At 34.0% G+C, this 72089-nt stretch overlaps 3 protein-coding genes across 7 annotated transcripts; 1 reads left to right on the forward strand and 2 right to left on the reverse strand.

Moving 5' to 3' along the window:
* Nucleotides 1–10883: 10883 nt before the first annotated feature.
* Nucleotides 10884–18432, reverse strand: LOC133290470 (uncharacterized). The gene is made up of 8 exons (XM_061488550.1): nucleotides 18015–18432; nucleotides 15779–15866; nucleotides 13620–13714; nucleotides 13203–13275; nucleotides 12997–13089; nucleotides 12795–12881; nucleotides 12004–12084; nucleotides 10884–11140 (listed from the first exon to the last, which is right to left on the reverse strand). The coding sequence occupies exons 1-7, from the start codon at nucleotides 18326–18328 to the stop codon at nucleotides 12004–12006; spliced, it is 831 nt and encodes a 276-aa protein (XP_061344534.1). The 5' UTR covers nucleotides 18329–18432; the 3' UTR covers nucleotides 10884–11140.
* A 3305-nt stretch (nucleotides 18433–21737) lies between these two features.
* On the reverse strand, nucleotides 21738–28267 carry LOC133290464 (protein ROOT PRIMORDIUM DEFECTIVE 1). 4 transcript variants are annotated; one of them, XM_061488543.1, is made up of 3 exons: nucleotides 26603–28267; nucleotides 25008–26450; nucleotides 21738–22137 (listed from the first exon to the last, which is right to left on the reverse strand). In XM_061488543.1, exon 1 carries the CDS (start codon nucleotides 28256–28258, stop codon nucleotides 26987–26989), a length of 1272 nt encoding a protein of 423 aa, XP_061344527.1. In that variant the 5' UTR covers nucleotides 28259–28267; the 3' UTR covers nucleotides 21738–22137; nucleotides 25008–26450; nucleotides 26603–26986. The 4 variants fall into 4 exon arrangements, with proteins under 4 accessions (XP_061344527.1, XP_061344525.1, XP_061344526.1 ...); XM_061488541.1 differs by having other exon boundaries at nucleotides 25008–25241; nucleotides 26314–28267; XM_061488542.1 differs by having other exon boundaries at nucleotides 25008–25847; nucleotides 26314–28267.
* Nucleotides 28268–28466: 199 nt separating this feature from the next.
* On the forward strand, nucleotides 28467–43134 carry LOC133290463 (aladin). 2 transcript variants are annotated; one of them, XM_061488538.1, is made up of 14 exons: nucleotides 28467–28604; nucleotides 28678–28733; nucleotides 28828–29019; nucleotides 29123–29237; nucleotides 29367–29466; nucleotides 29567–29746; nucleotides 30494–30552; nucleotides 31583–31670; nucleotides 31770–31845; nucleotides 35284–35383; nucleotides 36347–36398; nucleotides 42030–42167; nucleotides 42339–42426; nucleotides 42732–43134. In XM_061488538.1, the coding sequence occupies exons 1-14, from the start codon at nucleotides 28547–28549 to the stop codon at nucleotides 42792–42794; spliced, it is 1365 nt and encodes a 454-aa protein (XP_061344522.1). In that variant the 5' UTR covers nucleotides 28467–28546; the 3' UTR covers nucleotides 42795–43134. The 2 variants fall into 2 exon arrangements, with proteins under 2 accessions (XP_061344522.1, XP_061344523.1); XM_061488539.1 differs by lacking the exon at nucleotides 42030–42167.
* Nucleotides 43135–72089: the final 28955 nt, after the last annotated feature.

Genomic DNA, 72089 nt, shown 5'->3' on the forward strand with positions numbered 1-72089 from the left:
ATTTATCAATCAAATCTCCAAGGTTGTTACATGAAAAAAGGAAACAAAGTTTAAATCAAATACAAACTCTTGGATGGGCTCAATGCCGGTGGTTATAAATAAGGAGCTTGGGAGCACAACAAAGAAACCAATTCACAACTCGGAGCAAGCAGTAGAGGACTGAAGAACAAGAATTCTTCTCCATTCTTTCCAGTAATTATAGTTTTTATGCTTTCTTTTGAATATTTGTTTATGTCAGATATGACTATGTCTGGCTAAGTTCTTTTATTGTAGTTAGGGTCACAAACCCTATGTGAACCCTTGTTATGACGGATTGATTTAAATTATTTTACTCGTTTATATAAATTTCTTTATCTTACCTTGTGCGTATTTGTTATTTTCTTTATTAAACCTGATCAATTTGATAGTTGAAAATAGTTTGAGGTTTAGAACCTTAAATAGGGATATTGGGGTTTCTGATCTTGAAAGGAGATAAGATAACTATTGGTATGCATACTAGGGATAGATGTATATTTAATTGCAGATGTTGGAATTATTGTGTTCATTGCTTAATTTTCATGAGGGGTTACTAAGGGATTAGGATTCTAAGTGAGGTTAAAGGGTTAAGTTACCAAGGGATTGAGATTTAACTATTAATATATTGAGATCATAATTATCTGAGAAATTATATAAATAAGTATTTTGTATCAATCCAAAGTAATAAGTGGGGATCATAGGGAGAGTGTTCCCTAATTGCAATTCTTTCTCATATTTTCAAAACCAACTCCATTATTATTCTTCTTTTCATTCTTAAAAATACAAAAACTCAAAAATAAGCCTTTACTTTTATGGTTACTAAGATTCAATTTAATTTTCCCAACAAGAGATTAAGTTTTTCAACTTAAAGTGACTGATTATTTTAGTACTTGGTTTTCAATCCCTGAGGAGACGATCTTTCTTACTACTTTACTACTTATGTGAAACGGTATACTTGCCGGATAGCATCATTCATCTCGGACATAATTGGCTTCTCCGCCATTGATCTTTCCTTGAATTACGTATAAGGAGCCTTGCTTCTTGCCTCGAGCGACGACCAAGTTTCCCTTGGCCAGTTTCCATCTAACACTACCGAAGTAGTTCACTAATCCGGCATCGTCAAGTTTGCCTACCGAGATTAGGTTCAACCGCATGTCAGGAACATGCCTTACATCTTTCAGCACAAGTCGGCATTCGACATCTGTGGTCAGAGTTACATCACCGACACCAACAATCTTACTGGTCACTTGATTTCCCATCTTCATGACTCCAAAATCACCAGCTCGGTAAGAAGAGAAAAAACCTTTGTGTGGAGTAACATGGAAGGAGGCACCAGAGTCAACAATCCAGGTGCAGTCATCATATGCAATATTCAAATAATTATCCTCACCTAGGAGGAATATCTCGGCATCTGGGTTGCCAGGCACAGCATAGGTGCTCTTGTCTTCCCTCTTCTTGGGAATAATCTGATCCGGCTTCACAGAGCCGTTCTTCTCGTCATTCTGCAGGGTCCAGCAGTCTGGCTTCTTATGACCTGTCTTTCCACAGTAAAAGCATTTCAACTCATATCTCGACTTTGACCGACCTCTGGACTTTTCTCGTCTATCACGACCTCGACCCCGGCTTTTGCTTCTACCTCAGGAGTCGGATTTCCCTCTGTTCTCTGCAACGTTGGCCTCAAACGTGCTCAAAATGCCTCGTTCTTTTCCCCTGGCTTCTTCGCCCAGGAGGCTGTCTGTCACGACATCCATCTTCAATTTTTCATCTGGAGTCGAATTATTCAAGGTCACCACCAGAGTATCCCAGCTTTCTGGCAGCGAGCTCAACAGCAACAAGGCCTACATCTCGTCATCAATTTTCATCTCAGCCTTTGACAGCTGATTCACAATACCTTTGTAGGTGTTGAGGTGTTCAATCATGCTCATGTCGTCCTTGTATTCCAACTTCACAAGTCGGTGAACCAGGTGTTCTTTTTTCCTGGGAGTCTTCTTCTGAATCATGGACTCCAACTTCGTCCACAACTTGTATGCGCGTTCGTGAACTCGGACACGTGCTCAAATAAGCTTTTATCAATATATTTTCTGATTGTAGCTACCGCCTTACGACTCTGAATCTCCCACTCCTTATTGGTTTTGCCTGCCGGTCTCTCATCAAGGATAATGGGCTCGTGCAAATCTTTGCAGTAGAGATGATCTTCCATCATCGGTCTCCAATAGGTGAAATTGTCTGCGGTCAGCTTGAACATATCTTCGTCATGGGTTATGCCACTGGTTTCCATCTTGTCTCTCTCAAAACCCATCGAACTCGGGCTCTGATACCATTGATGGGAACTCGATTCCCTCAAGCTTGGCTAAGCAGCCTTTGTGCGGAAGTCAATCAACAAGATCCTCGAACTCAGATCTCGGCAATACCTCGGCCTGAACTTCACTAGGTCGGGTAGAGCAGCGGAAAAATCAAAACACAAACAGAAGAGAGGAGAAGGAGAGAGATAGAACACAAGCAGTTTTTAACGTGGGGAAACATTCTCCAATGAAGAAGTAAAAACCCACGGGACCTAGTCCATATCAAAAATCCACTATGAAAATAATGGTTACAAAGAATCAAGATTCACCAATGTGGTGGTTAACATATCCTCTCCAACAATGGTGATAGTCAAACTCCCCTAGAGATGTTTCACTCAAACTCTCTCTAGAGATCTCTCAAATACAAAGCATAAAGCTTTGTTCAAACAATTTTCTCTCAGATTTCTAATCTCTCTCTTAACCTAGCCTCCACCCTCAACTAATGAATATATAGAGGAGGTGAAATTTAGGGTTTAAGGATTTTAGGAAACCCCTCAATCGGCTTGGGCTTAGCATTGAAGGAGGAAGCCCAACAATACGTTCAATTGGTCAAATAACTAAACAATCGAATCATCACATAAGCGTTCAATTGCATATTAGCTCATCCCCTAATCATGCAATCTAGCCCCTAGTGCTTGTCTATTGGTCCTTTCGCCAATGATACAATATTTCTATATGAATGCAGTCATACCATAATACTAACAGCAATCAATCAATCATCCAATCGATAACTATAACTCCCATAGGAGCATGGTGGAACAACAAGAGAGATGAACCTGTAAGATCCAATGGTTTACCTCTTGAAGTATTCTTTCCAAGCTTTCTTTTAGCTCAAGGAATCAAATCCACAATCTTTAGTACAACCTCTTTAAAGGATGCAAGTGTGATTAATATATCATCAAACATCACATATCAAGCTACTAACTACAATTTTGCCAAGAAATCATATTAGTAACTTACCCTATACTTCGAATACAATTTTCTTCCGATGCTTGGTCCTCCACCAAGATATCACTTGGTTCACCATTACAACACCAAACATATACGAAAACACCATCAATATCCATTTCAAATCATGAATTACAATATTCATAATTTTCTCCAAAAGTTATGGATTTCCACGAAACTTAAAGGGAGTTGAGTTTTCTTACCATGAAGTTCCTTAGAATATTGTATGAATAGTTTCCAAGCTTTAAAGAGATCAAACTCTCTTCCTGTAATATCCAAAATAATAAAAACAAACACAAAAACAAAAAGCAAAACAAAATAAAATAAGCAAACAAGAAAATATAACAAATGGAAATAAATGAGACTTTAAAATTTTAATAAAAAATAATAAAAATAATAAAAAATAAAATATAATTATTAATAAAATAATTGTATTTTATGTAATATTGATTAGTTTTTTATTTTATTTTCTGGGACTATTAACACAACAAATGGAATTTTTATATGGTTCATAGGTATATTTAAATACATAATCTTAATAATAAAGATTCTTGTTGATGATTAATTGTTCAAATTAGTAAAACATGATAAAGTGAAGAATGTGAAAATATGAATAGTTATAAAAAAATAATAATAATAAAAAAGAAAGAAAGAAAAGTAACAAAAAAGAATAGTAGAAGCAATTGTGATATAACTAATAAAGTTATAATTTAACTAAGAGTAGAGCCTCTCTTGAGTCCCTAACAAAAAATACGGTCTCCACTTTCATCCTTTACAAAAAAATACTCATAATAGTCCTTTTTTAGGGACTAAATTGGATCTTCATTGAATTTTTGAGGGACCATATTTCAAAGAACTAGAATTGTAGATGGACTAAAAGTTGATTTTTTTTTTGTAAGGAACGAAAATGAGGACCATATTTTTTGTCAGGGACCCAAAATGAGCTTTAGTCTTTAACTAATTTAGTTACATTTGTATAATGTCATATAAAGGAAGTGGGAAGAATCTGGAAACAAAAGCAATGTCGAAATAGAAATTGAATGAGATGATGAAAATGATGGGTCTCTTAAAAGACAAGCAGAGTTTTTACTCAGTTATAATGAAATTTTATTTTTATTTTTTTGTCTCTTTAACTAATCAATAGGCGGTAGTAGTAGATATTAGAAGAGAAAATTGTTTCTGCAGTTAATGCAGATAAGTTATCTGCATTTATTCCCAAAATGACGTCGTTTTGGTATTGAAATCTTAAAAAATTATAAATATAAAGACTATTATAACCCTGAAATAAATTAAAATTACAAAAATACCATGATTTCCGTCCCAAAACGACGTCATATTGGGCTTACTGCAGATAACTTATCTGCAGAAAAAGCAAACCCATATTAGAAATATATTATTACTTATAAATTATATTAATAATAATAATATCAATAATAATAATAAATTAAAAGAAAATAAGTAAATAAATATTAAATATTATAATAGCATGATACACAAGTCATATGTGTTGGGATATTCAAGTGTGATGAGTCCCACATTGGTTGGTAATGGGCTAAGTGAAGCGTATATAAGTGGAAGGACCCATAAACCCAATGCCTTAAGGTTTTGGGTTGAGATGTGGTGTCGAACTCACTAGATATGGCTGGTTTAGCTTAGCTCATTGGTGGTAGCCCCCCGCCACGGGCTTTCCCTTGGACCCGCCTGACAGTGGTATCAGAGCCAGGTTGGGCTCGAGCTAGCCTGGTGATTGGTTAGGAGGCGGGACGAGTACTTTGTGCTTGGGGTACTCGGTTGAGGGCGAGCATATCAATGGTGGGTTTCACTCATGAGGGGGGGATTGTTGGGATATTCAAGTGTGATGAGTCTCACATTGGTTGGTAATGGGCTAAGTGAAAAGTATATAAGTGGAAGGACCCGTAAACCCAATGCCTTAAGGTTTTGGGTTGAGATGTGGTGTCAAACTCACTTGATATGGCTGGTTTAGCTTAGCCCATTGGTGGTGGCCCCCCGTCACGGGCTTCCCCCTGAACCCGCCTGACAGTGGTATCAGAGCCGGGTTGGGCTCGAGCTAGCCTGATGATTGGTTAGGAGGTGGGTCGAGTACTTTGCGCTTGGGGTACTCGGTTGAGGGGGAGCATACCAATGATGGGTTTCACACTTGAGGGGGAGATTGTTGGGATATTCAAGTGTGATGAGTCCCACATTGGTTGGTAATGGGCTAAGTGAAGAGTATATACTTGGAAAGATCCATAAACCCAATGTCTTAAGGTTTTGGGTTGAGATGTGGTGTCGAACTCACTTGATATGGCTGGTTTAGCTTAGTCCATTGGTGGTGGCCCCCCGCCACGAGTTTTCTCCTGAACCCGCCTGACAATATGGTAGAAAACACATGTAAACAATCTAATAATGCTTGAAAGATTTATCCAAATAATGATTATGTATTCATAGTTACATAATCAGATTTTTATCCAAAGAACCATGATTAGTTGGAAAAATCTCATGTGAACTGATTTTTTTTAGTTGTAGTCAAAATACATACATACATATATATATATATATATATATATATATATATATATATATATATATTGGTAGACAAATACTAGTATATTTATTAAGGGGAATTATTTTCTTATGTTACGTGACATAAAATCAACTTTTCTATACTCACATATAAAAAAATGGGATCTATTTATACATTTTTTCATTTCTATATTCTGTCTCCTCTCTCCTCTATATATAAGAAAACAATTTCTCATTTATTAAAGAGACAAAGATGATTAATTAAAAGTTTATTATCTATATTTTACATACGTTTTCCAATGATAATACTCTCATTATTTTGATTTCATATGGATGGAGAATTATCATTCTTGTCTAACTGATTTCATTATATATTCTCATTGTAAATTTGTATCGAACAATTATTTCCTCCTATCAAAAGTGACATGAGTAATTTAAAAAAGTATAATTAATTTATTAAAAGTGTTACATCTTTGTAATCGTAATATGTTTGTAATTAACTGAAACTATGAAATACTAGAAAAAATAAAAAATTGAAATAAAAATCATTAACTAATTGAGTAAAATTTAAGAAACTCCCTTCAAGTAAGATTGATGTTTATATTTTTTTAAAGAAAATAATAATTTATTTAACGTAGATCTGTTGATCTATGATACGTATTTCAATGTTGTTTTATATAATTTTTCTTACACACACTCAAAATATATTTTTACATGTATTTAGTTACAAAATAGTCTAATTGAATAAAAATAAATAAAATAGAATACTGGCATATATATAATAATTAATGCATTACTATTTTTATAAATAGTAATAATTAACAACCAAAATCTATAACCCAGTAAATTATTAATGAAAGTTACAATCAAACTAACAAATTCACTTGAACTCATTAAGCAAACGGATTGTTTTCCAAACATTAATTAGAAAGAATCAAACAAAAGTGTTGTTGGGGGAAAGTCAAAGATGGTGGGCTGTACTTGATGGTACAGTGTTGTGCAGGTTGCACAACAACATCACAGATTCTCCATTCACACAATCACACGTGACACACCCATAGATACACAACAACTATGCATCTGACACCGTCCACATTCATTCATAATAATCAATGGAGTCAACGGACGGTGCTGCTTCATTCAATGATAACAGTGACACTATTATCATATACTATGTGGCACCGATATTGATACGGAACACGTAACACGATATGACACGACATTCTAACACGTTAATTCTAAAAAGTGTTAGATTTTGACACATTACGACACGTTTTGATATTAAATAATATTTTTAATTTATGTAATGTATATTATATTTAATATTCAATAATTTAAAAAAAAAGAAACTAAACTTATAATATTCATCAATTTTGCAAAAAATCATAAGATATCCCAAATATTTATATTAAACTCAATAAAATGGTAATCGAAATTCAACGAATCTAATAGTTGAAACTAAAAACTCAACGCAACGCAATCTTTGAACCTTTTTTTGAATTTCTATAACATGTGTTAGAGTGTCGGGGAGTGTCGGAGTGTCAGAAAGTGTCGAACACGACACATCAAAATTTTTAAAGTGTTGGTGTTTCATAGATCATATACGTATATATTTATTAATATATATACACACAAACAGCCCACAGATAAATCAAGTATAACCTTACCATTTTTGCTCCTCTTTCTCTCACTAATCTATTTTTGAAAAGTGGAATATTCTTGCTGAGGTAATTGTGATTAGATTGTTAGAAATTAATTTTCGTGAATATTAAATTTGTGTATTTTAATGTCTTGGAACAATAAAAATATCAACGGAATAAAAGAAGGGAGTTGTTTGTGTTAGATATGAGTAAAGTGTTTCCATAATGCAAGTACTTTCTACATATTCTTCACTTTGGTTAGAAGACTATGAATTCATATCACCTTTAGCATGGCATGCTTCTAGAGTCTCCAAAGAGGAATTTGATAATATAAAAAAAAGAAAGGAAGAAAGCGAAAGCTAAAATAAGTTGATTTTGGATTCATTTCAATAATTGCTTCTTCAATTCGTATGGTTTGTCAATAACAAGAATATAAGACTAGTGTTTTAAGAATTAAACCGAATTGATTGGTTTAATTACAAATTAATTATATCTTTAAGGGAGGATTAATTATAGAAATATAAGACTAATAGGTATTACTTTCATTGTTTATTATTATTATTAATTTTTTTTGGTGAGGGTGTTTATTATTAATTTTATTTATATTTAACTTCTCATATGATTAATAAATTAAAATTATTAGAGATATGTTGAATCAAGAGCTAATTAATAATAAATGTGTATTCAAACACCATATAAATTAGTCACGGTTGAACTACAAATTTAAAAATTTTCTTGATTTAATTATTAATTTTTGTTTGGAGATATATTTAATTATTAATTTAGTTTTCAAAACATTGTAACAAGATTTTAACATCTTCTAATGATAATACCATTATAAATTATATTTTTTACGAACTGGAAATTAATTATAAATATTTACCTTGAAAGCATCAAATAAAATTATTGCCAAAGGAATTTGATAAAATAAAATGAAATAAAAACTAGAAAATGTGAAATAGAAACATTTAATACTCCATAAATATATTTAATATTTTTTAAACTAGCAATAAGAATGAATTAATAAGCAATCTCTTAAACACATGCTAATTAACAACATGCAAAAGAAAAATGGTAGGCACAAAGAAAGATAAAAGTTCACGAAGAGAAATGAAAATAATTTTTTTTGAGTTAACACAATACTAATTAATTATCTCAAGTGTGTTGGCTTCTCTCGATATTTTCATAAATTTCAACTTTTTGAATCGGCTATCAGACTAATTCGAAGTGTTGAGCGGGTCAGAATGAAGATATTTAAATCCCTCCTATAGATGACATGTGAGGATTGAATCAGAGTCTTTTTATTTTTCACTTACTTAGCTCATTTCTATCAACTGAGTTATCACTATCTAATGAAATCAATTTTTTTTTGGAAAATATATTCTAATTATTTTTTTAAGGCGAGTATATTTTTTTTGTATTTCCACAATTGCACGAAGGATTAGAGATAAATATTTCAAACCTTTTTCAAAAGTGACATACAAATCTAACCTAAATTCATTTTATTTTTTTAGCTCCCACACACTGAATGTAAAATATTATTCTTTAATTTTGAGATTAGAATAGAGAGAGGAAGTGGGCATAGGGAAATGTGGTCGAGGATGCAATTTGTTGACCAAAGTAGTTGTGGGGTTGCAATGGTTGACGTGTCCAGTGACTTTTACGGTCATTGTCAAATGTGTCTGTGCTTCTTCAACAGTTCTTTTGTCTCTTCATTTAACGAATAATCATATTTGACAGCTATGCCCTTATCTCTCCCTCTCCCTGACCTCATGCTTCCTTCAGCATTTCGTAATATTTTGTATTCCTATTAAAACCATTTTAAATCTCTTAATCAATCATTTTAATTTTCCTTGTAAAGAAAGAATTGAATGTTTTTTTCATGTTATAAAAAAAGTAAAAAAACAAAAAACTTCATCTAATTAAATTATATTTTACTGAAACATTTATTTATTTTTATTTCATTTATGCATTCTCTCATTCTATTTAGTGAATAAATTAAAGAAAACGTTAGAAATTTTTTTTTCTTAGTTTTATGAAGAAAAAATAAAAATGAAACAAATTTTATTTCCCGAAACTATTGATATTTGAAATGATGGAACATTTTATAAGAAAAACATCATTCTTATGTAAACATCATTCTTGTCACGAAAATTGTATGAGCAATTTACCAAAAGAAATAAAATAAATTGTATAAACAATTTTTTTTTTTTTTTATACATATGCGGGATATCGAGAGCAACAAACATTTCTCATATTATTTACATTTTTGTATAGACGCCATTTAAAAAGGTAATCGTAGCACTCCTTACGATGAAAATTAGCATCTAACCGTGGGAGACCAAAGAAACAAAAAACTAATAAAATAAAAAATAAAAATTCAAACAGCCTGCACCTGCAACAATTTGTGCAGAAGTACGTTTGCTTCATTCGAGGCAGTATATATCGGTCAATGTCTTCTGACACAAGATGCCTAACCTGTAACTAGTTCAAATTTTGCAACACACATACACCCACTTTGTTGTGTATTGTCCCATAGTTTCATGTGGATAACAAAATTTTAAAAATCAAATTAAAACTTGAATCCTTTAAGCCCATGATTCAATCAGTTTCATGGATTAAATTAAATCGTATTTTAACCGAATAATATTTAGAGTAAATACTCTTTTTGGTCCTCAGTAAATTTTACGATACTCGTTTTAGTTCCTAACAAATAAAAAGGTCCATCGTGGTCCCTAAAAAATACAAAATGAATCCATTTTAGTCCTTTTGAGGACTAATATGGGCCTTTTTTTGAAATTGTGAGGGACCACGATTTCAACTAAATTGGTCCATTTTGAATTTCTTAAGGACCACAATGAGCTTTTTTATTTGCTAAGGACTAAATCGGGCATCGTAAAATTTGCTAAGGACCAAAAATAATATTTACTCTAATATTTAAATCAAACAAAACGAATTCAAAGTAACACTGCTTCATAGATTTGGTACATCATGTGTGTTTGCTATTGCTGCCATGGTAATCAAAGCTAAATAGCTAATATGTACCTAAATTTGTTTTTCTTCTTCTTGTAATTGAATAAAATTGTATGAATTGTTTAAATATTTATACGACTATGTGATTGCTGATTTTTTTATTTTAATTTATAAAATAAAATAAGAACAACTATCACACTAACTGAACAAATTAAGAAAAATAAAGGCCAGGGATATATTTGACAAAAAATCGAAGGAAAGGAAAGTATTTTTTTCTCCATCTTTTTTATTCGTGAAACATCAAAGCAAAAGAAAAACACTTGATTTCGCCCCACGCTTTAACGGAATAAACGTGGCTCCCCAATCCAGCTGAATATAACTTTCAAGACAAACCATATTGGAAACGCCCACTTAATTTCATAATCTTACAAAATAACCGGATCTAAACTTCGCTTCCTAAAACCATTTTCTTTTTGAATTTGTTTAACAAAAGAATAGCTATTATATACAAAAATAGTATGCAAGGAGGATCTTAGGGAACACAAGGAGGAGGCTTACATTGATGAAAGTAGTATACAAAAATTCTACATGCGAGTTTATAGAACTGCTAGTCTTCATGTTCACCTAAATTACCATAACATTTAAAAGACTTGAATACAGCTCCTGCAGCTTCCTTGCAAGTTCCTTGTCTGAATAATTCTGAACAATGTTCAACGGACATTAAACTGATTAATATTGTCCAACGATGTTCAAAGTTACTGTAGCTTGTGATGATCAGCTAAGCTATAAAATGAAAAGATTATAAAAAAATAAAAAGACAGAGTTGTACAACTGTTACTAGGATTTCTTAATTAAAAAGCACCAAAAGTACGTCTGAAAGTTCTTCTACGAAAAGGTTCATGGTAGCTTATCTATCCACACAGCTGTTAGGATTTCAGATAAAAACAAGGTTCTTGTACGGCATTACAGATTGAGCACCCAGAGGCAAGGGTTAATGTAGTTCCTAATTATTTCTTATCGGGGAATATACACAAAACAATACATAGGACCCACTAAGTTGAAGAGAGAGAGAGAGAGAGAGAAAATGAATCCCACCCCAGACAAAATTATCTTATGCAACATGAGAAACATATTTCCCTTTCTTATCTCGTTAGGTGATAAACTCTAAGATATTTTTAGTAACGTGCAACTTTATCATTTCCTAATATTCTCTACCCTAGCATCTATTTAAAAAAGCAGCTATTTGTTAAAATGTTTCTACGAATTTCGAAGAGTTTTGGAAGTAATAAATTTGATTGTGGATAAGAGAATTCATGCTTCAGAATCCCTGATACTGTTCCCCCCTCCCCCCCAATACATGACAATTGATATATGTGTATAAATATGCATTTTATTGAACCTAAGAAAAAAATTGGAAGAAAGAACATGTTTATTGCGTATTCACTTTAATAACAGAAGTATTTCTTTTTCTTCTTGCCTCATATACTCATGTATACTGGAATTCCTAAGGTAATGGAGCTGGTTAAAATTAGGTTTTCTGCATTCATGGAACAAAAGCTTACCTATTTTGGAAGAACTTCTTTGTGTGCCTTAAATGAGAGAATAACATTCCATACTAAAGCAATGACATTAGCAGCAAGGACCTGAAATTATTTCAAAATATTTACAAATGAAGAAGCAAATATAAGAACATTGAAGAAAACCGTAGATGCTATGGTCAATGTATAATGTCAACAAAAAAAAACATGCAGGGGTCAGGGAAAAATATCCTTCTCAGCAAGCATAACCACAGATACCTCCATTTCAGGCATTTGAAGAATTTCTCAAAGAACTTAACTAAAGATCAAGAATAATTCTCCCAGTCCATATAAAGTATCAATGCGTGTGCATGGGCATATTTGGTTTAAATAAAAAAAGAAATGAAACGATGAACTGAGAATCCTTCTAACGCCTCATCTACCAACTTAGAAAATGACAAATGGCATCTCAATTTTGATATGGTAATACTTGAAAACAAAGGGGCCAACAAGATGCATCCCAAAGATTCAAACAAGAATCAAGGTGAAGCAATAAATGTTAACAAAAAATGCCTTATGTACTATTTTCTATTGTTGTTCAACTAAAATGGATAATAAAGAGTATGTGTGTGTGCGTGTATCTCTTGACAGATCAATAGAAAATTCCTCTTTCCAAATAAAGAAATCTGGTGCGTTCAAATGCAGATGAGGAAAGAAAACTCTAGCAGTCATCCTCTGTATTAAAACTCCAACAGGTTTCAGAGCGATTAAAAGATTATGGCTATGGTCATGTCAAATCCCCACTTTGCTTATATAGTCCAGTCTGCCAGTCTAACCTGAAATTGTTGCGGAACAAATCTAAAGTTGAGGAATTGAAAAGGTATCCATAATTGCCAGTTCGCTAGAACAGCAGAAAACCACTCCTACAAAATGAAATTTCTGGATGAGTAAACACTATTCAACATGACAACAACGAAATAACAGTCTTTGAATACACATTTTTAGCATATACAAGTTAAATAAAACTGTTAACACCACCTGCTTAAGCTTGGGCACAGCTTGTGATGGCCCTCCCTCTAGTGTCACCAATGTAGCTAAGAAAACTCCAATGAATATGGGAGAAAATAAGAACTGCAATCATATTTCATCACATTCAAAATTAAAATATGAAACAAATACATAATTAATGATTGATACAAAGTGACAATAGATGGTGGGTTTGGGGTCCAATGACAACATCCCACCTGATCAAGTACAAGCCGCAAAAGTGCACCTGATGCTCCAGGAAGTGTAACAAGTTTACTCAGATACAAGTACCTATAGATTCAAAAAAAATGTCAGGAACGACAATGGGTTAACAATTATTTTCTTCATCCACACTCTAGTGGCCATGCTAATATATGTGGAAAATCTCCTAAACTTGACACCAAGAATCTCAGAAATCAATCTTCATTCGATATTTCTAATAATAATCATTGGGGAAAAGAATAGACATTTGCAATATTATTGAAACAAAAGAACTGCATACAGGACCATAAACATAATTACACTAACTCTTACTGGCGTTGGTATTTCTTTACATCATTTAAAACATCTCAATGAATAGACTATAAACAGAGAATTAATTTTCAGGCATACCGACATAGATTCTAGGGCATTACCAGAAATGCAATGTTGGACCCACTAACACAAAACCAAGCAGAGTAAAGAGGAATGTCCTTTTGAAGTTCACTGACTGCACTTTGTCTATCACAAGCTGTGGAAAATAAAAAGTAATTTTTTTTTAAAATAATGAATATATACAAATGAAAGCAAAGGCAATCAATATTTTAAAAAGTAAATTAAGTACTGGCTTAAAAAATTATCCATTTAAAATCAAATTCAAATGTTATGTCATGTCAAGCTTGACCACAAGCAAAGAGGATTGACCAAACTGTCATGTAAGCCAACTTAGCGAAGAGATAAAATTCAGAATGCAGAAAAATAAAAATGCATCAATTTCCGGCTAATCAATTACAGAGATAATACATTAGGCATAGACATAAAGTAGGGCATCCAGCGCATGTTAAAATCAGAGATAGATATATAGCATGTACTAATGAGAAGAAAGGAAAAAAAGAGTCAGCGAATAGGAAAAACCCTACTCAAAAGAAATGGTAGGGACATTTACAATAAATTACCAGTCCACAAGGACACTGGATTATCAAAAACTTTCTAAGGCAAATAAGAAGTGTGTATCATCTTAAGGAAACTATCAATCTGTCTGACAGCATTTTAGTGGTCTGTCACCTTTGTCTAGTAATTTATGCTAGACTAAGCTTGAGCAAATGGACTTGACAGGTCTAAATATATTTGCTAATTACTTGCAAGACTGCTAAAGTAGTCTAAACATTTCAATTAATGTAAAATCAAAATCAGTTAGATTATTTCTGTAACATTTAGACTTTAGATTTTTCCATGTTAACATCTCCTTTTCTCCACAGAAAAATACAAAAAATTATTGACAGCACCACAAGTTGGTGCAAATCCATGTGCATAAGAGTGTAAGAACTTCTTTTGCATTTTTAAGTAATCTTCTTAGCCATTCTTATCCATTTAGAGTCCAAACCATTGTAATAATAAACCAACCCAGCAATGAAAACATTGCTTTTCTTAAATGTTGCTTAAACTCAATGTTGAGAAAATTTTCTAAATAGTACTTTCAGTTTAGGGTGAAAATATCCTGAATCTTTTTCTAAATAAGTGATAATAACCTGAAGCTGTTTGGCATTCCTGAATAAAGGACTAAAATCATTTTTATATCTAGTCAAAAGCATGAAAACATAGTTATTTTGTGGAACGGATATTACTATTATTAATATATATCAGTCTGAAACAATGACTACATTTACGTGGACTACACTGCTATACCACTACCCACTATACCGCTATAGCATTTTTCAGGTTGGCCGCTACTCGCTATTAATAACTATGCTTTTTATATTGAATGAATTTATCTTTTCTTCATGTCTTCTATGAGTTAGATCTTGTAGATTGATCTAGGGTCAGTGTATGGCGATAGGGATGTTGGTACATGAATTGTGCGTGGTAAATTCATCATTAATTCTTATGATTCTAGGGATAGACACAGGAAGAATGCAATCTTCTTGATTCTTGGATTTAATGTTTATTTTCTTTGAAGAACAACAGGGGAACTAGGATTCTTTAAAGAGAATAAAAAATTAGGATGTCAAGGGATCGAATCTTAATTAATTTAGGGGAGTTGATTGGCAATATGAAAAAGGATGTTTAATTAAGGGTCTTAACTCTTTAATTCATAACATAAAAAGGGAGATTGGGGGAATCAAAACCCTAATCGTGTTTCTTGATTGTCAAGTAACTTGATTTTTGCTTTCTTACTTTGTTATTTAGTTTAGTTTTTATACAATTCTCTTGATCAATTGTCGAACTTAAGCGTAAATAGAAAATTAGTGATTAAAATCTAATCCTCGTGGGAACGATACTCTTACTCAATCATTTTATTACTTGTATGACCGGTGCACTTGCCGAGTCCCTAACAATGATCGTATCCTTCTACCGACATTTGATTCCATGAATTCAAGAAGAATTATATCTTCCCTGTTGCTTTTAAATTATTGGAAAACCTTACATAATCCAATCTGTTGTCCACGCACCACAAGTGCCATGCCCAAGTTGCTCGAAATAAGTATGCCATTTTATGTGAAATTTATCCCTATGTATCTCATACATTTTGAAACATTGATGAAGTACTAAACAAATGCACATCGTTTGACAAACAGGCAAAAAATTATCGTAATACCTGGCAAATCAAATCTCCAATTAGTGTCAAAATTGCAGATGTTAGAGCTTTTACTGGTACAGGGTATTTTCCAAGAAGAGCCAAGTACCTGTAGTAAAGTCAGGTTAGAACCACTGCAAGTAGTTTGAATAGCAACGAATAGAAAACCCATTCTTAGATTTATATACACAAGGCACAATCACCCTCCTCCCCTTCTCTTCCTACCCAAAAAAAGAAAGAATCTAAAGCAGGGGTGGCTGCTTTCTCAAAACTGTTTTTTCTATATTCAAATGAAAGCTAAGGTATCTGATAGGACCCCACTAATGGTCTATAATAAGAATTGCCACAGAGAATTATTTAGGAAGGATGACTCAGCTAATGAAAGGAATATTCTAGAGGTGAGGTTGTTGGAAGGCTCGAATTCTGTTAGAAGGGATGAGGTGGCAAGGAGAGAGGGTGAAGTGGTTAGACGGCAGCAGGGAAGTGAGGAAAGACATCTTTTGGGCATTTGGAACTTTGGGCACCTTAGGGTGATTTGGGAGAGACTAGGGGCTCTAGAATTCCTCTAGAACTATCCTTTATTGTTATTTCCTTGTTCGTTGTAATTCTCTTTTATATTCTGCAAATTGTCTCAGTAATGTATCTTGCTCAGTGTCTCTGTAATTGTCTTTTACTTAATATATAAAAAATCTGATTATTCAGACCAAAGTCATTGTTCTTTGTGTTATTTCTGTATTTGAGTAGAAGGTTCCTATCAATATCCATATGCTAAAACGAAAGACATATCACAATATCGATAATGATTTCGAATACAAAGTAGGATACATATTCAGATTTATGTAAATTCCTACTTGAAACAGGACCCTTATTAAATCTTCAACCATTGCACTTTGGTGCCTTGTCTTGTGGGTTGCAGTGTTATTTAATATTAAATGTTTCAGGATTTATTTTTTCTTGTATTACACTCTCACCATTCAAGATGATGATGAAACAGTTGGCAATGTAGCTATGTAATTCTAAATTTTTATAAAAATAATAAGCCCCATTAAAAACGAAATGGGAAGCAGAATGGCAAAGGGTGCTACCAATTACCAAACTGATGATTAACAATCGAGTCAAATTTTCCATAACAATTTTCAATAAGTGATTTTCAACAAGAGGTAAAAAGAAACAAAGCATTTTGATAAGCAAAAACACAATCTAGTGCTCCATTCATGTGTGCACTACAAATCATTTGTAAGTTACACATTAATAGTTCTCATTATGGATAAAATTAAGGGAAAAGTTTAAAAATCCCCCTATGGTTTCCCCTTGAATCACTTATCCCCCTATGTTTTTTTTTATCATTTACCCCCCCCCCCCCCCCCCATGGTTATTTTCATCCAAGTTCTTACTTAACACTATTAAAAATTTGATTAATCTGTTTATTCTACCCTTTATATCTTCTTGTTCCTCAAGCTTTACAAGGGTTTCTAACAATACAATCAAATTTTCTTTCATTATCCAGTTTCTAAAAAAATTTGTGAAGTACCATATGCAAGGTTAAAATTTACAAAAGAGCCAAATGCCAAATGCCGGAAGAGTAAACCAATGCAAGGTTAAATATAGTATAAAACAAGTTCCCTTTGTGCTGAATTATTAAATTATATAAATAAGAATAAGAGGGTGTTTATCACATAATGATGGCATTTAAGAAACAAGGTACAATGGGTGGAAGTCATAGAACCGAAAGTGAGCACAAAACCTATCCCAATACAAAGTTCTCTTATTGTCCTCTAACCTCTACAAAGAATTGGTCTCAATTTTAAAAACGGAAAATTATTTTCAAGACAAGAAACTAAAGAGCCTTTTCTTCTAGACTATTCTTTGATTACAAAACAATATGTTGGATAAATTCATAAAGAAATCTGCAGTTTTGGCTTCTGAATTTTGGCATTTGGCTCTTTTTGTAAAAAAATTATTTAATAAAAATTACTTTGGTTAAAATCTAATTGCAACTGTTTTCTATGTTCCTATCACAGTCAGGTTGCACTTCACAAATTTTATTTTATTTTTTCAGAAAATGGATAATAAAAGAAAATTTGGTTATATTGTTACTAACACGTGTGAGAAACAAAATGATATAAAGGATAGAATAGACAGATTTATCAAATTTCTAAGAAAACCATAGGGGCTAAATGATTTAAAGAAAACCATGATGGAGTGTTTAAACTTATCCCTAAAATTAACTATGGTATTTCAATTGAAGTTTCTATACCATGACAAGAAGGACCACTTTTCTCCTCCATCGCTGCCGCTGCCGCCGCCGCCGCCGCCGGAATTCCAACCGCCAGAGCCACCACCAAGTCCGCCATTTCCAGATGAAGCGTTATTAGAGTCAGAGAGGGCAGAGAGGCGAGAATTACGAAAGCGCAGTGGTGTGAGGGGGGTTCCATTGCGGTTGAAAGGGAAAGAGTTGCTTTGAATGCGAGTAGGAGTAGCTGAAAGAGAAATGGTTTGACGCCAAAACTTGAGGGAACGAGATAACACTAGCGATTTATGGCTCAGTGCACAAAATGTTCCATACACCATTTTTTTGTTTTCAATCGAAAGGGTTTTACTTCACAGGTTTTGCGTTTCGGATTTATACACTCAGCTATCACTAGATGCTTAGTGCGTGTGTTTATATATAAACTAAACACTGTACTCCCACAAGTGTATCACAAGGTACCGTAATGAATAATAGGAAAAAAACGATTCTTATGCTGTACGTGCTAATTTTTTTTTCTATATATCTTTTGATAATTATGTTATTTTTTTTTTTAAATGATGAAGCTCACAAGTTTATCTCTATGACATGAGATAACTTATCTCTTTCAACATGAGATTAATAAAACTCACGATAATAATACCACTTTGTTTCACGAGAGGCCAAAAAAAAAAAAAGTTTTAAATTTTGGAAGTGATAGCAACATACTTAATATTTTGAAAACGAGATAATATATACCTACTATCATTTTTTTCTCTATATTTTATTATCAATCTTATTACCATTGAATATCAATGACTCTCACTTAATTTTACTTTATAACGTTAATTTAATTTTAATCTAATGATAACAAAATTAATAGTAAGAAAAAATAATAATAAATATGAGAACGGATACACTTAGGATGTGCATGACAACCATTCTATTCCCTAGCACTGTTTTTGAAAAGAAACAATTTTTTTCTATTTCTGTGTCATGGAATAGTTTTTGAGAAAAAAAAATGTGTTTGATAACATGTTCTATTTTTATTCCAAGAATGAGAATTGTGTTTGATAACACGACAAATAATATAATAAAAAATAATTGCTATTAAATATAAAAAAAATCCAGATCATCACTTTCCTTTCCACATGGTATAGTTGTGGTAGAGGCAGCGGCGGCGGTACGGTAGTGGTGGTGGCAGTGACGCGGTGAAGATAATGGTGATGGTTGTGACGGCAGTGGATGCGACGATGGCGGTGGTAATGGTGGCAGAGGTGGTGGTAGTGGTGGTGACGACAGTGGTTGCGACAATAGTGGTGGGTATGGTGGTTGGTGGCGGCAACAATGGTAGCAGTGACATGGTGGTGGTGGTTATGAAGGCATCATGGTGGTGGTGGTGATAGTGGATGCGGCGGTGGCGATGGTGGTAGGTGACAGTGGTGGTGGCGGTGGTGGTAGTGGTGGCAATGATGTGGCGATGGTAGTGGCGGAGGTGGTGTAATGGTGGTGGTGGTTGGTGGAGGCGGCAGCGACGACGGTGGTGGTGACAGTAGTGGCTGCGGCAATAGTAGTGGTGGTAGTGATGACGATGGGGGTGGTGGCAGTGGCGTGTGATGACGATGGTGGCGGTGAGGGTAGTGGTTGCGATGATGGTGGTGATGGTTGATGGCGGTAGTGGTGATGGTGGTGGTGACAGTGATAGTGGTGGTGGCGGCGGCGGCGGTAGTTGTGGTGGTGGTGATGGTGGTAGTTGTGGTGGTGATAGGTGGAGGTGGTGATGACGACGACACTAGTGGTACGATGACAGAGAGTGATTGAAAAGGGATAAGTGTTTCTCATTTTGTGCCCGGGAACAAAAAAGCAGAAATTTTTTTTATTCTTTTTTCTATTCCCCAGCACAAAAATTAAACCGGTTTATCCCGGGAACAAAAAAATAAACCGATTTTACCAAACGAGTTTCCTATCCATTTCTGTTCCTGGGAACATAAATTAAAAAAGAATTGATTCCGGGAAGGTTGTCATGCACACCCTTATTATCAGAAAAGTTTATTACTCTTACGATCAACTTAATTACCGTTGATTTTTGCCGATCTAACGATTATAATTTATTGAGAATTGATAAATTTATTGAGTCATATTTATTAATTAATTATTAATTCTTAATAAATTATAATCGTCAAATTAACAGAAATCAACAGTAATTAAATTAATTATAAGAGTGATAAATTTTTTTTATAATAAGTATATCCGTACTCAATAAAAATAACCTATCTTTGAGAATTTTCAAAAAGACTTTAGAAAATTGAATAGCCATTGTATTGGGTAGCAAAAATATCATTTGGTGTCATGTAAGAGTCAAATAAGATTAATCTATTAATGGTATTGTGCCGTTTGAGGACCATAAGCCTACTATGTTTCCTGTAGGGATCGAGTCACTATATGGATTATGCTCCAAGTGTTGGTAGAGACCAAGCTCAAAGACACTATTCCAAGTATATATGCAGATAACAATGGGGTAAGGTGTGTGTAGTGTAACTCAATGTAAATGGGCAGAATAACGATACATAATGTGCCCTCCTTGTGTGTGGAGAGGTATATTTATAGAGGGAGGTGTCTTGGTCTGGTCTGGGTTGTTGTGGAGAAGATCAACTCTCCTTGGGGTTGGCTTACAGTGCAGACACTGTTATGATAGCAGTGATGCACCCTTTGCGCCTGACAATGTCAGCATTCGACAAAGGGCAGTTGCCACTTATAATAACTGGGGTGGTAACTTTGAGGGTTATAGTCCCAAGATGAGACATTTTGGTGTCTCATATTGGGAACGTCGTCGCCTTGGGGGTGGAGGAGCTGAGGGTCATTAAGGCTGACGTGGACCAGAGATTTGGGCTTAAGTCGTTGGGCCACTATGACGTGGGGCAATCCGGAACAGATATTAACATAATTAACCTTTAGAAAAAAAAAACACTATGCTTATTTAATAACTTAGTGTATTAATTTAGAACAAAAAAAAGATACTTATTTTTAAACTAAAAAAAAAAAATTGAATTCAAAGGCATTTTTTTTCTTTTTAGATTTTTCTCTATTATTTATCTTCAACTGAACAGTAAAAGTTTTTAAATTTTTTGAGACCTGAAAAAAAAAAAGAAATGCTTTCGCCTTATACTCTTTCTCCTAACATAAAGCGAAGCGCTGAGCTCGGAAATCTGGGAAAGAAAATCGTAAGGACAGTATCCTAGTGATAATACATGACGTTAGTCACACAAAAATGCCTATGAGCATATCTACACAAAGATTAAAAAAAAAAAAAAAACCAAACATAAAATAGAATGCAAGCGAAATAGCAGGATAGCAATGATTTAGAATAATATCATATGAGGGGAATGCTAATTAAAAAAATATATATACTCCTTCGGCTTGGATAAACTTCAGATGCTTGACGTTTTACTTTCTTTTCATGTGTTAATTAACATGAACATGTCATATCATGCGAGAAAATATTAATTATGTATAAAAAAAATTAAGAGTGATGATTTTGTAAGTCTTTATTCTAACATTTTTTTTTTCCATTCCCCATGATCATTAATTGTCTATAAATGATTAGGATTCTCTCAAAATCTACAGTCATGACTCAAGATTCAGAGGCCAAATTCTTCATGCAAGCCATTTTCTATTTATCATTATTTCTTGATGCGCAAATCTCACTTCCACATCTCACATAAAATTCCTAACAATTACTACTTATTTGAGTCTCAATGCAATTCCTTCACTAGACACAAGGATTATTCAGATTGTTTCCTAGTCAGTAGCCCGAGCATTGCATCATTATTCCATCATATCTTAGTGTTCTATCCTATTAATTATCATACACATTGAAACATAGCTCCCAACATGATAAAATGCAATCACTTTCTTGCACACAATAGAGCTAATTAGAAGCACAAACAGGAATCAGAGATGCTTGCATATGCTTCAAGAAAATAAAGGTCCTAAAGTAATCTATCTAAACTATGGTCATCATCTGGCTGCTAGGGAGTAATGGCCCCACCGTTCATCCTAGTATGTCTCTGAAAAACATCATTTGCGGCTCTGCTAATGCTTCTTCCTTGGTCATCGTAGCTTCATTGCTCCACTTACCACCTTTTAAAGAGTCCTGCTAGAAGATAACAAAATCAATCATAAAATACTATATTTTCCAAAGTAAATTCATGTAAGGGCAAATCCCAATGCACAAGACTCCCCCTTATGGGGATAAAGGTAATGGTTGATTGTATGCAGCTTTACTTTTATATTTTTGCAAAGAGTTTGCTTCCTACACTCTAGCAACCTTCCAAAGTAAATTCATATACAACAATAATTAACAGATTCAAAATTCACTTCCCAGTTTAACTGACATAATGAAATCCAGGTCATTCATCAACTCAATATATACCAAAGAGATGATCTCTTGCCAGACCACAAAATCATCATTCTTTTGTCGCAACTGCTGAACACCCGGTTATTTTTTTTTTTCTTTTCGAAACGGAACACCCGGTTATTTACTCAAGTTTTAATGGAATATCTAAGTGTTCAAGAAGCATAATAGGACAATAACAAAAACTACAGATTCATAGGAGATTTTGTATTTAAAAGCCAAACACAAGACAGGTCAAGCTCTCAAACAGCACGCCAAAAAACACCCAGTGTAGGGGAAAGGGGCAGGGAGCATAGTCAAAGTGTTACATGGTCTGTGTTAGGTTTGGTATTAAGTCTGGGTGCGTGATACAAAACTTTTCCTGATAGTATGAGGCGGTATCCTTAGTTATTTTGGATCTAAATTTGCTTAGGGTTGCATTGCTATACATAAACTTCAAATCAGTGTTAACAAAACCGGCTGGGATTGGCCAGTTTAAACCGGAAATCGGTGAACCGGTAGTGTAGCCGGAGTTATGTAACTGATCGGACATGCATCTAAACCAGGGTCAACCAATTCAACTCGGACAGTTCTCATCAAAACCGAGAACCAGATAACTCAAAACTGGTTTTCAATTCATGTTGATATTGTGCTAGTGTGCTGCATACAAAAGCAATGCACGAGAAGTTAACTGTGACTCGAAGAGGCGATTTACAAACAAAATTTATTGACTTTTGGACCGATGGGGGACCTTGAAAATGTAGAGAATAAGAAGGACACAGACGCTAAATGCCCCCACCTTCTCTCTTGCGATCTTTCTCTTCCCCTTCACATGCTCAACTTCGTCTCTTCCAGCTATCAAAATCGTGACCCTCTTCCCTTCTTCTTCCATCTTTTATTTGGCACTTACATTTTTGTCTTCCTTAATCTGAATCTCATGATTGTGTTGATTTAATTTTTTTAATTTTAGTGTTTCGATTTTCAAGGATAATTTATTTTGCTGTTCTATGGAGAAGTATTTGGACTCTTCTTGTATTGGGCTACCACTCTACATATTTTCATATGATGTACTTGCAAACTCCACCAATACTCGTGTATTAACTTGCCATGTTAATTATCATATGTTATATTTTCTTTTCGGTTTGCATAGGGAAGTAAGGTTTGGGTTTGGAAGTTCAGCTAACATCTATACTGACTTATGGAGTTGAGCTGTAGTTGTAGTTAGTCTTATATTTTAATTTCTCAAACATATTAAATGTCATCTTCTGGTCATTTTTGAGTCTATACATTTAGTTTAAAAGAAATAAGTATCTAATTGATTTGCATATCATATGGAAATTCAAATCAGGGGCCATTTGTGCAAGGAGGATTGTTTTTACATATTTATCCTATTTAAGCGGTTGAACCAATGACCACTGGTTGACCCAGTACACTGACCGAGTCAATGACTGGGCTGGTTTTATAACATTGCTTCAAATTATAGTATGAAGTAGTAAAAAAATTGTAAAAAAATTATGAGCACAGGCAGAAAATAACAGACTGATTGAATAGTCCCAAAAGTCAAGGCCCATGTTTTCATTGCTTTTTTGTTTTTAGTGAAGTTGTGCCTTTTGCACTTTGCATATCTAGGGTTCTATTATGTTGAAAGACTTTGTTGAAAGACTTTGCATATCTCCAACCCTTTTATCCCGTAGAAAGTATATACAATACCAACATTGTTGAAAGACTTTAAAATCATAAGTACTGTAGTGTGTAGAAAGTGATTTCATTCATGTATAAGTTGGCTTAAAGCGATGAAGTCGCTTAACTAATGGCTGAGAACAGTCATATTGACACCTATGATGTTAAAGTCTTTTTAACATTTATCAGCTCTTAATGTCTATATTATTATAGCACTTTAACATTTATCTGCTCTAGAATACCAGATGGAAATTTAGGTTTTTCAGCCAATTGTCTTCCACTTTCACTTGGTCATTTGATTTCAAAAGGACGGAATAATTATGGCTACAGGAATAGAAATGTAACAAATATAAAGAAAGAATGGGGAGAACGACTAAATGATAATAATATCTTTGGTGACTCAAACTATAATCATGAGGTTAACAAATATTGACAGAATTGAACAATTTCTAGTCTAATAGATAAATAAGCAAGGCTGAGCTTAAGGCTATATAAGTCCTCAATGATTGAGTAATTCACCTATTAAGACATCAGCAAAGACAAAACCAAATATCATTATATTGATCAACAGGTTTGAGACTTCTGAGTTAATAGAATTAGCAACCAAATACAGAGCAATGGGTAAAGATATTGGTATTGAGTGTGCTTTGAAGAAAGCAGGGTGGTGAATTACTCTGTAAATCGGGCAAGGATCTTAAGATGCTATTTGGATAAATAAACTATAAGATATTAAATCTTAACAATACTCAGATACACTACACTTTTTATGAACATATAAACTGGGAATTATACACACAAAAAAAAGAAAGCGAAATAGCACTCAAAGTTATTCAGCTGAAAATTGTTACCATATAAATTCGGTTCTTGGTGAAAGTAAATAAATAAATAAAAAAGAAAAATATCCCAACAGAATGCAGGAAACAAATAAAACAATAAAAAAGAGGCTGAACCTGGCTCAAGTTGAGGGGACTTTATCAAAAAGAAAATGAGATGAAACATTCATGTTCCACCGGCCACCACACAGATAATAGGTTTCCCTTGGTTTGAGGGTCTGTACCGGTGTACCCTGTTCTGCTGCAAAGTGGTCAAAAGGTCTGAAGTCCCTCCCTCTCTTCTTGAGAAGATTGTCATCACAATTCACACTTGTTCTTCCAGATGTTCTTGAGTCTCATCTGCAAGACCCTCTGTAAATATAAAGGAAGAGCTTAATATTTCTTGAGTAGCCGACTAGCCGTGACTTGAGTTCTTGCATGGGATGATTCAAATTTTGAAATTTGAATCGGAGAAAGGTAGGACGGACAAAAATGTATAGAGAGCTAAAAGTATAGGAGCCCGGTTCTCCGGAGAGAGAACCAACTGGACATGTGTAAGATGTCTAGATAGCAAAAGTTTGTTATTTGGAGTGCTAATATCTGTGTAGAACATCTTACTTGCAGGAAAGGGGTGCATGTTTAATAGATAGGGCCATAGGGGGTAATTTGTCAACCAGTGATTTTTTCTTCCGTCCAGCCACCACATTTGACAAGTGATGTATCAAGATCCAAAGAATGCACTTGCACAGGAGAATAAAAGTAGAAGGAAATCAACTCAATGAGCCGAAAATTATGTTCATAATTCCAAGCAATAGATACCAAAAAAAGGGTTGGTCCCGTGCACAAGGCTCCTCCAACCATTGTGTTATGTCTAGTATAATGGTCAACTTTGTGAACATAACACAATAGTGAAGAAAGATCACCGAATTTGTTGGATATAGTGGATGAACCAAGAGTCAGGGCACAAACTAGTGCTTTCTGTGAAGATGCAGCACCAATCAACAACTTAAGAATTTCATATTCGCAGATTATGATATTCTACCCAGTGTACACACAAATTATTGACCATCACAGTGCTAACAGTACATAGAATCAATGCATAAGTGAACAGCCACCCAATTTTATGTTCGAAACACCCATTTCAATGGGGGAAAAGCATGTTATTTTCTGAAATATTGCTCTGATTTTGTTATATCAAATCTGATTGATGTACTTAAACATCAGATTCTGAACTGATCATTGATATAGGGATCTGGCAAAGGGTGAGCTTGCCTTCTATTCTATCGAAAAAGAATAACACTTACCTTCTAACCATACTGCAGGTAAGAAGCAGGATAATATTTATATATAGAAGAGGAAGTTACAAATATGCAAACACCGCAAATAGTGAATGCTTTTGCAGATAGCCAAGAGAAAATTGAAAGATAACAAGGTCACCACTCACCAAGCTTTTTTTTTTGTCGAATGGAGGTATCTTAAACCTCTGAAATGCAAGCACATACTCTTTCAGCATCACAAGGCTACACATTGCATCTCTTTCCTTCAATTCATAAGCTTTCAGTACCACAAGGCAACTAAACACTACAATTATGAGTAGAAGTCCAGTTACGGGTCAAAATGAAGCAACTAGAACCTAGCAAAATACCACATTCTATTGCTGCTAGTGTCATAAACATCTTTTGAAATTTGAATAAATCACAAGAATCTAGTTTGAATGACCTAAAGACAAGTACATGTTGTATTGGAAGTTCATGTCTTCAGGCACTCAGGCAGGTATGAGATACTATTTGGAGTCACACGCACATGAAACTGTCAGTTCTTTGGTATCAGGAGGACATATCTGTAGCTAAAAATAAACTTTAATGGCACAAAAACACCAAAGCAGAGTAAAAGCTTTATGTTTAGATACAAGTAACAACCCAATCAAATCTAACTGCAAATTATTAAATTTACGGAAAATCTCACAGCATGATACTACCTTCTTGTATCAACACTTGACTACTTCTTTTGATAAAAACATTTAAAGAGATGAGAATTAGCAGCAGAATATATGTTAATAAACATATCGCTGTCAAGGTAAATGCTTCAACTATGCTGCCTCTGCTACCTTCACACTATCATGAGGATCTATTCTCCTCACAACTCTCCAAGAATGGAATCACCCAATCTCCTTGTCTTTTACCTTCCTCATGCACTTCATGAACTACAGCATTGCTCACTTCCTTAAATTCATTACAAGCTAGCAATTGTTTGGTTCTCCTACGCCCTAATAATACAAGGTCCAACATATTCCTACGAGCTGTGTACACAGGATTAGGCTCAATCAACCCCCCTTTCCTATATGCCTCCCTAAGAAAAACAGTTTGAGATTCTCCCTTAGTAGATATGTAAAATATTCCTGGGTGGCTTAGCAACAATTCACGCACATTAACTTCAATAGCAAAGTCCCTTCGAAAATGAGCCAATTGATCAACCTCAACCATTTTTTCCACTGTCAAGCTCAACAGCTCATGAAGAACAGCAACAGCCCTCTTCTCATAGCGCTCGATCCCTCCACAAGTTCGAACTCGAATGACCTCTTTCCTCTCATAAGGCTTTGTATAAGGAAGCCTTTGCCAACTCTTCAACTTGTCTCTAAAGCCTCTCTCAATCTTAAACCCAGTTGGGAAATTGATAGGAAATGCAAACTTGGTCTCAAATTCACTCAACCACTTCTCTGTATACTCTCTCTCCCTCCATTTCTCAACTTGAGCCATTCCTAATTCATTATCATCATCCCTATCAACCAATGCCACAATCTCCAAATCAACCAACCTGAAGTCACCACTGTACTTCCCAAGAATGGAGTCTCTGAAATCCTCAGGGAGACCCAATTCTCTTCTCATCAACCTCAATGCATGTATATGAAGGGTACCATTCACTGCCATCATAAGCAACTTTTTCACCCTCTTCACAGCCTCCAGCTCCTGCTGTCTCACAGCAACCTCTTCCAACAAGATCATCTCTTTCATCCTCCTTGTGATTCTACAACACAAGTTCCTCCTCAACGGCTGCACAAACACCTCAAAAACATGTGGGTACTCGTGGAGAAAGGAGCCAACGGTTACATTGAGTCCAACGATGTTTCTCCAACGTGACATCAGCTGAAGGGAAACAAAAGCGCCACGCTTTCGATTCAACATAAGATGGTGAATTCTGAGTACAAGTTTGAGCTTTTTAAGGTGGGTCATGAATTTGTCGAGGTGGGTGTCCCTTACCCTGTCCTCCAAACGGGTTTGAGCAGATACAATCGGTTTCCTCCATCTTTTTTGGTTGAAGAAAACAAAGGGGTTCTTGGGTAAGATCGTTGATTGGAAAATCCTGTATCTGAAGCTTGAAAACAGGCTCATGTCATTGATTCAGAGAAGAAGAAGAAGAAGAAGAAGAAAGTTGAAATCGATGTCTGAGAAGAACCATTAACTTTATTATAATTTTAAATATTTTTTTTTGATAATATTTTGTATTTTGTTTAAATTTTGAAATATTCATATAATATAAATAGTGAATAAAAAAGAGAAAAATGAGAGAGAAAATAAATGGAATTGAAGAAAAAGCGGGAAAAAGAATAAGGAAGCAAAAGCATATAATGTTACGGTGAATCCAAAGCTAAAACCCTACTCTTAGCTCTAACTGCAACAATGGCTACGTTCCCTCCTCCTGGTTCAGTCACACTCTGTGAAGTCAATCGTGAACTAAGTAACTCCTCTCTCTCTCTCTATTGATGCCGATTCGTTTCTCTAACTCTGAATTTCTCTCTGCAAATCTGCAGTTACCGTCGACGTCCTCTCCGACGATCGAGCCAACAGCGCCTACGGAAAGCTTCTCGTAAGCAATCGCATCTAAACTTATCTTCCAATTTTTCACGATTGAGGTTGCTGATGCTGCTTCCGAAATTTTCTTAATATTTTTGGTATATTAGGGATTGGTGTTCAGTCCTGTGCCGTTTCAGCCGGCGCCGCCTCTCGAGAACGATGCTTCCGAACAGGAAGGAGTGACGGCGACGACGACACCAGCAACAACAGCAGGAGAAAGCGTTCAGAGGAAAGGTCCGGTGGCACTCTTGCAAGGGATTGTAAACGAGTGTCTTAGACGTCTCTTTTACCCTAACGATGTATGCCTAATTGAATTAAGAGCGTATTCTTATCCGTTATGATTTAATGATTTATGTTTTAATTTAGAGTGTTTTTGTTATGTAAATGTTATGCTATGTGTAGGTGCATTTGTTGCCGGAGGTGGATCTTCAAGGTGTAAGCTGGCACCTTAATAAGCATATAATTGCTTTTATATCTGGGCCAGGACAAGTTTTAGTTCGTGATTATGAAGCCTTGGGTATCTAACTTGTTATGATCATGAGACATGTTATTAGCAACTTGTTCTAGTTGTTGTTGTTGTTGTTATGGTGTTTGTTTTGATAGAGGTTCGCGTTTAATGAGTGCCTGTACTTGACATTGTGAATAGAGGGGAAGGATGCGATTATTTTGACCAACGAGTCACAGAGGGATGTTAGAGTGCTAGAGTGGAGGCCCAATGGTGGGAGGATGCTTGCTGTGGGTTGCAAGTGAGGTTTTGTCTTTGTGCATGGTTGTTATGGTGTATACAATGTTAATTACTTGGATAATGTGCTTTCTTATTTACTGGACTTGGGTTTACTGTTGCAGGAGTGGAATTTGCATATGGGCTGCTTCTTATCCTGGAAATGCAGCATCAGTTAGATCTGGTGCTGCTTACTTTGTAGGAAGTTTATCTAGAGGCTCAGGAATTCGGTATATCCTGGTTGATTTTCTTCGAAGTCAAAATGATGAGCATGTTAGCGCTCTCACTTGGAGTCCAGATGGAAGATATCCTCATAAATGTCAAAATGTTTTTTTATTTTTGGTTTTGCTACATGTTTTTCCAAATGTGAATATTGCCGTTTTCATTCTATATTTTTGCAAGAGATGCTGCTATATGATTATAAAATTTTTTCCGCAGTAAGCATACAGAAAGTTTTAGCTATGGTAGTCAAACTTGTGAGTTTAATGCATAAACTCGGGTGAACTCAGTAAAATGGTGACAGTGATGGGCAATTTGAAAATTTTGCACAAATTTTGCACTTTTGATGTTGTGCTTTGGTTACTTATGTATGAGGATGACAGTCTAATGATTATTGGCTTCTCATCTGAATCAACCATACTATAATTCCCCCACCCCCGTCTCCAAACATTTGTTTCTATTATAAAACAATAAATTTATGGCTCGCAGTGCTTGCTATGAATATGATATTAGTTTTCTTTAAATTTTGTAGTAATTTTTTGTTATGAATATAAATAAATAAATGGACTCTTAATTAGCTATTTACTAAAGTAGGTAAAGTCAGTGATTTTATTAGACATGTTTACCCTTCTTCACAATTTTACTTGAACTTTGAGTTTGACGACCTTTATTACCTTTTGATATAAGTTTCAATTGTTTTGGCAGTCTATAAAACTGTATGACTTAGTAGGAACTTCAGTATTTTATTTATGGCAATTCAAAAGCATATTTGCCCTCTTTTCTTCAATTTTAAATTACTATACTTAACCTTTCTTTTCTTAACCTATTATCACATACTTAGCTTCTGCTTCATATGAGAGCTCCTCATTCACTGTGTGGGATGTTGCTCAAGGTATGACGAAAATATTTGCCTCCTCAAGTTGTTGACATTTTACTTTGAAGCATCCTTTCTGCATGGTGATGTTACTAATATGCTGAATAAGCATAAAATTCGTTCTGAATTTTTCATTTTTGTTATCTACCTGAATCGTTCGCCCTCAATTTTAAGGAGATGTCAAACTCAAACATACCCTGAATTGCATATGTTTACAACCATAACCGGTGACCTAAACAGAACATTATTATACTGAAGATAGGACTTGCTGGATCATAAACTAAGCCTGCTCCAGCAAATCAGTATGGAAAAGTATACCCTTTAACACTTGCATTTGATTAGGTTGTAGGAATAGTTACCTTTTCTACCAGAGCCACTTTCCTTTTGTTAGAGAAATATAGAAAACCATTGATTGAGCCTTCACTTACAAGCTTAAACTTTTGGGTTGAATTGAAGCTTTACATGGTATCAAAGCTGATATGACTAATTGGTTATGAATTCGATCCTCACCACCGCTCTTCACTTTCTAGTGGAAGTAAGTCAGTACAAGGTAGAACCAAAATAAAAATAGATATTTGCAATATCCATGCTTCAAGCCCAAAAGGCTCTTGTGTGTATGAGGGAGTGTGTTAAAGAAATATAAAAAATCATTGATTGGGCTCTCACTTACAAGTTCAAGCCCAAAGGACTTTTTTGACTCAAGTTTGGGATTTCAACTGTGCAAGTTTGTTTAGATGTTTCATTGGTGCCTCGTCATTCAGTAGTAGGTCAATGTAAGCCCTCGTTGAGGCTTATGGTGTGCCTGACCTTGGAATGGGGCAACTTCATTTCCCACTAAACTTTTGTACAGAAAAAGAACTGATCAAAGTTGTGTTCCCCAATCTATGCTAGGTTGATAAGCATGGTGATTCTGAATCATTAGCATTGACAGTCTAAACCATGGGAGTCTGGAGACTGTGTCTATATTTAGATTGCCATTACAATAAAAAATGTATGAAATTTTGTCTCTCCTTTCTAAATTTCTGGTTATTTTCCATATTATCTGTAGGTGTGGGGACTCCCATCCGACGGGGATTGGGAGGCATATCAATGCTGAAGTGGTCACCTACTGGAGATTACTTCTTTGCTTCAAAATTGTAGTGCCACATGCTAAATATGTTTTATTTGAATTTTGAAATATTTATTGAACATGAACTGTTAATGATTCTTAACCTCATTATTATGTTTTCTTATAGTGATGGAACATTTTATCTTTGGGAGACAAACACATGGACATCAGAACAATGGTCATCCACCAGCGGTTTTGTCAAGGTATATGAGGTGTACATTTCATGTTTTGGTGCTCTATGATGCCTTATTTAGAGTAAGACGACATTTAGCTATTAACCTTCGCTTCTGTGTTGGTATGTTCAACAATGTGTTGATAGTTGATACTGTGAAAAGAATCATCTTTAATTGTATGCAATGCTAAAATTCTTCAGTTGGTGCTTATGAAATGTCAAAGCATTTTGAGAAATCGTTGTTATTTTCTTAGGGTGATGGGCAATTTTGTTTTGGTGATAAAAGAAGATTAATTTATTTCTGAGAAAAAAGACTTTCCATGGGAGGAGGATCAAGGATGAAATGTCCTCCTTAGATGGAGTACTAGTGATATAGGAGATCATGAATTAATAAAACCATTCAATTCTCCCACATATCTAGCAAAGAAATTCTTCAAATAAACTCCTGAGCTCAACAGCACAGAAGCTAAGTAAACAATAGCAGTTTAATCAAAAACTAAAATTTGTCTTTTAAAAGCATGTTTTATGAAAACTTCCATAAACCTTGCCTTGTTAAAATGTAGTTGCCGTTGTTTGCATTAGAGGAATAAAAAGTCCAAACCCTCCTATCAGGATCCAAGTAGATAGATTTAACTAAAGCGGAAATGATTCTTATTCAGAACTTACTCTCATAAAAAGTAAGTGCCTAGAAGCATCGGATTCCTGAATTACCTAGTGATGCTGCAAAAGAGAGGTGATAGAGGTGTGTAAAACTTCATAGAGCTTGAAGTCTCCCACCCAAAGAACCTTCTACAACCTGATACTAGAACCATCACCCACTTTAAGAGAAAACATGGCATAAAAAATATCTGGGATGAATTTTCAAATAAGTCTTCTCATCTTATTAGTTATTACCTCAACCTTCTTGATCTATAACCTAACATTTTTTAAAACAAGTAATCCATTTCCAGGGGGTAGATAAGAAATTCTCAGAATCAGGAAAACCTATATAAAGCAAGGAACAAGAAAAGAATAAGAATGGCAAAAGGCTGACAACTCACTCTAAATATTAGAAATATACTAACTCCCTTGAAGCAACCATCAGCAGAACACCTAAATGAAGCCATAAACATGATTCTATCCCATAAAAAAGTTAAGGGCCATAGATATACCCATAAAGATGTGAACATTCTGCTCGATCCGAACACGCCAAAGGACTATATAACATGCACACTGCCACATTATTTTAGCCTGTGTTGTAACCAAACTTTTATAATTAACCATCAGAATAGCTCCTTAACTATGTTATGCTTGAAATTGACATTTTGACGGTCTTATATTGGGCATTCATGCTCCATTAGTCTATGTTGCACCGACAGCGACACGGGATACGAGGTACAACACGACACGATACTCCGACACGTTAATTCTAAAAAATGTTAAATTTCGACACGTTAGGACACATTTTGATCAAGGTTGTTGAATCGCAATTCGTATCGTGAATCGTTCGGCTGTTTTTTAGTATCGTGAATCGTGAATCGTATCGAATCGTAAGATTCAGAAACAAATTAAAAATAACTAAAAAATAACTAAAAAAAATAACTAAAAAATGTATAATATAATATAAATCCAAATTAAAAAAAACCCAAATACCAATATACCCATTACCCAAAGTTGACAAGACACCACTAAAGCTTAGATTTTTAATATTCTAAAAAGCTTCTTCTGAGAGACATGTATTACACATTTACTGATTTACATGACTCATTACCATACCCACAGCCACAACACGACAGCTGCCCAGAGATATTTTGTAATATTTTAATATATTTGAAAGACCGAAGAGTTTTAAAAGCTGAAATAGTGAAAAGCTGAAATTCTTATAGATGAGAAGCTGAAATAGTGCAGACCAAAGAGTTTTAAAAGAATATCGTACTCTACTCTCCGTTTTCAGCCTTCGGCCTTCAACTCTCTGGCTCTGCAACGAGGAGTCTCCAACTGCGCTTCTTCTCCGATTTCAACTCTCTGCAACGAGGAGTCTCCCACCTTCAAGAACCTTCAAAGCCTCTTCTTGATCTTCTATATAAAAACTCTCATCCTCTCTGTTTTTTGTTTTGTTTTCCTTTTTGTTCTTTCTCAGTTTTGTTGTTTGTTATTATATGAGATTCAAATGGGATTTTAAATCCCAAATTTTTCTGAAGCAAAACAACTCTTCAGATTACGTTTTTAATCTTTTCAACTTCAGCGACCGTTGGTTTTTTTTTTTTTTAAACCTGAATCGCAAATTTGTAGCGATTCACGATTCGCAACTGGATCGTACGATTTAAACGATTCTTTGTTCCGATTCTGACCATAAACGATTCAGGGATGCGATTGGGATCGTTTTTCTGGTGTATCGTATCGTATCGCACGATACGTATCGCGTATCGTGCGATACTAACAACCTTGGTTTTGATATTATATAATATTTTTAATGTATGTAGTGTATATTATATTTAGTATTCAATAATTTAACAAAAAAATAAAGCTAAACTTATAATACCCATCAATTTTGCAAAGAAACATAAGATATCCCAAATATTTATATTAAACTCAATAAAATCGTAATCGTAATCTAACGAATCTAATAGTTGGAACTCAAAATGCAATGCAACGTAACCTTTGAACTTTTTTTGAGTCTTTGCAACGAGTATTGGAGTGTCGGGAAGTGTCGGAGAGTGTCGGACACGATACGTCAGAATTTTTGAAGTGTCGGTGTTTCATAGCCATTAGTCCTATCATGCAGAATAAAAGCTGTGTATTAGACCTAGTACATACTATAAACACTAATATACTGTCTCTTCTGAAGGCCTCAGTTTTTGCGGTCTGACATCCTTCTAAATCATGCTAAATGTGAAAATAACCTCTTAATGGATTTAGAGGTTACATTTTAACGTAAACAAAAACATTTTTTGAACCCAAATGTTATATACATTGGTTGGAATAAAGTGGGAAGAAACTTTTTCTTCAAAAGTCAACATTAAGTGATGATTTTCCTGTGTTGAATTTACTAGAATTTATGGTTCTCTATGAAAAAGTTCATAAAAATTAGGAAGTATAATTCCCTGTTAGTTTCAGAATTCCGAATAAGAGGAAGATAAACTTTTTCTCAGAAGTTACAGTGGAAATGCTTAGGATTTGTTGTTAAAGGACAAACATTAAATATATATATATATATATATATATATATATATATATATATATATATATCTTAAGATGACACTGGGAGTTAATTAGTATTCATATTATCATTTATCTCTGGAGTGTAATAAGAAACAATGATAAAGGTTCTATAAAAAAATGATACAATGATAGAGGAGCTTCGCATTTTATTAAAAACATTATTGTCAGAATCTGAAGTGATTGGCTATGTTTGTAAATTTTCTTGTCTGATGACTATCACATAATGGTATTACTTTATTGGTTTCTACTTTCAATGATGTTTGATCAGGGTGCAACATGGGATCCAGATGGGCGTATGATACTGCTTGCATTTTCGGAATCTTCAACTTTGGGTTCTGTTCACTTTGCATCAAAGCCTCCCTCATTAGGTATCTGGCCTTTTCTTTCAAAGATCTTAGGTTGATTTGTTTATTGTTCTTGTATCTTTTTATGTTAATAGTGATAAAATGAAAATATATGGTATTGAAATATACGAATCAGATGGAAAAGGGAAAAGGGAAAAGAGAGATACAGGGGGATTGATGTAGAATGTCTTATTAAAAATGTCTGGATAACAATGACACAAAACACCGACCTAACATGTCTGTTTATAGTAAACAATGGCTATGGAAAGGCTGGCAACAAAGACCACAACAGATTGTACCACTCTTTTACCATAATGAAATATTTGTGAATTAGATGGAAAAGGGAAAAAAGAGATAGAGATGGAACAATGTAAAATGTATTTCACTAATAAAGTGGATGATTGTAGTACACAACACTAACCCAAAACCTCCTTGCGAAAAACTATGACTAAGAAAAAACACATATACCACACCCTCTACTTTGGGTGCACTAAAAGTAATGCATACTTAAATAAGAAAACTTTGTTACACACATATATTGCCCAAAAGGTACTATATAGTATGTTGATTGAATTTTATGGTTGATATTTGAGACGTAGAATTATAATTAAAATGTGTATAACTTTTGGTGTACTTGTATTAGAAGAGTGAAACACAGTGAAAATTATCATAGTCAAGTGTTACCCTTAATGAAAGAGGGAAGTTTTAATTGGTTCACCACTAAAAAGAGCCCAGGAAGGAATTTGCACATAATCTTGTTCTGCTAGCTGAACAGAAGCTTGCAATGAACTTTTGATATGGTTATTCTTGTGAGTCAGTGTTTGAAGTCCTAGTTCTAGCCTCAATTGATACTTGTTCAATTCATTTTTAATATAAATATTTGTGATTGTAGCATTCATATTTGCAATTTTTTAAATTATTTTTTGATGATATTTTTTCTGATAATAATGTGATATTTTGATAATTAGTCATTGTTGACTTTTTCAGATGCACATTTGTTACCTGTTGATTTGCCGGAGATAATATCATTGACAGGCAGGTAGAGATGATTTTTTGTTTTTTATGTTCAATAATTTTTTGAATGGTTGCGATTTGGTCCTAAAGTCTTATCATTATGTCAAATTCCTTCTGGACCAATCCTTCGGGCTGGAATAAAAGACAGTGTAGTAACTGATAGTTGCATTTTTCATCACCAGCTTTCTGAGTCCTTTCTCCTCCTGATGCTTGAAATAAGTGGGGTTGCTGATCTTTTTGGTTTTTGATTTTGTACCATATCACAGATTTTATAAATAATTGGAACTGATTTTTGGATTTCTCCGGCAAAGTGAAAGTTAACACAGGGTGTTTGGTTAGTGTTGCCTGTTTTCATTTTTATTAAAAACAGAAAACAGGATTGAAAACGTGTTTGGCTGGGTTTTGGTTATTTTTTTAAAATGTGGCCAAGTCTGAAAACAATTAATTTTTTCCATTTGTCATGAACAAATTATCTAAAAGCTTAAGCTGTTAAGTGAAAATACATAAATAGTTTTGTTATATCTCTTAACATGCCCACTCATGTGAGAACCATTTGGGTTTTAAAGCATGTATTGTTTACAAGCCCATTTTTTTTACCTTGTGCTGACATTTAATCATTTTTTTATTAGACGAATGGTACGGCAAGGATTGAACTTTATACCACTTGGTAATAGATTATGATATCATGTCATGAACCAACTGTCCCAAAAGCTTAAACTATTAGTTTAAAGCACACAAATGGTTTTATTATATTTTTTTTTTCTGGTATTATTATTATTGTTAGAATATTAGATATGATATGATTAGATTTGATTAGATATGATTGGATTCTGTCTTATCCGTAAATAGTCTGACTGTATTAGGATTAGGTTTGGATTAGGTTTGGGCCTTACACTTAAGCCCATTAGGGTCTCTATATATTGTAACTCCTTGACACCGATCAATACACAACGTATTCTTTTACATTTAACTTGGTATCAGAGCTCTTTCGTTCTAGGAACCCTCGCTTCCGCTCAGAAACCTTGTTTTTTTTGCTTTAAAAACCTAAGCCCACTGCTTAGGAGTCCTCTTTCTTGCCGTGCGTCCTTCCGGCAAGCCTTCTAGGGTTGTAAACAGCCTCTGAGTGATTTTTCCAAACGCGTCAGCACCTCCGACGGCCACCGGAACCACCGCCCGCCGTCAGAATCACTGTTCAGGCAACCAGAGACTTTTTCCGGCGACTTTTCCGACCAAACTTCACGCGATCAGGACCCTTTCTTCCCGGCGACCAGGTCTGTGGTGGTCCGGTCAGCAACGCATCTCCCACGCGCCGTCACGCGCCACCTGTCTTCACTGCGCGTGGGCTTCACGCGCCACCTTCTGCCGGCGCGTGAGCACTATTCCGGCGGCTTTTTCCGGCCGGTCTTGGACAGAGAAGCTTGCCTTCTCCTCCCCTTTCTGGATCTGTGATTGTTTCTCTGTGGGTCTGACCTTAGACGCGTGGTTCTTCTTGATTGGATATCGTTTGCCTTCGTTTACGGCTTTTATATTTTATCTTTAAATGGCAGCAGCATCTCCTGATCTCTCGGAGGTTAACTCTCCTTCTATTGTTGCAAATATAGCTCAGTCAGACAAAGCATCATTTGGTTCAGGTTCGGACTGTGCTGCACTCCAAACCCCTCTCAGGAAGGCTTCTCCTCAGTCTCAGCCTTATACTGGTAATCCCGTTGCTTGTGTTTCTCATTCTACATCACTTGGCACTTGGATATTTGACTCCGGTGCTACCGATCATCTCTGTGGTAATAAGGAACTCTTTACATCTCTTACTTATTCTGATCATTTACCGTCTTTTACCCTTGCGGATGGAACCAAAGCCCCAGTTTGTGGGATTGGACAAGCTCGTCCGACCTCTACCTTGGCCCTGACATCTGTCTATTACATTCCTGGCATCCCTTATAACTTAATTTCTATTAGTAAGTTGATTCACTCCCTCACTTGCACCATTACTTTCTCTAACCATTCTGTTTCTGTGCAGGATCCGGGTACGGGGAAAATGATTGGAGTGGGTCGTGAGTCACGGGGGCTTTATTATCTGGATGTGCCTCGTCCTTCAGTAGCATGCTCTCTCACAGAATCTCCACAACTTATCCACAGTCGCCTTGGTCATCCAAGTCTTTCAAAGTTGCAGAAAATGGTTCCTCTTTTGTCCGGTCTTCAGTCTTTAGATTGTGTGTCATGTCAACAAGGGAAGCATACACGCTCCTCTTTTGCCAGTCGAGTCAATAAACGAGTTGATGCCCCTTTCTCTTTTGTTCATTCAGATATCTGGGGTCCAAGTCGTACCTTGTCTGTCTTAGGTTTTCGGTATTTCGTTACCTTTATTGATGATTTTTCCCGTTGCACTTGGACCTATTTAATGAAAAATCGTTTTGAGTTATTTTCCATTTATAAAAAGTTTTCTACTGAGATCCATACTCAATTTGGTGTTTCTATTCGTATTCTACGTAATGATAATGCTAAGGAATATGTTTCTATTGATTTTTCTAATTTCTTGGCCACACAAGGTACTTTACATCAAACTACTTGTCCTCACACTCCACAACAAAATGGGGTGGCTGAACGTAAAAACAGACATCTCATTGAAACTGCCCGTACCCTTCTTATTCATATGCAGGTTCCTCTTCACTTCTGGGCAGATGCTGTACTCATCTCTTGTTTTCTCATCAATCGCATGCCTTCATCTGTGCTCCACAATGACATTCCTCATAATCTATTGCTTCCAGATGTTCCTCTTTATCCTCTAACTCCACATGTCTTTGGTTGTACTTGTTTTGCTCATGATCTCACTCCTGGTAAGGATAAGTTAACATCCAAAGCCTTTCAGTGTATCTTTCTTGGTTATTCTCGTCTTCAAAAGGGTTATCGTTGTTATTCTCCCGACCTTAAGCGTTACTTAGTTTCCGCTGATGTCACTTTTCTTGATCAACAACCCTTTAATTCTATCCCATCTCAGATGTCACAGGTTGATCATGTACTTCCTGTCCCTTTTCTTGACTTGTCTTTGCCAGCTGCAGGTGCTTCTATTCCAGATGAGCAACCTATTGCTTCTATACCTGAGGACCGTCCACTTCTCACCTATCAGCGTCGCAAAACTGTGCCTCCTGTCGACTCTACTCTTGCTGACTCATCGCCCACTGCTGTTGCTTCTTCCCCTCCGGATCCTTCATCAGAGACTCTTCCCATTGCTCAAAGAAAAGGTACACGTACTACTCGTAACCCTTATCCTCTTTATACCTTTTTGAGTTATGACCGTCTTTCTTCACCTCATTTCACCTTTGTTTCTAGTCTTTCTTCTATTTCTATTCCTAAGACCACAGGTGAAGCACTTTCCCATCCAGGGTGGCGCCAAGCAATGCTTGATGAGATGACTGCACTTCATTCCAATGGCACTTGGGACCTTGTTTCTGCTCCTCCAGAGAAGTCTATAGTTGGTTGTCGCTGGGTTTTTACTGTGAAAGTTGGACCTGATGGCCATATTGATCGTCTCAAGGCACGTTTAGTTGCCAAGGGTTTTACTCAAATCTTTGGCCTTGATTATAGCGATACATTTTCTCCGGTCGCTAAGATGGCGTCAGTCCGCCTCTTTCTTGCCCTTGCTGCTGTTCGTCACTGGCCACTCCTTCAACTTGACATAAAAAATGCCTTTCTTCATGGTGATTTACAAGAAGTTTACATGGAGCAACCACCTGGTTTTGTTGCTCAGGGGGAGTCTGGAAAGGTGTGTCGTCTTCGGAAATCCTTATATGGTCTCAAGCAGTCTCCTCGAGCATGGTTCAGTCGTTTCAGTTCTGCTGTTCAGGCGTTTGGCTTAATCCGCAGTAAAGTTGACCATTCTGTGTTTTATAGGATTACATCTCCTGATAAGTGTATCTATTTGTTAGTCTATGTTGACGACATCATTCTCACCGGAAGTGATCAAGACGGAATTCGTCAGTTAAAACAGCATTTGTTTAGTACATTTCAAACAAAGGACCTTGGGAAGCTGCGTTACTTCTTGGGAATTGAGGTGGCGCAATCAAGACAGGGCATTTCTATCTGTCAAAGGAAATATGCCTTGGATATCCTAGAAGAAACTGGTATGTTGGGGAGTAAACCAGTTGATACACCTATGGATCCTAATGTCAAGTTATTACCCGGACAGGGGGAGCCGTTATCTGATCCTGGACGTTATCAGAGGCTAATTGGGAAGCTCAATTATCTTACTGTGACTAGGCCAGATATTTCTTTCGCTGTCAGTACGGCCAGTCAGTTCCTTGATTCCCCTTGTGATTCACATTGGGATGCTGCTGTGAGGATCCTCCGATACATCAAAGGAGCACCAGGAAAAGGTTTGTTGTATTCGGATCAGGGAAATACAGAAATTTGTGGTTACTCAGATGCCGATTGGGCAGGATCACCCTCGGACAGACGCTCTGCTTGTGGTTATTGTGTCTTCTTCGGAGGAAACTTAATCTCATGGAAAAGCAAGAAACAACCTGTTGTTTCCCGATCTAGTGCAGAAGCTGAGTATCGTGCAATGACAAATACTACCTGTGAGTTGATCTGGTTAAAGCAGTTGATTCAGGAGCTTCATCTTTGTGAACAGAAACAACCCATGACACTCATCTGTGATAATCAAGCTGCGCTACATATATCCTCTAATCCTGTTTTTCATGAGAGGACCAAACATATAGAGATTGATTGTCACTTCATTCGGGAAAAGATTTAGTCAGGAGAAATCAAGACAGCTTTTGTCAACTCGTCTAATCAACTAGCAGATGTTTTCACTAAAGCTCTTAGAGGTTCTCGGGTTGAATACATTTGTAACAAGCTTGGTGCTCATAATATATACGCACCAGCTTGAGGGGGAGTGTTAGAATATTAGATATGATATGATTAGATTTGATTAGATATGATTGGATTCTGTCTTATCCGTAAATAGTCTGACTGTATTCTGACTGTATTAGGATTAGGTTTGGATTAGGTTTGGGCCTTACACTTAAGCCCATTAGGGTCTCTATATATTGTAACTCCTTGACACAGATCAATACACAACGTATTCTTTTACATTTAACTATTATATCTCTTAACATTATCATTTCCTTCTCAAAGTTTTAGAAACGGGAAATGGCTAGTTGAAAATGCGGTGGCAACTTTCTAGTTATAATGAATTAAATACTATATCTATCAAACATGTTTTTTAGAAAATAAAAACTGAAAATTTCTTTAAACCAAACAGAGGAATTCGTCAATGTTCTTCTATGATGGACTATAATTTACATATGCTCTGTACCACTGTAATATGATTGGGTGAAAATTTTCTTCCACAAATTAAACTTGCTTGTGGAATTAATTTCTCCCCCCTCCTCTCTTTTTTACCCTCAACCTGAAGGAACACACCTCAGCTTTCTTTTGCGTTAGGTTTTTTTCTAGATTCTTCATCTTCCTTTCCTGGTCGCATGGAGAGGACTGAGTATTTGAGTTATCGTATGTCTAAAATGCAATGTAGATTGTAGCAGAAAACCCCCATCAAACATCGGTGTTATCTTTTCAAATAATAGAATTTAAGTCTTTGGATCTGCGTGATATGGTTATCATAAGTTTGTTTTGTTAGAAATTATGTGGTCATTTGATTCAGTCAGGGAATCGAAAAGATAGCATGGGATAATTCAGGGGAGCGGTTGGCTGTGTCTTTTAAAGGTGGAGATGATGTATACAGGGGTCTGATCGCCATATATGATACGAGGAGGACTCCTCTAATATCTACATCATTAATGTGAGTTCATGGTTAAAAATGGTTTAATTAGTGGTATGTCTGTTGTTTTATGTCATGTTTTTTAATTATTTTAATGTTGAATTCATTTGTCTTGAATATTCTATGCTTTGCCATATATTTTTGAAGAGATTAATAATTTGCAATGATTTGTTTTTCCATTAAATGTTATAGTGGATTTATAAGAGGGCCTGGAGACAATCCAAAGCCAATCTCATTTTCATTTCACGGGAAGTTTAAGCAGGGACCATTGCTTTCTGTGGTAAGTCTGCGTTGAGTTTCACTACTTTCGTTATTTCTAAATCTTATTTTTTTTGGAATGATATATTTAATAGATTTGAGGTGCATAGGTGAATGTGCCTGTAATAGCATAATTACAAATGTCGTTCTATGTACTTTTTCCATTGGCCTCGGAAAAAAGAAAAGAAAAAAAGAACATCTAATTGAATTGTTATGGATTCTCGTAGATGATGCTGGGTTTCGACCGGACTTGTCTTAGATGTTCCATCTTGATATCAGTTCTTACTGCAAACATCTAAAGGTTTTCTTATTTTTTTTATAATGCAGTGTTGGAGCAGTGGATTTTGTTGCACTTACCCACTCTTATTTCGCTCTCATATGCATTCATAACGAGGGTTTCTGCGACATTTTGTTCCCTGTATACAATTTGGAGCAAGCTGATTTTGATGTTAACTTCGTTTGTTCAATGTTTTGGGATTATATTTTGGGGACGGTAAAAATACTATACTAATATTGGCCTGAAAGAAACTATTGATGCATTTGTTTAGCGACTCAGCTGATAATTCAGATGGATCAACAACATTAAGCAAACAAGAGTATGCAGTTAGCCAACAGGAAAAGGTGCATCTCATAAAAAATGTCAAATTTAAGTTTAGCATTCCTGTGGTAGGCACAAAGAAAAATGTCAAATGTAAGTTTAGCCTTATAATCTGGTAATGGGCTGGGGTAAAGATCGAATGTATGCCGATTTATCTTTTTATTTTTGTAAAGAAGTTTTTCATACTTAAACCCGTTTTCTAATCACAAGGAACAAACTTATTGTTCTTCCAAGGTTCATCCTTAGAGTTTGCCCTTAGTCATGAAGGAATTGATATGAAATTTCTTTATTCATGAAATTATGTACAATTGTCATGAAACTATCATATAAGGAAATTAGTTTCTCCTGCTATAGGAGAAAAATTATTTCCTATTGCATAAACAAATCATAAGTGGGACAACTAAATTCCCTTGGCACAGATGATAAGGAGTTTGGGCTTTTAACTAGAGATCTTGAGTTTGAATCTTAAGAATAGAAAAAAATATTTGTGAGTTATCTCCTTTAATAAGTTTGACAAGTACTTGAATTGGATGTAGTCCAAAAAATGAATCGGTTGGGAAATTAAAAAAAAAAAAAGAATTACAGGTGAGATCCATAGATAAAAGAGAGAAAAAATATAGTTGCAATTTACCTATGTTGTGTCTATGAAATGAGAGATGTATAGCCCATAAAACATTTGAAAGTATCGTATGCAAAATTAATATACATTTTTTATTCTTTTATTGTTTGCTAAAAATATTATCTGCTCATTCAATTATAACCTCACTAGTAGTGGAAATGCATACTTGTTGAGCCTTCGACAACTTTAACATTTTTTTGTTTTATAAAGGCAAATATTTCAAAGTCTTGTAAGTGACGTGCTTCATTATTTTCGCACAAGCAAGATTAATGATAGTGCGGAATATGCCCGATGGTATTTTAGCAAAACTGTGATATGTTATGTTGTTTGTAAAATGCAGAATTTTACCTATTAGTCTTTCATTTTTTTGGACATGTGAGGCCCTATGGTGGTTATAATGGATATTCTGAATTATCATGAAAATGTTTTGGAAATTTTGGAAGTTAAAAAAAAACAAAAAAACATTGTCGAACTTCTTCAATATCTCGTTTTGAATTGTTCGGCAATTTAAATTTAGTTATTTGATTTAAAAACTAGATATGAAAAAATATTAATAAAATAATTACTTTTCAAAATTCTTTTAATATTTTTATAATATTTAAAAAAATAAAAATAGGTTATTAAATAAGCACTAAACCGGAATAACATGTATTTAAAAAATAAATTTGCATTGTTTCCTTAGATTACCATGTGGGGAGAGAGCAGATATGTAGTGGTCCAGGACCATTGGTCTCTCATAGAGAGAAAGGAGAGGAGAGAGAGGAAGAAGGAGGAGAGAGAAGAGGACCAGAAAATTTATTTTCGTGGAGAGAAATACAGAAAAGCTTAAAAATCTATCACGATGGACTTATAAGATTCAATTAATTATATTGAAATTTTTTTGTGCAAACACTAATTATACAGCATTATGGAGAATATAAATTCTTTTGATAATTATTTTTTCCCCTTCAAAAATGCTATTCTACACTAATATGTTTCATGTGTAAAGACTAAAAACATTATATTAATAATTTCTATATATGACAATTATTTTTTATTTGATTACTCTACTTAACAATAATTCAATAGCAATTTCAAAATATTTTCTTAACATAAAACTAAACTAATTTGAACAGTGACGTTCTAATCCCTAACCTTTTTAACTGTGGTCATAAAACAGAAGAGCTTATGGGCAAGCTTTCCACCCTCGAGAAGAAAACATAGAAACATGTTCTAATATATCTATTCACAAAGACACTACTTCCAACTTTAATTTTCAAGAAGCATATATATGACATTTGGATGCTTCGGCTTACAAACATTTTATAGTTGATTATATTTTACACAATTAATTACCTATGAATAATGCATTCTTTTTCTTTAATTCGTTAAGTTTCCCAGCGAAATTTTCTTAGCAAAGTTTTAAAATGACATATAATTCATAAGGTATAATAATCCAAGAGGAAGTGTGGTAAAACATGCATATTTTTTCAAGTGGTGAATGACTACATTATTTAAGTATTAAAAGTGCCATTAGTATGATTTGTGGTTGATAACATTTAGTATTAAAAGTACCATTACTATGATTTGTGGTTGATAACATTTAACATTTGTGGTGAATGACTTCATTTCCTGTTTTTTTTTTTTTTTTGAAGTTACCCAACCATAATTATCTCTTTGAGACGAGTTGGCTCCCTCCAATATCCCCAAGAGCTTCGACTCTTTGAGCCGGCTATGGACTAATCCGGAGTGCGGGGAACAGTGATGGCTAAAGGTTCAGCCCCCTCCCCAAGAATCGACTTCATTTCCTGTTTGTGATTAGAGTTCTTTTTTCTTTTTGTACATATTTGTGATTAGAGTTCATATAAAGACATGTTTTATCCATTAAAAAAAATTAAAAAAGAAATATTACAAGTAATTCTTAAAGAGTTAGACGATAATAACCGAAATTTTTTAATTAAGTGAAATTAAGTATAACCTAGAAATCTAATTAGTATTTAAAAGAGTGGAGCTGGTTTCTTTTTAAAAAAAAAAATCAACTTTTGAATAACTCCAAGATACCATTATTATTTTTCAGTATAAGTCAGGAACCCATATCTCTCTTACCACCGCCATAATATTGAATATGACTCATATTTCGCATTAAGATGACGATTCTTGTGGAATGAATGAAAAAAAGAAAAGAATAGCCAACAAGGGTTTTGCTCCCCAGTGACACTGAGCGAGCGGGAGTCTAGGAGAGCTACTCTGGCGGGGTGTGAGTCTCGAGTTTATTTTATTTTTTAATAATTTGGACTAGGTCCATGAATATCTATTGTTGCTTAGAGTTTCTAAACTTAGTATTTTTCTTGTAAATTGAGTGTGATACATTGTTGAACATAACCCACGTTGGGTGAAGTGAACAGTGATAAATGTGTGTGTCTCTTATTTCTTTCCTCTCTTTTTTATGTTTTGCGACTTCTTATTGTTGTCTCCAAGAACTATATTGCTATCTGGTTGCATTCACCACCCACTCATTTTCCTTCCAAACACCTTCTTCCTTAAACATTCTCAATTCCTACCCTTTTCTATACCCATACTTTCATCTAAAATTTATTATTCTTTAAGACTCTAATCCCCCACCAAATTAGAAACTGACCACCATTTTCTTCCTTCCTTCATTGAGTTCTTGGTTGATTCTCATAGGATGTCATGCCAGAATTTCGCTAGACTTGGGGACTCTTGCGTGCATAATTGGATTTAATACTTTGGAGAGAAAGGCTCTTCGTTACCCAAATTTTCTTCTAATTCTTTTTTGTGAGGTCATGATGAGTCTCCAATTTATTATGTATTAAGGGTTAATATGAGTATGAAATTAATTTAAAAATAATTAAAAGTTATGAGAATTATAATTAGAGTGTTATTTTATTCTGAGTAATATTCTCATAAAAATTCTTATATTTTGTAGTAATTTTCAACTCAATAAAAAGATAAATTGAAGAGCTCAAGTAGATTTATTTTGAATTTCTGAATCATATAATTGATTGAAGATCTTACTGAAGATTCTCTTGAATATTTTTTAGGAAATTGTTTCCTTTAGATATAAAAGAGAAGATTTTATAGATTTGATTAAAGATATGATTGAAGATTATAGTAAAGATTCCATAAAAGATTTTATGGAAAATTAAAAGATATGATTTTATCACTCTAAAAAGGTGTCACATTCAGAAACAAGGGAGCTTTTGAACAATTTGGAAGAGCAAATACTACTTTGGAGATGTTTAATTATGGATGTTCATGTATCCATATTATATTGTGATTTCCTTTGTGTTATACTTCTAGAGACTGAATGTATAATAGTCCGCAAATTGTGAGTATGCCTTATCGTATTTGAGCTCAAGTCACATATAGGTAAACTAAATGCACATACAGTAACATTTTGAATGGGTCTATGGGATTTTACATTAGTCTGAGTTGTAGTTTTCATGTTTATCTCTTATGAAATGTGTTGTATGCAAACTTCAATGAAATTAATTTCTTTTTACAAGCTTGGTCACTTGACGTAATGTGGGAGTAATGACACATTCTCGAATGGTGAAGAGAATGTATGGTCATGTTCCTGCGATTTATTGAGATTTATATCTCACTCTTTTAGGGGGGATTTTAGTCCAGGTCCAAGAGAACAAGGAAATAGATACAAGAATGCATAATCAAGTTACTTGTGGTTGATGCATTATATAGTTTCCTATGTGATTGAGTGTTTTGAAGGCATGATTAATCTTGATAATTGATGTCGTAATTAGTCATGTACTTCAAGAATCTTGTTGTACCATGTATTATGTTAGGGGCTGTTTGATGATGCTAAGATTATTGAAAGCCCTAGGATATGTGTGGTCTTTTATGTTGTGATAGGATATGTGTGGTTTTTTATGTCATTACTAGAAAAGTCTTACTTTTTTACGGAAATTTTCGAAGGAAAATATTCTGTCAAAATTAACAACGAAATTTTCGACGAAAAACGTATTTTGTCGAAGTTTTTGATGGAAAATGAATTCCATTGAAAATTACTAACGAAAAATGGATTCTGTCAAAAATTCTCGACAAAAAACGAATTTCGTTGAAAACCTTATAAAAATAATAAATCATAAAAGAAATTTTATTTATGAATTTTTTTATGGAAATCAGATTCCCTTGAAAATTTTTGAAGGAAAATGAATTCCGTCAAAAATTTTATAAAAAATTAATATAAAAAAATTATATTTATAAATTTGTAATTAAGACTATGCTCTTTTGTATCTAAGGATGTTGGATAGGGATTAACCCACTTATGAGTACACTTTTCTTTGTATGTTTTATGACGACTCTCGTAGTATTACTTTTGCAGCCATGACTTGGTTGTATGTTTTTTTGTTGTTGTTTGTCGCTCGAACCGTATAAGTGTAATATATTCTTGTCCACACTAGGTGTTATATAGACTTTTAGAATTCAAAATTTTACCATTGTCTTAGTCTTCTCTTTATAGTATGGGTTTGTTTTTTCTAATGTTACTTTAGATAACTTTATCTAATGTTCATCAAAACGATGTCCTTTTGGGACGGAAATCATGGTATTTTTGTAATTTTAATTTATTTCAGGGTTATAATAGTCTTTATCACTCTAATTTTTTAATTTTTCAACCCCAAAATGACGTCGTTTCGATGAACATTAGATAAAGTTATCTAAAGTAACATCGGAAACTTTTTTCCCTTATAGGGTTCATTTTTTCTGCAGTCACTGCAGATAAGTTATCTGCAGTAAGTCCAATACAACGTCGTTTTAGGACAAAAATAAGTCCAATACGACATTATTTTGGGACGAAAATCATAGTGTTTTTTGTAATTTTAATTTTTTTCAGGGTTATTCTAATCTTTATAATTATAATTTTTAATATTTCAATCCCAAAACGACATTGTTTTGAAAGTAAATGTAGATAACTTATCTGCAGTAACTGCAAGAATATTTTTATATTTAAATAATTGTTAGAGCCAAAACATGCATAATATAAAGAAGAATTTTGAAGGAAAGAAGAAGAGGAAACCACAGAAAGACAAAGAGATAAGAATTTTCCAGCAATTTTCTATATGGTTTCTACTTTTTCTCCTTATATATTTTCATTATTTCTTGCAGAGAAAAAATAACCTCATGTTGCATAAGAGAGTCATCTTATGTCATATACTCTTAGAATTTCATGCCAATTTTTTTTTCTTTTTTCTTTTTAAATTGTGGACTCCCACATATCTGTGTCACTCACATGAGAGTACTATCTCGTGTAACATAAGATTAATAAATTCATTTGCATGAGTTAACAAAAGCATAAAAACCCTAAGGTGTAGCTCAGTTGGTAGTGGACTGAGCTCCAAGCATTCGGGCTCGTGTGTCTAAAGGGCATGAAGTTCGAATCAAGGGAGCCGCACTTTGGGGCTAGTGGAGAAACCATCGTCACTCCAATCCATGAAAGGGATTAGTCCCATCCGCAAAGGATGTGGATACCTTTGGGTTTACTCAAAAAAAAAAAAAAAACATAATTCCATAGCCCACTCTTCACTATTCCCAACCATCCCTGTCAAGCCCATAACATAGTTCTGAAGTGTAATTGTTCTTTTGGGTTACAATTCAACTATCTAGTTATCCTTTGGTTGGGTTTTTGATGTGGGTTCGGTACTTTACTGGCCCACTACACATAGCATTTTCATCATTAAAAAAGTAATTGCCATTGAAAAAGGATGAGGATTATATTTATAATTTTTTTTTATTTACATTTATTATGTATTCCGGAAAATGTACACTTAGGTGTTTGTATTCCTCGGAATACATATTTGAGTTTGTAAACAAAAAATTTGTAAATATAACATTTTTTTTGAAAAAAAAAAGCATAATTTTCTCTTTGATTCATACACTTTGGGAATATGTAATCTGAAATAGTTGTAAGGAAAGAATAATCAAAGCTTCATGTTGAGAAGGCATTTAGGAAAACTGGCAGAATCTAACTTTCCTTTTTCTAAAAGAGTTCGGCAAATAATCTTCAAAGTAGTTTTGGAAGGGGGGAAACGGATTGCTATTGAAAAAGAAAAGCATAATTTTCTCTGATTTATACACTTTGGATATTTGTAATCTGACATAAGTTTTAAGCAAAGCATAATTAAAATTTCTTGTCGGGGAAAGTATTTAGGGAAACTTGCAGAATCTAACTTATCTATTAAAAAAATCAAAGAGGTAGGCAAATGATCTTTAAAGTAGTTTGAAAGAGAGGAGGGCACACTCCTTCGAAAGTTGAGTTCTTTGAGTTAATAAATAGAGATTTTAGAGCTAACAATTTTCATCTACAGGCAAGAGCTAAAGTTGAGTCCTTGAGTTACAAATATTATGAATTGATGCGTTTGAAATCATCTTTCTTCAGCAGTTCAAATTCCAACTAAATAGCATAAACCAGGTATGTCAAATTTATCGTAATCAAACACAATTTTTCTTACGAAAAATATTTTATTTAGTTCAATTCCAATTTTATTTTATTTTTTTGTTAACACTGACCTTACCCAACTTGCACTTGTTCCTAAATTATATATTTTATCCTTAAAAGCACACAAAATTTAAATTCAGATAATCAAAATAAGCATAATTTCACCATACCCGACAAGCCAACCCTTGAGTTTGACCTAATTTCTTTAAGTATCATAAATTTGAAGTATTATATTACTACATACCTTTTTAACAAATATACAATATAAAATAATGCATATCACAGAGTAAAATTAAACGTCCAATTATAAGAGCTTTTTATTTTTATTTTAGGGAAAAATGTTTCTACAGTTATTGCATTGCAGATAAATTATCTGCATTTATTCTCAAAAAAATTATAAATATAAAGACTATTATAACCCTGAAATAAGTTAAAATTACAAAAACTTCATGATTTTCGTCCCAAAATGATGTCATATTGGACTTACTGCAGATAACTTATCTGCAGTAACTGCAGAAAAAGCGAACCCTTTATTTTATTACTGCAATACATTTTATGGATGTACAGAATTATTATTCTTGTGCTTGTATTTTTTTATTTCTAGGAATAGCTGGTGATACTTTTATTTCTTTTGTTTTTAAAATTCTTTTTATGAGAAAGTAAAGGAGAACATACAAGGATACCAAAAAAAAAGAGGAGAACATACATGCTTTTGAAATATTTCAGGATTCGTTCCAAAACCATTTTTCCTTGCAACCAACATTCAGTGGCCTCCAATACTTTAACATCGGATTCTGTTTGGCACGAGAGGTAAGTTTATTTATTCATTTTTTTTTCTTTTTACAAGAAATGGGGCAAAACCCCTATTTATTCATTTTTAAATTCTATTTGGACAAAATTATCTGCAGAAGTCAAGATCTCAATGATAACCACATCTAGAGTGCTTTAAAGTTAGAGGTATAAATGAATAAAGTCAATCCAAAAGCTTTACTCCAAATAGATTGGAAAAGTTAAAAAATACTAAAATATTAAGATACCTATTTTACTCCAATGTAATTTAATTTATGAGCTTTATTATTCTCCTTTCACATAAGATAGTTATCTTATGTTGTAGAGAGAAAATGAGTCGGTCCCACTATTACAAAAAAAAAAGTGGGATGTGAAAATCGAAGTAAGAGAGTATGAGAGAGGTTATATTATGTGAAAGGAGAGTAATGTTTACCTTAATTTAATCTTTATATAAATGATGAAACTGAATTATCTATATAATGGCACTACTATTATACTCCGCAACACAATCAACTATCACTAATACAATTTGATAGGTATTATAGTTCATGTTATACTTCCTAGTTAAGATTATAGCCATCTAGCTGGCATCCATTGCACTTACCATTTGTTCCTTGCAGTTGTTATTGAACAAATTGAAGGTACTTAGTGTAGAAAATCAGGTTGATGTTGAGAAACTCTAGCACTACAGATGTCCATCTAAATCATTCTGTAATTTGGAAAATCTGACTTTGAGTGATAACAATAAATTGTTGGAAGTCATATTCTCCAATACTATCATAAGGTACAACAACCTGAATTTTTTTTACTGTGAACAAATGTGAATTACTGAAGGAGGTTTTAACCTTGAAGAAGACAAATTAGATCAGGATATCACATAAATGCTTCCTCAACTAAGGGAATTAGCATTGAGTAACCTAAGTGGTTTGACAAGTGTTTGGAACAAGGAACCTCGTGTTCCATTCTTCGTAAATTTGGTGTCACTTCAAATTTTCAATTGCGGTAACCTCGAAAGTGTATTCTCACTCCGTGCCGTTAAAAATCTTAGGCAACTCAAATTATTCAAGTTGTGTAATTGTGAGAATCTAGTTGAGGTAATATCGGGTCATGAAAATGAAAATGTGTTTCTTGAAGTAGAATGCCTCATACTCAAGGATCTTCCGAATTTAGCAATTTTCTGTCGGCATGATGGAACTATTCACTGGCCTAAATTACATACAGTGAGAATAAGTAACATACCACTTATGGAGACATTTTCTAGCGGTCGTAATGACACACCACTGCTGAGTACAATTTATATAACATTTGTTAAGAAATGTTGGCATGGAAGTTTGAATGAGACCATATCATACTTGTACAAAATGCAGGTATGTAAAATTGACACTTTTTATGCATATATTGGAAACTTATTATAGTTAGTAATACCACATATCTGTAGAACAAACATATTTTCTTAATTTAAATTATTAGATGACATGATAGTTTTCTTTTGATATTATATTAACATATTTTTAAATGAAAAAATTTCCTGCTTAATCTTTAGAATTTAGTACTATTCTTTTTGTTCATTTTCAAACTTTTCGGGATTATGAAAAGTTTTTTATTACATTGACTGTTGTGAAGGACACCAAAATAAAATTAAATTCATAAAATTAATGGAATAACATAGAGAAATGCAAAATGGTTCACCTATGCGGCTATGAGTATGTGCTTCTTGTTTAAGCAAAAACAAAATTGCAATAAATGGATGGAAGTATTGTTGATTGAATCTTAATTTCATTAGGTGTTTTGTTTGTAAATCTTGTACCAAATCTTTCTTATATATTGCAATGTTATTATGCATGGATTCATTAAAAATCAATCAAAAGCATCAAATCAAGGAGGAAGGGACTGTATCATCTTACCTAACGAAAAAAGACAGAATGACTCGTAAACAAACTCTTATTCAGCTTCCGTTATGTGGTGTTTCTCCAAATTAAGGTAGCCTCAAGACTATATAACTTTTCAACATAGGAGGATATTTTGTTTTTGCTTAATACTTAAAACATTGTAGACGAAAATAAACTTTATAAATTATTAATTTGATTTTTTTTTTCAAAAGTTAGGAATGGAACAACAGAGAAGGCCAAAAGATAAGAATACTACAAAATGGAAGAGATCCGAGAGATCATATTCACCAGCACTGCTCGAGCTTTTTAGGTGTTGAATATACTTATTAATTAAAATCAATCAACATAAAGTTGTGCATTATTTTATACCTGCTGTAAATAAAATCAATCATGTCCAAACCATTACATTACTTTAAGGTTTGTGGGTTGAGGAGATTAATGAACTATTTTAAGAATTTTATTTGTTTCTTTGTTATATGAATTTTATGAAAATACTCTTCATTAATTCCCCTAACCCTCAAAACTACATAATTTTAGGGGCTCGTTTGGTGGACAAATAGGATAAGGGTAGGATATGATATGGGGCTGATAATCTTATATCATGTCCTGTGTTTGATGAGCACCTGATTAGCAATCTATTAAGATTATGTAAAAAGAAAAAAGAGAAACAAAAATAAAATATAATGCAATAAATACAAATATATTGGGTAGCGTGGGGATATATTAGGTAGCGTGAGGATATATTAGATATCCAATATTGTTATCCTATCCTGTTGAATCCTAACTCAGCTCCCTGTTGGACAAATGGCATCAAACTCAAGAGGGGGTGAATTGAGTTTTAAAAATATTTTTGTAAAATGCCTCACTTTTCTTTTTGAAAATGATTTTCTTGAATTCAAATAATTTACTACACGTAGAGACTAAATAATAGCAAATAATTATTCAAGCAAATAATTAGCAAGATATGAAATTAAATATGCTTAAATAATCTAACAATGCTTATGCAAAGATAAGGGTTAGAGATATTGCAAACGAGATGTATCCTGGTTCGGTCACCACCATTATGACCTACGTCCAGACTGAAGCCGTTTTGTCAACTTTCACTATTCGGTTGAGCTTCAAGGGTGCTCAACAAACCACTACAAAATTCTCCAAGACTTTGTTCACTTGGAGACCAACAACTTTTCTTCACTAACACAAGGGTTCACTCCCCTCTCAATTCAAGAAGTAAGATTGAGGTGATTAAGAAAAGCTAAGTACTCTAAAAGTACAGATTTTACAAACTGAAGAACTAATAGGTGTATAGCTTCAAAAGAAAGATGAGCTCAAGTGTATGCAATGATCAAAGTGAGTAATTAATGAGCAATAATAGGCTAGAAAGAGTAATAAAGGTTCAATAATTGATCTATGGTCGTGTCCTGTTCATCACTGTTGATGTGGGTATTTATATTGACATCTCATTTGAAAACTAGCCGTGTATAGCCGTTGTGATCCGTACATATTCGGATATTTGTCGAGCACATATCCGGATATTGATATCCCTCTTTTGTGTACGTGGCAACCACATCATCACTTTGATTCTTCAATCTCCCCCTTTTGATGATGACAAACTTTAAATTGAGAAAGAGAGTTAGTGTTTCATAAATTCATTCATTTGAAATTCAATACTCCCCCTATTTACCTTTCACCTTGACTAATTGAATATTTCTCAATTAGTATACATTTCTCCCCCTTTGGCAACATCAAAAGGAAGCGAGTAATCCAATAAAGAAAAGATCGAAACGAGTACGCAAGCAATAAAATAGTGCGATGAAATCTCAAGGAAAACACGATGCATAACATTAAGCAAAAGCGATACATACATGAAATAGATACGCGTAGTACTCAAACATATCATCAAACAAAAAGAGTACAAGCGTCCCAAAAAAAATCATAGTCTAGCTAAGTAAATAACAACAAGCAATCCTAGACTAAGAATCATCTTCGGAGCCAGAAGCTGTAGGAATATGCTCATCATTGGAAGTGTCCTCGTCTGAAGCGGTGGCCTCATCATCCTCATCACCCTCAGCATGATCGTCACGAGAAGCACCATCACCACTGGCAGGAGAAGCAAGACCAAGAGAGGGCTCAATGCAAGTAAGACGAGTAGAGATATCACGACGGAAGGCAATATGAGCAGCTTCTTGCCGCTGAAGATAAAACATGATATCATGTGAAGAGTAGCCTCGAGGAGCAAGAGGAGGGGGCAACGGAGGAAGTGAAGCCGCAGCAGCAGAGGAATCTGCTGGCATATCAGCAGTCTGCGGAGTTCTCAGATCCTCATCCATGTCGTCAGCAGAGGCATCACCATATAAGGCCTTATCATCCCATTGCCACTGACCATGTAAGCGGATGATGTGCGTCTTCATCAACCGCTTCTCTCCAAAGCAATTGTGACCGGTCATGAGCTTCTTTTTCACTTCACCATCCATGTATACACCTTTAAGCTCCATAATGCGCTAAATGAGCATAGGGTATGGCAGATGGGTAGTGGAGCCATACGATGCGTCTCGCATCTGACAGCAGAAAGTGTGGCGCCAGTCAATGGGGAGCTGATTACGAATAGCCCACATAGTGAAGAGATCATTCTCCTGAACAATGACATGATTGGAATGCCTAGGGAGAATGATGTGAGATATCACATATAGTAGGATACGGGCGGAGATACTCAGCTTCTTGGCTGAGATTCGGACCAAGTTGGTCCGTGCAGTCCTAGGACGGAGAATGGAAGTCACAAACGCTGCACGGGCATAAGACTAAAAGTCTGAGAAATAAACCCCATCAAAAGTGAGTGTCTCATCAGCGGTCACAATATCATCATCTTCATCCTCCAACTAAAAGGTGTATCCAATAAGCTCCTCCAAATCATCAGGGGTGACAGCAATGTGGACTCCCTTTATGCGGGATCGTAAAGTACCGCGAGAGTACTCGAGGTTCTTGTAGAATGCTCTAACAAGAACCTCGGAGTATGAACACTGAAGGGCGACACACTGACGCAAGTTGACAGCGTCAAGAATCTGGAAGATATCAAACCCCTGAGCGGTGAAGAAATTAGTGTCCAAGTATTTCGGCTCCAAGACCGCAAGACGAATGTACGGATCTCGTCGGCATTCCCATCGAATAGGCGACCGAAACCGAAACGGTCAGCAATGGCAGCGGCAGGGGCAGAGGAAGAGGCAGGGGTGTCACCGTGTCAGCCCTCCTCTTGGAGCGGCACTCACGGTCACCATCTGCCATGGCAGCAAGTCTGAATGATAGATACGAGGCTGGACCACGAGAGGACAAGAATCAGATTTGGGAATGAAATCCAATATCAGAGGGACAAAATCGTTGTTGTTAACCAAAAGAAAAAAGAGAAAAAAAATGAACTTGAAACCCGCGGCGAAGAAGCACTAACTTCGACGAACTAAGAAACGACAACAATCACAGTGGCAAGAGAGAACAATGGTCACGAGGAGGAAGAGGTTTACGGAAATGAGAGACAAGGAGGTCACGGTGGTTGTGGAGTGAAGGGCAGAGAGGGAGAGAAGGCGTGGGGTTGGAGAAGAAGAATAAAAAAATAAGAAAAATGAACGGTCTTCTGATTTTAAAAACCTCTAGCGCGACAAATATCCGGATATTTGGTTCACCATATCCAGATATTGATATTCGGATATGATAGTTAAATATCCGGATATTTCATGGCAGCTCACTTTTTGCACAAATTTTGAGTTTCTTTTCTTTCAAAAATGGTTTTTACAACATGGAAAGCTCTAATACCACTTGTTGGACAAGCATGAGGAATGGGAGTGGAGAAGTCTGATGATTGTGAGCAGCGAGCATGATGCGGCATATAGTGTCAGGCCAATAGATTGCCTCCCTGAGAAGAATGGCCCACATAAAGAATAGATCAGTGTTAAGCACCAAAGCATGATTACCCCCGCGAGGTGAGATGACATGGGTGACAAGATAGTGTAGAATCCGGTTGGGCACCGTCAGACATAAAGGAGAGAACTTGACCATCCCAGGTTTGTAAATGCCTTCTCGAACAATGGATCAGATGAAGTCCTCTCTTTGGTACTCCTCATAGCTACGGTAATCGGATCCATCAAACTCTAGATCCCCAAAGCGAACAAAGCCAATGAGGTTGGTCCAATCTTGCGGATATATCTTGATAATGACATCTTTCACTTTTGATTGCAGCACACAGGTGTTGTAGGTTAGATTTTGATAAAAGGCCCGAACCATGTGTGCAACAAACGGGCGATTAAGCTCTATAAACCCCAACAGATGGACCCTCTGCAAAATGGTAGTGATCTCAAAGCCTTGCTCCACAAAGAATGCAGAGTCAAGGTATTTTGGCTCAATGATGGGTCTTCGTAGATAGTAAATGGAAAACTTCTTTTGCTGAGCACTGTTACCAGGGAAATAACGGGTAAAATCAAAGGCCTCAACATTAGAAAGATCAGAGACAGACTTCGAGCGGGTCTGACGCGAAGTGGAGGAGCTAGCCATAAGGGTACCTGAAGAGTTATAATCCACCATAAAGAGTCAGCAGACAGAAGGCAACCAAAAGTAGAGCGTAGTGATTCTATGTGATGATAATATGTTGACATAATGGATAGGTAGCAAGAAATCAAGTTTGCATAAATGCAGTACCAATATGATAGCATAAACAGCTTGCTGAATAAGGAAGTATTTGAATACCTTTAGTAGTATTCAGATACTTTTGCCTAAGTATTCGACTACTTATGGACTGGTATTCGAATACTCTCTATGGAAGAGAGGTATTCGAATACTTTCCTCGAAGGAGAAGTATTCAGATACTTATTCAATAGTATTCGACTACTTATGCAACAGAAATCCAGAGACATGAATTGTTCGAAAAGAAATCCAAGAAGTAACATTTAAAATGCAAGAATGACAACATCAGAACGAAAAATGTATCATATTTTCATGCATGCAGGACCGGCCCAGACAATTCCAAGTCAAATATCATGAGATAAATTTAAAATGAAACTAAAAGTGGGAGATGATAAATAAAAGTACAATCCCTAAACTCTAAACAGAGAATATGCATATACCTTAACAAGATTGTGTTCAGAAAATACAAACCTGGGAAGATTGAAGAGGTGGAAGATGAGGAGAAGGGGTTTAGGAGGAGTTAGGGTTCAGATGAGTGAGAAATAAGGGAGGTGGGGTTTTGGTATTCGAATAAAAATCCAAATCAGAGCAATAAATGCAGAGGTATTCAAATACTTTACGAATGGTATTCGAATACTTTTCGAATGGTATTCGAATACTTTCTGTGAGAGCAAAGTATTCGAATACTTTTCAAATGGTATTCGAATACTTTCTGGAGAGTGAAAGTATTCAAATACTTTTGATGAAGTATTCAGATACTGCAGTGCAGAATGCAGTCAATGCACAGGGGGCAGAACTTATTTTTGCAAATTTTTCATTTTAACCAACATTCAGATGAGTAATGATTGATGCATATCATGATTAAATCCATGTATAATGATAAGTTACCTTAAGATGCTTACCTCCAAGCGTGTGATTGGAACTCTACATTAAAAGCTTACATTTATCCAAGTTATTTATTCTAATATTTTTCCCAAGACATTAAGTACATAAAGTACCTGCAAATAAACTTTGGGGAAAGCTCTGACGCTCAAGTTAGTGATCAAGATAGAATAAGAATGAAAGCATATACATTTACAAGCATGATGGATCAATTACGCCAATTTCTCGTCTTAGGTTGGTGAAAACATCCTTTGAAAGAGGTTTTGTAAAGATATCTGCCAATTGCTTGGAGGATTCAACATGTTCTAAAACACAATCACCATTTTGTACATGATCTCTTATAAAGTGATGACGAATATCAATATGTTTAGTTCTTGAGTGAAAGATGGGATTTTTGGTTAGGTTGATAGCACTAGTGTTGTCACACCTAATAGGAATATGATCAAGTCCAAGCCCAAAGTCCTTAAGTTGTTGTTTCATCTAAATAATTTGTGCACAACAACTACCGGCCCCCACATATTCCGCTTCAGCCGTGGGCAATGCCACACTATATTGTTTCTTGCTATTCCATGAAACTAGTGAACAACCAAGAAAGTGGCAAGTGCTACTAGTGCTTTTCCTATCCAATTTGCAACCAGCAAAGTCAAAATCGGAATAGCCTATAAGCTCACATGGAGCTCCCTTTGGGTACCATAGTCCCAATTGTGCAGTGCCTATAAGATGTCTCAATATTCTTTTTACGACACTTAAATGTGATTCTTTAGGATTGGCTTGAAATATAGCACACATGCATACACTAAACATAATATCCGGCCTACTTGCCGTTAGGTAAATAAGTGAGAAAATCATACCTCTATATCTAGTGATTTCAACAGGCTTACCTCCTTCATCCTTGTCTAATGTACAAGATGTATTCATGGGAGTGTCAATGGCTTTTGAATTCTCCATCCCAAACTTCTTGAGTAGTTCTTTACAATACTTTCCTTAGTTGATGAAGATTCCATCCTTCTCTTGTTTGATTTGAAGACCAAGGAAGAAGTTGAGTTCACCCATCATTGACATCTCAAATTCACTTTTCATGATGTTGGCAAATTTTTTACAAAGTTTAATATTAGTAGCACCAAATTTAATATCATCAACATATATTTGAACAAGCAAAATGTGGTTATTTTTCCTTTTTATGAAAAGAGTTGTATCAACCTTTCCTCTCTCAAAACCTTGTTCTAAAAGAAATTTGCTTAACCTTTCATACCAAGCTCTTGGAGCTTGCTTTAAACCATATAATTCTTTTTTAAGTTTAAAAACATGGTTAGACAAGTCATGATTTTCAAAATCGGGTGGTTAATCAACATAAACTTCTTCTTGAATATATCCATTTAAGAAAGCACTTTTAACATCCATTTAAAAAAGTTTGAAGTCCATCATACATGCAAATGCAAACAATAATCTTATGACTTGTAATCTAGCAACGGGAGCATATGTTTCATCAAAATAAATTCATTCTTCTTGATTATATCCTTTAGCAACAAGCCTAGCTTTATCTCTAGTTATTATTCCATTTTCATCTAGCTTGTTCCTAAAGACCCATTTAGTGCCAATTATTAAGTAATCATTGGGTCTTGGCACAAATTCCTAAACTTAGTTTTTTTCAAATTGATTTAATTCTTCTTGAAATGTCAAGAACCAATGTTCATCAATAATTTCCTCATCAATGGTTCTAGGTTCGATTTGTGAAACAAATGCTAAATGATAACAAATATTTCTAATGGAGTTTCTAGAAGTTACCCCTTTTGACATGTCACCTATTACCGCATCAATGGGTGACCTTTTGCCGTTCTCCAATCCTTTGGAAGATCACATTCTTTCTTGTTGGCTTGAGAGGTTCCTTAATTTTGGTTTTGCTCCTTCTCTTTGTGTTAATCTTCTTGCTTTTTGTCATTTAAATTCATGTTGCCCAAAATTTCTACAATATCATCATCACAAATGTCTTTTCTAGCCAAAGAGGAGTTAGTCTCATCAAATATCACATGAATTGATTCTTCAATTACCATAGTTCTTTTGTTATAGATTCTAAATGCTTTACTTGTGAGTGAATATCCTACAAATATACCTTCATCGGATTTTGAATCAAACTTGCCAAGATTATCCTTTCCATTATTCAAAACAAAACATTTGCAACCGAAAATATGAAAATGTGAAATATTTGGTTTTCTTCCTTTGTAAAGTTCATAGGGGGTTTTCTTTAAGATTGGCCTAATTAAGGCACGATTCATAACATAGAAAGCGGTACTTACGACATCCGCCCAAAAATATTTTGGAAGATTATTTTCATTTATCATTGTCCTTGCAAGCTCTTGAAAGACACGATTTTCCCTTTCTACAACTCCATTTTGTTGTGGAGTCTTAGGAGTGGAAAAATTGTGTTAAATTCCATTTTCATCACAAACGATTTCAAAGTCTTGATTTTTAAATTCTCTCCTATGATCACTTCTAATAGAAACAATGTTCAAATATTTATCATTTTGAATAAACTTGGCTAGTTTTCTAAATGCTTGAAAAGCTTCACTTTTATGAGCAAGAAATAATGTCCATGTAAAGCGGGAAAAATCATCCACAATGACAAATGCATAGTAATTACCACCAAAGCTCATAGTTTGTGTAGGTCCAAAAAGATCCATGTGCAAAAACTGTAAAGGCCTAGTAGTTGAAACAATGTCTTTGGATTTGAAAGAAGTCTTTACTTGCTTTCCCATTACACATGCATCACATAATTTATCATTTTGAAATTTAAGCATTGGAAGACCAATTACTAAATCTTTGGAGATCAACTTGTTTAAGTGACTCATGCCAATATGTGCAATCTTTTTATGCTATAACCATGAATCATTTTCCTTACTAACCAAGCAACTGTCGTCATTTGAAGGCATACCATCTAGATCAATCATATAGATATTATCCACTCTATAGCCTATAAATTTAACTTGCCCATCATTTAAATTTTCAATTTTGCAACATTTAGAATCAAAAACTACTTTAAAATCTTTGTCACATAATTGACTAATACTAAGCAAGTCATGTCTAAGACCATCAACAAGTAAAACATTTTCTATACAAGTTGATGAGGAGTTACCAACTTTTCCAATGCCAAGGATCTTTCCGTTGTTATTATCTCCATAAGATACGTGTCCATGTTCCTTCCTTGTAATTGAAAGAAATTTGGTGATGTCTCCCGTTATATGTCTTGAGAAACCACTATCAAATACCCATTTAGATGAAACATTTCTCAAGCACACCTACAAAACAAGTTTAACATTTAATCTTTGGTACCTAAATTTGTTTGGGTCCTTGTGTGTTAGTCATGGGCCTAGTTACCTTAGGGACCCACACTTTCTTTTGACCACTAATTCCATTCTTTCTAATTTCATATGTTGATGCACTATGTCCTTTTCCACCACAATGATAGCATTTAATGAAAGGACTACTAGTCATATAAGATGGTGATATGAAAAAGTTCTTATAAGATTTTCTTGTATGTTAGTTTCGAATCCTAATCCGGATTTTTTAAACATACATCTTTGTTTTCCAAGTAATACATTCAAGTTATCTCTACCACATGTGAATTTGCTTAACACATTATTTAAGTCATTAATTTCATCTTTTAGCTTTTCACATGAAGTACATGATGATGATGATGCATGATCATTTGATGATAAACATTTAATACAATTTGCACTCACATCAATCAACTTGAGAGTTTCATTTTCATCCTTTAACTCTTTTACTTCTTTGTTTCAACATGCAATTTTTTTTTCTAAAGAGGAAATGGTCTTTCTTGATTCTCTAAGATATTTAACATGCTCTAAGGATTCACTACGTAATTCTTCAAATAAATTTTGCAATTCATCATATGAAGGAGAAATAGAAGAGCAAGTAGAGTTTACCTTGGATTCCAACTCATTGCCATTTTCTATTGTCATAAAACACATATGTTGCATTCCTTTTCTTATCTCATTTGAGACTTTAGAATCTTGCAAGAAACATACATTTGCTTCTTCATTGCTTGAATCATCGGAGGAGCTTGAATCTTCATCCCAAGCCGCATAAGCCTTCTTTTTATAATTTTTCCTATCCTTGAATTGATTCTTGTCACTCTTTTCTTTCTTTTGAAGCTTAGGGCAATCAACTTTTAAGTGTCCGATTTTTCCACATGCATAACATGTATGAGAAGGTTGAGAAGCTCCTTCATCCTTGAATCTTCTCTTTGGAGGAAATGGTGGTCTTCTTTGAAAGTTCTTCTTCTTGAAGAATTTTCCATATTTTTTCACAAAGAAACTCATTTCATCTTCATCTAATTCATCATCGGATAGCTCTTTTTCTTTTTCCTCTTCCACTTGAGATTTGGAGCTAGTGGCTTGCAAAGCTAATCCTTTGCTTTTCTTCTTGGCTTGCTCCTTCAAAGTTAGTCTTGCCAATTCTAGCTCATGCTCTTGAAGCTTCCCAAAGAGTGTAACAATGGACATATTCTTCAAGTCTTTTGATTCACAAATAGCCGTCACCTTAGGTTTCCATTCCCTATTCAAGCTTCTCAAAACTTTAGTTACCAATTGAAAATTATTGTATGAAGCTCCTAATGCATCCAAATGAGTAATAATATGAGTAAATCTCTTTTGCATGTTTTGAATAGTTTCACCATCATTCATCTCAAATAATTCAAATTCTCTAGTCAATCCAAGAATTTTAGAAACTTTAACTTCACTAGTTCCTTCATGTGTTACTTCAAGCACATCCCATATTTCTTTTGCGGTTTTGCAAGAAGCTACACGAAAATATTCATCTTTACCTAAAGCATTGGTAATCAAATTTCTAGCCTTAGCATTCCAATTTGCTTCTTTAATTTCTTCATCCGAAAATTCCTTCACTTTCTTTGGAACATCGTTGTTGTTTTCATCCTTTTTAGTGGGAATTTGATATCTCACATCAACAATGTTCTAAATTCTTAAATCAATGAACTCAAGAAAAATTTGCATTCGACTTTTCCAATAAGCATAATCGGTGCCATTAAGGAAAGGAGGTCTTGTGGTTGAAGTTCCCTCAAGAGGCATATCATTGTTCAAAGAGGCCATCTTTACTCTTGAAGTGGTTAAGCTCTTTATACAAGAGTCCAAGCTCTGATACCACTTGTTGGACAAGTGGCCTCAAACTCAAGAGGGGGGTGAATTGAGTTTTAAAAATATTTTCGTAAAATGCCTCACTTTTCTTTTTGAAAATGATTTTCTTGAGTTCAAAAAATTTACTACACGTACAGACTAAATAATAGCAAATAATTCAAGCAAATAATTAGCAAGATATGAAATGAAATATGCTTAAATAATCTAACAATGCTTATGCAAAGATAAGGGTTAGAGATATTGCAAACGAGATGCATCTTGGTTCGGTCACCACCACCGTGACCTACGGTCAGACTGAAGCCGCTTTGTCAACTTTCACTATTCGGTTGAGCTTCAAGGGTGCTCAACAAACCACTACAAACTTCTCCAAGACTTTGTTCACTTGGAGACCAATACTTTTTCTTCACTAACACAAGGGTTCACTTCCCTCTCAATTCAAAAAGTAAGATTGAGGTGATTAAGAAAGGCTAAGTACTTTCAAAGTACATATTTTACAAATTGAAGAACTAATAGGTGTATAGCTTCAAAAGAAGGATGAGTTCAAGTGTATGCAATGATCAAAGTGAGTAATTAATGAGCAATAATAGGCTAGAAAGAGTAATAAAGGTTCAATAATTGATTTATGGTCGTGTCCTGTTCATCACTGTTGATGTGGGTATTTATATTGACACATCATTTGATTGTGATCCGTACATATCCGGATATTTGTCGAGCACATATCCGGATATTGATATACAGATATGGTATCCAGATAGATATCTGGATATGGTATTCGGATATTGTATCCGGATATTGATATTCGGATATTTATAGTGAAATATTCGGATATTTCATGGCAGCTCACTTTTTACACAAATTCTAAGTTTCTTTTCTTTCAAAAATGGTTTTTACAACATGAAAAGCATGTAATTGGTTATGGAATATGTCTAGAAGTGTTTATATCATGTAGGTTCCTTTCCAAACCAATTTTGGGCATATCAAACCATTTATTTTGTCATTTCTTTAAAGATGTATTCTTTTAAAACCAAATGAATGATCATGAATATGTGTGATTACACTGTGCAAGGATGCTTACATGCTTAAGTCATTTCAAAGACCTTTTAATGCATGTTTGACTTGTTAGATCAAGGTTCTTTAAGCACTTTATGATTAGGTAATTATATGAATAAACTTGAGCTCATGCAATGCTAGAATCTATACACCTTTACATATTTTTCCTAAGTCCTAAATGAGTATACCAGTGAGATATTTGGACTTGGCATGATGCTTGAGACTTGATGCTTGAATTGCTTTTGGATGTTACTTTGTCCTTGAGCATTCCTCTTTGAGTTTGTTTGTTATCATCAAAACTATGTTGACGTGGAATCATCAAGTGTGTTAATTTTGTGTATGTGGCAACCACATCATCACTTTGATTCTTCACTCCCCCTATATGATAAGAAATCATGTATTGGATAGAATAAAATGAGACAATAAGATAAGCTAATCATATCCTATTGACCCACCAAACAAGAGATAAAAGTAGGATATGATAAGTTATCTTATCTTCTTTATAAGGTGCTCCAAACAGGCCCTTAGGGTTGTTGTAGATAGCTTTATCTCATGTGGCAAGAGAAATGATAAACTCATATATATATATATATATATATATATATATATATATGTGTGTGTGTGGGAAAACATTTTCTCATGTTGCATGAAAATTCAATTCTCATATTGTGACCCTTTGATTTGCGTGCAAAACTTTTCTTTTCTTTTTCTTTTTTTAATAAATTTGGGTGTACCCCTAGTTGAGTCACAACATTAGAATTGAATTCTCATGCAACATGAGAAAATGTTTTCCCATATATATATATATATATATATATATATATATATATATATATATATATATAGGGGTAGGATATTCTTACACCGGTATAAGAGGTAGAAGTCTTACACTCAATTTTGACCATTGATCCACTTGTATCCAATGGCTCACATTACTAAAAAATTTGAGCCCTTATATATAACTGGAATTAATGGACAAGATTAAGAGTGTAACTTACACTGGTATAAAATGATCCTGACCCATATATCTATATATGAGTTTTTGGCTCCAGTGTAAAATTAAGATATCTTGTTTCTCATCTTAGCTGTTGATTTCCGAGCTTCTAACAAAGGTGATTTATTTGAGAGTAATAATTAATTAATGAATATAATTCGATAAATTATAATCGTTAGATGCAAGGAGATTCTGAGACAAAGAGTATGATTTATTAATCTTACATTGAAGTCAAAAGATCCTCCTTGAGTCAAAAGACCCTTTAGATGTAAGATTAAGAAGTCTTACTCCACATCTCAGCTATTGATTTCAAAGCTTCTAACAAAGGTGATTTATTTGAGAGTAATAATTAATTAATGAATATAATTCGATAAATTACAATCGTTAGATGCCAGGAGATTCTGAGACAAAGAGTATGATTTATTAATCTTACATTGAAGTCAAAAGATCTTCCCTGAGTCAAAAGACCCTTTAGATGTAAGATTAAGAAGTCTTACTCCACATCTCAGCTATTGATTTCCGTTTATTTGATGGTTGTAATTTTACTCGACATCAAATCCTAATAGTTGATTTTCACCAATCAACAGTTATTATTTATTGAAAATCAAACTTATTAATTAATTATTAATTCCCAAGGAGCAAAGGTAATCATCAATTTCTGACACACACCATAAAGTTGCTGTGTATCATTGGTGTACAATGCCTTTGCCTGACGGATGAAGAATAGCTTTAATGAGACTACACAACTGAGCATCAATCATCTTTCATTGTGTGCGCTCATTAGCCGCCACAGAATCAGCCTTAGTAATGAGATGGGATGTATAGTCTTGCCCATCCAACCAAAGTCGCATATTTGACGACCAAGTATCATAGTTCGACCCATCCAATTTATCTAACAAAAGTTAAATTGAGTCGTCATCAATTTTATTTAATTTGAAAAAAATTAAAAAACCTTTTATTTTAGCAAAAAATTGGTCTTTAAAATTTTAGATCAAGGTTCGAGAGTCTAATTATGCACAGGGAATGATAGAAACTAACTTAATATCACTGCTCCCCTGACACATCCGTTAAAAATTGTTTCCTTTAATTAATTCTGCAAAATTGTTTCCTTTAATTAATTCACCAAATTATTAATATTTTTAAAAAATATTTGTCTCATCCCTTGAAAGATAAATATGATTATTTAAGAAGAAAGAAAAATATATTAAACTTTATTTTATCTTGACGGAAAGAGTTTCATTCTGACGTATCTTCTGGTGTATGAAGAATTAAAAGCTACGTCGTTCAAAAAAAATATTTGTCAGTTAATTGGTTTTAATATTAAAAATAATTTATTTGAAAGTTTCAGATCATCAAGCTGTCGCAGCTAAAATAATCTGAAATGATAATTTCAGAATTAATAAATTGTCTAAACTCAGCTAATCTTGTTAAAATAAAAAATATTTTTGTTACAAAAATGATAAGTTTTAAAGGAAAAATTTGGGTCACCAAGTTGTCACAGTTAAAATGAGCCTAACAAAACTGGAGGGGTTAACAAACCATCGCGCCTAAGTCTTCCTTTAATAAATTTAAAAATTATTATTTTCATTGTTGTAAATTTTACGATGGATTTAAATGAATGTTGAATCATCAAGTCGTCACGGCTAAAATGACCTAAAACAAAATAGTTTGAGTTAACAAGCCGTCATGGCTCAGTTAACTCCTATTTTAATTAATAGCAAGTCAATCTTCTTTAAATTTTTTTTAAAATTACCCTCTAATCAATATTTATTATTATTAAACGATTTAAAATCATCATATTGTCACAATCGAGATGATTCCAAAAAAAAAAAAAAAACTACCGGATTAGCAAGATGTCACATCTTAGGTAATACCTCTTTTTTGTTGTTGATAGCCAGCCAACTCCTCTTTTTACTATAACTAATACTTATGATTTATTTTTAAAAATCAATCACATAATTAAGAATTAAATAATAAGTTATTTATAATAAAAAGAATGAACCATATAAAAACGGCCGTCAATTAAAAAAAATTGGCTAAAGTACTCAAATCGTGTTTTTCTTTTTCTTTTTTTAAAAAGAGAAGAAATTTAAAAAAAAAATGAATTAAAGATAGTAATGTTGGATCGTGAAGTGCATGGAAAGAGACAACATATAATGTTTGCTAAAATATTTGTCTTCATAAGGATATATGACACAGCTAATCGGCAAAGGTGCTTCGTGGGAAGCTCCAATTAACGCAACGCAATGTTATATAACAATATTATTTTAATCTGTTACAGTTTTTGTTTTTATTTTATTTTTTGCTGAATTGTTGGATTGTTGTTTAAATAGTGGGTAGTTATTTCTATTTCAACTTTCCTAAATGTTAGGTTATAGTTATTAGTGGATTCTATCTATGTTAGTGGGTAGTTATTTCTAAGGTTGTTTTGTATTATCTCTTTAAACCTTGGAGTATTTGAATAAAAATATAAGATCAGATTAGAAAAATTATCCAAAAGGCACTTGTGCAAGAGGTCAAGCTTCCTCAATAAAGCCAAATTCCTTTTTTTATTTATTGTATTCGTAACATAATCATAATTTCTTCAGCACATTAAATGAATATATATCCCATATATTACAATCTTAACAAGAAGACACATACCACACAAGTCATGCACCAATATCAATATGTGGTCTCCTAATTACAAAATGCAACAAATAGAATAGACAAAAACTCATACGGTTGGGATCAAAAGATAATAAACAAAAACTCATATGGTTCGAAAGATCATATCAGTCAACAAGAGAGACAGTAATAATATTCTAACATGCTGCAACTCACAAGTCCTAAATCGTCGCACGATGGTGACGACAAGAGGATATGTGAGATTTGGCCGATGAAGCACAATGATGGATGGTCCTCTGATGGCGGTTCACGGCGATGGATGGAGTCCAGGCAGCGGCAAACAGTGTTGGACGTGGGATTGTCTGAAGATTAGAGAAACCTACAAACTTAAAGAAACCTCCAGAAACCCAAAGTCGCTCTCCCTCACAATCGAAGTTTTATTACATTTTAAATATTTACGAATTTTTTATTTACAAACTTAATTATTTATTTATTCCACGAAATATATATTTAGGTGTTTGTATTGTCTGGCATTGTTGTTAAAAACTAATTAACGTAAAAATGTAAAAATTTATGTTTTTACGTTTTTACTAAGGTAATATGTCTTAAAATGCAAAAACTGGTAAAAATTACATGTAAAAATATAAAAATGGTAGAAATACAAATTTTTACGTTTTTTACTTAAACCAAAAAATCAAACTAGGTCAACTTTTAACCCATGATTGATTTTATTTTTATATTTTTAATAAAATAAAAAAAAAAAAAAACCCTATTTCCATTTCTCCAAATCAAATGCACAGCATTTGATTCTAGCTATTTGAAAAAAAAAAAAAAAAAAAACTCGCGCGAAGCCGCTGTATTTTCATTTAAGAGTTGTTAAACTTTACTCTTTTGATGTTGTGGAACTTTGTTATAGGCGTTGTTAAACTCATTTTGTGTTTTTGTACTTATGTTTTATATAGTTATGTGACTTATATCTTTTAAATATGAAGTTATTCATTGAATTTTGAGTAGTGACTTATGTGATATATATATATATATATATATATATATATATATATATATATATAAAATTTTGTATCTTGACCTTAAGTAGTCAAAATTTTACGTTTCGTGTCGTTTCTTCGATTTACATTTCTATCATTCCCTTCCGTTTCTACGTAGAAACTCGATTTTGACAACCTTGTTTTCCGGAATACATAATTGAGTTTTTGTAAACATAAAAAAGAAAGCATAATTTTCTCTTTGATTAATACACTTTTTTTTTTGGAAATATTCCAATCGGTTCATTGCTTCACAACTAATTCGATTCGGGACGGGTCCAGGATTAAGGCTTTAAACCCCTCCCAAATGTGGTACTAGAGATATTCGAACACATGCTCTTACCCCCACCTACTTAGCTCCTATGCGCCAACTGAGCTACCACCATCTGGTTGATTGATACACTTTGGCAATATGTAACCTGAAAGAAAAGAATAATTAAAGCTTCACGTTGAGAAGAGCATTTAGGAAAACTTGCAGAATCTAACTTCTCTTTTTCTAAAAGTGTTCGGCAAATAATCTTCAAAGCGGTTTTGGAAGGGGGGAAACCAATTGCTATTGAAAAAGAAAAGCATAATTTTCTCTATTATTCATACACTTTAATTTGGATATTTGTAATCTGACATAAGTTTTAAGCACAGAATAATTAAAATTTCTTGTTGGGGAAAGTATTTAGGGAAACTGGCAGAATCTAACTTTTCTATTAAAAAATCAAAGGTAATAAATCAACGATTTTAGAGCCAACGATTTTCATGCATCTACAGGCTAGAGCTAAATTTGAGTCCTTGAGTTACAAATATTATGAATTGATGCGTATGAAATCATCTTTCTTCAGCAGTTCAAATTCCAACAAAATAGCATAAACCAGGTATGTCATCATCATATTAGTTTTTGTTGACTTTTATTATTAAATTAGTCTTTCAAATATATAATTAATAAATTTTCATTTTATATAAGAATAAATTTGTAGTGTTTTATATATTTAAAATGTTAATCAGATAAAAAAATCTTCTGAAGAATAAATATATAAATTCTGAACATTCTGATCTCCTGAACATCTTGATTATAATTTTCTTATACGAAAAATAAATTAATATTCTAAACATGTATTGAAGTTATTTATTCTGAACATACATGTAATCTGATCGACCTTTAAGTTAAAATTTACATTAAATTATTATACTATATATATATATATATATATATATATATATATATATATATATATATATATATATATATATATATAGGAATTTTATTTCTAGGAATAGCTGGTGATAATATTATTATTCTTGTGCCAAACAATATATTTTTCCTTGTAACCAAACAAAATTTTGTTTGGCACAAGAATAATATTATCACCAGCTATACCAAAAAATATATATATATTTTTCAAAATAAGTACTTTTGATAATTAAATTAGTTCGAGTTTAATTAGAAGTAGAAAGAAACATGGAGATGTTCAATTAAAATCTCTCAGCGATGGATTCTCACTTAAATAAAGATTTAGTATCACTTGAGTCTAAACCTTACCCTACAATAATTTTTGTTCCATTTAAAAAAAGAAAGAAGGAAGGAATTGTCTCACGAAAATTATACAGAATAGAGTTTTATATAAATATATTTAAAAAGTCCTATATATATTATTCTCGAAATAGATTGGAAAAGTTAAAAAATACTAAAATATTATTTTATTAAAAAATACAGGTTAGACATCTTAAAATAGACCTGTATTCTATTTAAAAGGGATTTGACCCAGATCAAATCATAGATCTTTAACAAGTCACCTGCTTATTTATACCCCATTTAAAGTAAAAATTTGTTCTTTCTGTTATTCTTTGTTGAGTAAATTTTGTTGTTTAATTTAACGTATACTTTGGTTCTTATAATTATGTTTCAAGTGAACTTTAATTTTTAGAATATATTTTTTTTTCATAATTTTATAAGTTTATATCATTATGGTTATGGTTCCTTAGAACTAATACCCTAATAACTTAAACTATAAGAATTTTTTTATAAAAAATAAAGATAATTCATTTATTGTAAACATAATTGATAAGGATTAGAATTCAAATAACTAAAAAATATAGAGAGTAATACACAAAGGTAGGAACTTAAAGCTAAATAAATAAAAATATGAGGACTAAAACGTCTTAAAAAAAATTCATAACATAAACTTAATGAAAACAGTAACCATGAACGCGAAATTTATTTATTTCTAAGAAGTACGGATAACAGTAACCTTATCAATTGCAAGATGACTTTGATACTAAAGTTGCCTATCTTTTTGGATTACCGGTTTGTTCTCTCTCTCCCTCTCTCTCAAGAAAACACAACAATATATATATATATAAAGAGAAAGGTTATACTTACTACCTATTTTTTTCTTACTACGTGTTACTACCAAATCTTAACCGTTGATCTGTGTAAATCTAACATTATAATTTATTACAAATTAATAATTAATTAATAAGTATGACCCCATAAATTATAACCTTTAGATTGACGAAAATAAACGGTTAAGATTTAGTAGTAACAGGTACTAAAAAAAAAAGTAGTAAGTATAATCTCTCCCATATATAATATAGAAAAGTTTGTGGAATTTTATTAATTTTTATTATTAATATTCTAAATTCCACAATATATTTGAATGACACATAAGTATTTTGTTATAAATATATCTTCCAGGTTATGAATGTTTATAGTCCTTGATGTTATGCTTGAATGATATTGATCACTCTGAATTGTATAAAATTATCAACAAAAATTTGGAAAATCTTACACTTACAGGAAGACTTACCAATGACTGGTGAGTATAGTATTTATAGTGATGAGCAGTTTAGGAAGGCATTGGACAACCTTCTACCTTCGGATTTCAACAACTTGAGACGGTGTCAGATTTCACATATCACCTATGGAACAGGTTCCCTGA

Source organism: Gastrolobium bilobum, unplaced genomic scaffold (genome assembly GCF_033153095.1).
Source record: "Gastrolobium bilobum isolate Gb01-03AN ecotype WA unplaced genomic scaffold, APGP_CSIRO_Gbil_v1 utg13981, whole genome shotgun sequence".
Classification (NCBI taxonomy): Eukaryota; Viridiplantae; Streptophyta; class Magnoliopsida; order Fabales; family Fabaceae; genus Gastrolobium; species Gastrolobium bilobum.

Excerpts from the sequence above, each read along its gene's own strand:
- LOC133290463 (XM_061488538.1), top strand. The coding sequence starts at position 28,547 with ATGGCTACGTTCCCTCCTCCTGGTTCAGTCACACTCTGTGAAGTCAAT. Across the intron at positions 28,605-28,677 it reads TGAAGTCAATCGTGAACTAA|TTACCGTCGACGTCCTCTCC; the intron begins GTAACTCCTCTC and ends GCAAATCTGCAG. Across the intron at positions 31,846-35,283 it reads CCACCAGCGGTTTTGTCAAG|GGTGCAACATGGGATCCAGA; the intron begins GTATATGAGGTG and ends ATGTTTGATCAG.
- LOC133290470 (XM_061488550.1), bottom strand. The coding sequence starts at position 18,328 with ATGGTGTATGGAACATTTTGTGCACTGAGCCATAAATCGCTAGTGTTA. Across the intron at positions 13,090-13,202 it reads TGCGGCTTGTACTTGATCAG|TTCTTATTTTCTCCCATATT; the intron begins GTGGGATGTTGT and ends ATATGATTGCAG. Across the intron at positions 12,085-12,794 it reads TTGTTCCGCAACAATTTCAG|GTCCTTGCTGCTAATGTCAT; the intron begins GTTAGACTGGCA and ends AAATAATTTCAG.
- LOC133290464 (XM_061488543.1), bottom strand. The coding sequence starts at position 28,258 with ATGAGCCTGTTTTCAAGCTTCAGATACAGGATTTTCCAATCAACGATC.